Here is a 72,089-nt window from a genome sequence, read left to right as displayed (position 1 = left end):
TTCAAAGTTTAACTTAAACATCATCTTCCACATGAAGTCTTTCTAGATTCCCCAGTTGCAAGTGCCTCTCCCCACAAATTATCTCTGGGAAAGTCACTTTTGACCATTTTTGCCTCAATTTTCTTATCTGTAAATGAGCAAAATGACAAACCATTCCAATATCTTTGCCAAGAAAACCCCAAATGGGGACATGAAGAGTTGGACATGACTGAAAAGACTGAAGAAAAATAATAATAAGGCCCTCCTTCCTACACATATACCTAATAAATCTTTCTTCTCTGGCCTTTCATAGCATTCATTCTTTATGGTAAAGTTCTCCTAGTTTCCCTTTTAAAATGAAAACACCCTTAAAAAGAAACTCTATTCAGTCTTCCATACCATGAGATTATCAAAGTTTTTCCTCCCTCACTGGAAGGGCTCTGGCAGGATGAGGACAGTGTAAGTCCTGAAGGAGACAATAAAGGGCAAGAAATTTTTCAGCAAGAGAAAATAGAATATCCTAAAGACAAACTTAATTGAAATTAATAAAAATAATAGAGAGGGCCCCAGGCTCCAAAGCCAAGAAATCAGGCCTACCTCCTGATAGATGTGATCATCCCAGCTATGTGACCAAAGGAAAGTCATTTACTATTTTGAAGCCTTGATTTCTAACATGGAATAATAATTCCTGCCCTGCCCCACTTCATAGGACTGTTGGGAAGATGAGATGAGATCTGAAGTTGGAAAGAAGTTAAAAGTACTGTTCCAGTGCAATGCCAAGGATCAGCCACTGATGGCTGCACCTGGAAATAGGGATAAGGTTAGTGCACTCACCAGTCCTTCCTATGGCAGAGACGACATTGCTCTCACCCAGACTGTAGACAGCTGAAACCATAACCTTGTACTTGGTGCCAGGGAGCAGGAGAGGAAGTGTCACGTGGTTCTCTGGGCCAGGAATGATTATCTACCGGGATCAGCAAAAAGGATTTTTGTCATCTGACCAAGGACACGTTTGTCTCCATTCTGTGCATCATTACTAACTGATATATTGCTTTATTCGGTTTTGTACTTTCTCCCTCAGATTAAGGACTCCTAAAGGTAGAACTATGTTTTCTTCCTCAAACTAATCCCTGCTCTGCCCCACCAGGACAGAATTAGAACTATTTTCTCAGCCCCAATCCCCAAGGGCAGGACTGTTTCTCCTTCCACAGACTAGCTCAAAGATGGGGCAGTATCCCCATTTCTTGCCACATCTCTCCCCATCCCATACTAAATCACAACTATCTGGATGTAAGGACTCACTATACAGGATAGCCTCTATAAAGTGTAATAAAATGGTCCCTTTAATGGTACCTCAGTTGAATGAATATTCCTCAATTCAGCTTCAGACTTACGGTTTTCTCAGGGCCAGAGCCAGAAGCCAGGGCATAGGTGAGTCTGTAGTGCAGAACGTTGTCATTGGGGGGTGTCCAGAGGATCCGAAGGCTGCTGGGGGTCTCTGAGGCTAGCACAAGGTTCAAGGGCGGATTCCTGCTCACTGTGGCAGAGAACACACAGTACCTTGGAAAGGGAGGTTGGGGCTACCTAGAGACAGCAAAGGTCACTAAGGGACATGGGCATATTCCATGTCTTGTAAAAAGAGCAAGGGACAGTGGGATGTGGACTACATTGGAAGTAGGACAGTAGGGGCTGGAGGGAGATAGAAAGCTGGTATACCTTGATTTAAGAATCTATCTATCTAAGGCAACCCTTCGACATCTTTCTGCTTTTGTACTTTTTTGTTCATGCAGTTCCTTCCACTAGAATGCTCTTCTCCATGTCTGTTGCCATCCCACAAACCAAGGCTTAACTCAAGTCACCTCTTCATGAGTCCTCCCCTGACTATTCCCACCCATTATGATTGTTCCTTCATTTAATCGTTTGTTATTGTGACATATAAAATGCCACAAGCATTTATTAAGCACTTAGCATGTGTACAGATGGCATTGTGCTAAGCACCTGGGCATCAGATAAAAATAAACTAGTTCCTGCCTTCAGGGAACTTAAATTTTATTGGTAGATATAATAAGAGAGAAAATAAAACTGGTATAGGGACTTAACTTGTTATTTTTTTTTGATACATTAATTCCCAGATGATAGCATTCAGGTCTATATTTCCTATGCAATTTATATTCTACCTACAAAGTTTCCTGGAGCACAGAGGTTAATTGTCTTTCCCAGAGCCAGTATGTGTCAGAGAAAGACTCGGAACACTGGTCTTCCCAGTTTGAGGCCAGCTCTGTAATCACTACATTATGCTGCCTGATTAATATATTCATGACGAATTGAGGGAGAGGTAGAAGGAGAAAGTATTAACAATTATGAGGATCAAGGAAGACCTCCTATAGAGATGACACATGAGCTGAGCATTGAAGGGAGTTAAGGATTCCCAGGAGTGAAGGTGAAAAAGACGGGAGTCCATTCTAGACAGGGAGGTCAGAGATGGAATGTTGAGTTGAGAAAGCTGCTTTGGCAAAGTACATGAAAATTTTTTTTCTTCAGAACTTTGTGTTCCAATTTTTCTCCCCCCTCCCTAATACAGCAAGCAGTCAGACATAGGTTAAATATGTAAAATCCTTCTAAAAGTATTTCTACATCTGTCGTGTTGTGCAAGAAAAAAAAACAGATAAAAGAAGAAAAATTGCAAGACAGAAAAAGCAAACAAACAAAACAGGTAAAAATGCTTCAATCTGCAGTCAGTCTCTGTAGTCCTTTGTCTGAATGTGGATGACAGTTTCCATCCCAAATCTACTAGAATTGTCTTGAATCACCACATTACGGAGAAAAGTCAAAGCCATCATAGTTGATCATCAGATAATCTTGCTGTTTTATATTTAATGTTCTCTTAGTTCTGCTGGTTTCACTCAGTATCAGTTGCATGAAGGATTTATAATGAGCACTATTTCCATTATTCCCTCATTTTCATTAAGTACTTCCCTCTTCTACTTTCTATTTCTCAATACAAAAACCCCTGAGAGGATCTCACACTTAATCCACACTGTTTAGTGAATGAACCTATCCAAGACTTTTGATAGGAAGGGCTGGGCAGTACTGGGTAGTAATTAATTCTGTCTAATTCCAACTCTAGTCCTACCTTTACTCTAACTGTGAAGGGGCAAATAGAGAAATATGTATTTGACAAAAAAGGAGCCACCAAAGCTTCTTGAGCAGAGTGACATGGTCAGACTTGTGTTTGGGAAGATGATTTCAACAGGTAGGTGGAGAGTGGATTGGAGAGAGAAAAACCAGGAATCTGATTGTTGTCCTTTGTGCTAGAAGAGAACCAAATTATATCTGATTGTGACTGATCAGAATAAGGCTCTCCCCCACAGGTTGCATACAAATAAATAGTCCATGTGAACATTTGCAGTAGAGATGATTCTAAATTTGTGCATCTCACATTTCTTTTGAGCTACTGCAATTCTCCTTTGTTTGTAGAGTATAGAGTCTTCCTTCTTTGTTGAGGCATGCATGCTGGGTGATCCTGCCTGGCTATCTCCCCTGTCTCATATTCAATTCCAAAGCTCTTCAGAAAGACCTTAAAAGTGTCCCTTGTGCTACTTCTTCTGACTTTCATGCGAGTGCTTGCCATGTGCGCACTTAATCTACACTGTTTAGTGAATGAAACTATCCAAGACTCCGTAAAATAGTCTTTTAAGTAAATATATGTTTGGCCTTTGAACAACATGGCCAGTCCCTTGGAGTTGGGCTCTTTGCAGCAATTTGAATGGTTGTCATTTCAGCTTGAGGATAGACCTCAATGTCTAGTACCTTATCTTGCCATTTGATCTTCAGAACCTTCCTAAGACAATTCAAATGGAAGCAATTCATTTTCCTGGCATGGCACTGGTAGACTGTCTAGATTTCACAGGTATATAGCAATGAGGTCGGCACAATGGCTCTGTAGACCTTCAGGGTGATAGGCAACTTAATACCTGTTCTCTCCCACACTTTCCTTCAGAGGCTCCAAAGCAATGCTCTAGCTCTGACAATATGTGTTTCAATCTAATTATTTATGTGTGCCTCCTTGGAAAGTATACTGCCAAGGTAAATGAACTTATCCAGAGTATTCAAAATTTTACCATTTGCTGTAACTGATGGTTGCTTGTATGGATGGCACAGAACTGGCTGGTGGAGAACCTCTGTTTTCTTGGTGTTAATTGTCAGGTCAAAATTAGCACAAGCAGCAGAGAATAAATCTGTATTCTGTGGTATCTCAAGAATCTAATCTCTAGGAATCCAATTAGGAGAGCAATTATACAAGCAAGAAGTGATGAGGGACTGAATTAAGGTGATGGTCATCTGAGCAGGAACAGATGTAGGAGAGAATCAACATTTTTTTATTTTAGATTTTATTTTTAAATTTTATTATATATGGAAAATAAGAGGCAGGGAAGAATCAAGAATGGTAGTGAGATTTTGAAACTAGGTGAATAGATGTATGTTACTTTAATCCTCATGTGTCTATGTTCTGTCCCCCACAGTCTGACTCATAGATTCATAGAATGTTAGAGCTGGGAGGGATCTTAGAGATAATCATTTTGCAAATAGGGAAATGGAGGTTCAGAAACAATTTATTTAATTAGTGGCAAAAAATTAGTGGCAGAGTTGACCTAGATGCTAATTTTAGTTCTATGACAAACTCTTTGTGTGATTTTTGGTAAGTGGCATGTTAATGCCATCTCCAGTGAATGAGAACCAATCTTCAGACATAGCGATTCCTCTTATTTTCCTAAGTGCCCTGTGTCAGTAAGCACTTAGATGTTCAGAGAAAGCTTCACCTGCTGTTCAGGTTAAGTGGAAAATCTGACCATAGATCAGTCATATTCATTAGACAAAGTCACGCTATAAATTAAATGCCCTAGAGCAGATTAGCCTTTTGGCTTCCTAAACTGTGAAAAGCATGGACTTTAGAGCTAGAAGAGATCCTAGAGATCATCTAAACAAACCCTCTTATTTCATGGAAGAAGAAACTGAAGCCCAGAGAAATTTTTGTCAAGGTCAAGCAGTAAGTAAATGATAAAACTTTCAGCCAAAATGCAATCAAAGCTTTGTGATTTATGGATAGTATTTCATTAGTGGATGAGCTAGGACATAATTTTAATATCCGATTGTTCTTCCCACCACATCTAGAAAATATCAAAGCCATCTTTTTCAAACTTATGCCTGTGTAGGGAATACATTCAATTTGCTCTCTGAGTCACTGGGGATGAAGGCAGGGTATGGGGAGGAGCAGGGGAGGTCACATATACTATCCCAAAGTCCAATAGAAATAATTATTATATTTAAGGATGTGCTGGAGCCAACTCAGATCAGCTCCAAAAGCCCACTGTTTAATTTTCAGCATTAATTTCCACCTCAAAAGTTAGTAAACACTACAAACCATGGCTAAATGCATTGTTCTGTTGATTGTTAATAATGCAGATTATGCTTAAACATTTGTCAGGAATACTTTTTTTTTAAAGAGTTTATGGTTAAATATATGCCCTGACAATTTGGTTTACATTACTATACAATCTTCAAGAGAGAGTGTGTGATGGAAATTGCATGCTCCTAGGTATTATATCATCCATGTCCCTCCACTATAGTGGAGTGGATAGCAGAATAGGGATCATCACATTATGATCATGGTATTGATTTACTCGGGGGGTATATTCTGGGATGTGCTGGTAAATGTTTAACAACCAACTCTCTGAAAAAATATGCATTCATGATATACTTTTAAGTTTAATCTGTCTTATTAACCTTTTCTCCATCACTTTCTTAAATCTGGACAAATAACAAAACAATCAAACCCTGATTTGTATCATTTTCTCATTTTGTAGGTATAAATGCTCACACTGAAAATTTAACAACTGGCTTTCGTGCCTTTATGGAGCTGGCTTCAAACACGCCTCTTTTATATACTAGTATGTATATAGTATTTTGTATACAAGTATATATGCACCGTACCATTGTGCATGGAAAATAAGAGGCAAGTAAGTATCAAGAATGGTAGTGAGCTTTTGAAAAAGGGTGAGTAGATGTATATTACTTTAACCCTCGTGTGTTTATGTCCTATCCCCCACCTGATTCATGGAGTCACAGAATGTTAGATCTGGGAGGGACCTTAGAGGTAATAATTTTGCAGAGAGGGAAATTGGGCAGTCTCTCCTCAGTGATCAAAAAGGAGAATTTATGACTTACTTGGAGTATATCGGAGGGATACTGTGTCACTGCGGGCCCCATCTCTGTAGTAAGCTAAGATGGAGATCTCATATTCTGCATGCTTCCCTAGACCAGGCAAAGTGGCAGTGCCTAGATTCCCTGGGACCGAAATCTGCAGTAAAGAGAGAAAAAGAGGAAATACAGAATAGAGACCACATTCTCCCAGATACTAGGGTTGTGTGTCTCTTCAGAGGAGATCAGTCCAGTGAAGAGGTGTTGGATGCTAGGTTCTGGATTTTTAAGGCTGACTTCCTTCTGAGGAGGGCAAGGTGCTATGTATTCTGAGAGAACCTGGTGTATTTAGTCTAGGCCCAGGAAAGATGGTGGCTACTTTATTGACTCTTTCTCTGAGGAAGAAGCTGCAGTAGGCTATTCTCAAAGACATTTGTCCCAAGAGCTCGGCCTTCAGGAAGGGGCCTGGCCAGCGCCAGAGAGTTCCCTCTCGGTCAGTGGATCTTCCTGTCACAGGGGAGTTTGGGGGCAGGGGTGGGGAACTGTTGTGTCTCCTGTGTAAAACAGATCTTTTCGACTCTATTCCCCATAAATAATGCTCTCCACCAAGACCCCTCATCTTATACTTATACCTCATAAGCTTTTCCTTCACCCAAGGGCATCCATTTGATCTGATAGACCACCACACCAACAGCTGCTGCGGCAGCCCACTCCAGCCGGACATCATCCCCTGGCAGTTCGGTTACTTTTAAGTGACTTGGGGCTGGGACTTTTCCTAAAGGGCAGGAAAAGAAGAAACATTCTCGACCTTGAGTTTTGCCATTCCAATGCCCACTGGTGCTTCCTTGTCGCTCTTCCCAGCTGCCTGTGAGTACGTGCAGAGCAGATGGCTGGGGAGCTCAACAGTACCCTGACATCTGGCCCCAACTCATACTCCAGCTCTTAAATGACAGTGGCCTGGGAATCCAGGGTCTGGCAGAAATCTTTGTAATTCACCGATTTCATGATCATTATTAGACTCCTGGGGAAAAAGCTGCACGTGATAGACAGAGCTTGAGTCAGTAGAGATGTAGGAGACAGAAATAGGCTTCCATCTCCAAAGGGGTTTTATATAGATCTATGAGTCCAACTTTTCCATCTATATCCTTCATGTCATTATTTTCCTCTGTCTTCTCCTAGGAATTATCTTTGTTTTTCTAGAATTTTGTCCCACAATCTTAAGGCTCTGTTTCTGTTTTCTGTATTTCATTTCAATTTGGTAAATATTTATTGAGCATCTCTGAATCTAGAGCCCTGCAATTCTGTAATCCTATCCTCACAAAGGATGTTCTCTCCCCAGGGCCCATAGAGAACTCTATTTATAAAGGAGTTTCAGAGTAAACATTTATTATCTCATTTTATAGAAGGAAATTTGAGGTACAGAGAGATTAAATTACTTACCTGTGATCACACAACCATGTAATGATAGATAAACCCAGTTCACCTGATTCAAAGTTCAATGTTCTTTTCCTTGCACTATCTATGGGAACGTATCAAGGAGTTACTTCATCCTTTAGCTTGGAAAGATATCACTACAGAGTTCTCTTCACTCACGTGTGGTCACTCGTCCAGTGAGCGTGGAGGAATCGCCCTCTCTGTAGATTGTTGTAACACTGACAATATATGAGGTGGAGGAGGATAATGGGGCCAGCTTGACAGAAGAGGCATTCCTGGAGACATCTATCTGCAAGGTAAGAATTCTATAGCATCCTGGGTTATAAGCAGTCATTCCAACTCCCAGGGAAACTAGGGAATTCACCTCATCTGAGAACCAGTAATTTACTCTTCATCCCAAAAGTAAGGTCAACCCCAGGAGTCCAAGCCACAGAATATATCCCAAGGTTCACAGGCATCCTTCCCCCCCCCCAAAAAAAAAAGCTCACAAGATGTGGTTTATAACAGCTGAAACTACAACTCCATAACTTGTTTTATTCCTCTGTGAAAAAAGTCCACAGGTCAAAGTCTGTAGTTATCACGGTATGTTTCTATTGCTCTTTGGGCCTTTTTTTCTTTTGTAGGTTAATTGAAGCCCTTCCCTATATTTAGCCCTTGAAAATATACCGGCACATATTATGACTCACTCCTTGTCCCATCTCCCATTGACTAATAGGAGACTGTAACTAGTTTTCTATGGTATACATAGAGTTATACTGGCCAAGGTTAAGCAGGGGCAGTGATTCCTCATTGGTTATGGGCTTAGTATAGTTTATTAAATTCTGCTTAAATAGGATTAACAAATAAAGCCAAAAGTTGAGTGGAGCCAAGCTATGGCAAAGACTATCCTAGGAATACTGTAGAGCAGTTGAAATGGATAAGTCATATGAAAGTATCTTCCTGAGAAGATAGTCCATAGAGACTGAACCCCAGAGAGGTTTGAAAGAACCTAAAGTACTCATAAGCTTAGGAGTTATCTAGACATCTAAATATATTTTTCATGTATCTTGATTACATGTAACATCATGGTGATACTTCAGAATGTATTCCATTTCCTTGTTAATAAACCCTGGAAAAGCATACAGTCTCCTTTGAGGGTGTGTCAAAGAGGGATGAAGGGAATGAAGAGTGAAAGCTTTGAATGATCATAAAAAGATCATAAAAGGAACTGGAAACCAAGGAGCTTAGAACTAGTAAGTCACATTTCTAGGACATGAGGACATTTAGTCCAAAAAATTTCCCAGCTTCTAAGGTACCGACCAGCAACTTCTCATCTCTTCCCTTGTTCTATAATGTTTCCTATTGCTTTCCTTCCCATTCCCCTACTCCAAGGTTCTCATTCCACCATCTAATAAGATGTCATTCTGTCACTTACCCAGATTAAAGAAAGCATAACTCATTCCAGAGACATGGAGAGCTGAGGAAAGAAATTCAAGGAGGCCTGTGGGTTGTACTAGGGGACACTCTGGGACTTGCACTATCACTACTGAGATCATGTTCTCCTGTTACACACTTACCTCCCCAGCTTGATTCCCTTCCAGGGAGACATAGGATACATGGTACAGGCGTATCCCCCGTGATGATGCCTCCCAATGAACTCGAACAGAGCTGTGGCTGACTTCAGAGAAGCTCAGATGTTTGGGGAGATCCAAAGACACTATAAATTCAACATCATGCACTTAGTTAGGGACTGTGAGAATTTGGGCTCTTTAACATATATCTTTGAATTTGTCTTTTAAGTAAACATGCTAGGGTCATATTAGATTGTGGGAATTATTTGACCAAGGAGGAGACAAATTTGAAAGGAAATATCTTGTTTTGATCCCTCCTTGCTATGAAAGACTCCTTGACAGTTCTCCTTTTGTAAGAGGATAATGCCTATTAAGAAGAAGATGGAGAAAAGACAGATAGCTGTCCAAAGTTTGGAGGAGGTGATGTTAAAAGGACAAATAAAAAGGGAGAAAAAATGATGAATGAAAGAAGAATCATCAGGGAATCACTCACAGGTCTTGACTCGGATGCTCTGGGGTTCACTGACTTCCTCCCCAAAGAGAGCATACACAGCAATGCTATATTCTGTGCCAGGAGCCAGACCTTCCAGCAGAACCTCAGGATCCCCCACTCTCACCTGGAGCACAAGACCCCAATGTGCTATTGTGGTGGAAGCTTTGATCAATCTGAACATTCGTCATCCTCACCCCAGGAATCCGCCTTTCCCTGCTGCCATCTTCCCCATCATTTGCTACTAACTTGGGTAACTTTGAGTAACAAACTTTCCCATTCAGTTTCCTTTTTTAAAAAAAGAACAGGTTAGACTAGTCCCAACTCTTACAAAAAGAAGCCTAAGTCTATTCCCACAATATGCTCCTGTAGAAGCTGGTTTAGAAAAATCTCTGGTTATGTTGATGATCTCTGGATCCTAACAAGCAATTCAGGTGAAGACTCTGGGGAACAAGCTTGCACATACCTCTTTCCCACCTTCCTCTTCCTCCTCTACCTCTTGCTCTCTAGAGGAAGTTGATGAAATGCAGTGAACCAGGTACTGGGTAGCTTTATTTGTGGGCTTCCAGGTCAAGTGGATACTACTGTGGGTCACACTGAAGATGGTCAGTGAACTTGGTGGAGACAGTGGTACTGTCCAAGGAGAGCACAGTGTCAGAGAGAAGCAGAAGTGGACCCCACATTAAGAAAACTCAGAATGGAAATCAATCTTACAAAGGGGATGAATGGTGCTAAAAGGTGGGGAGATGGTGATGAACGTTATTTACATGGCACAGAAATGAGAAAACTAAGGCTGAATTCTGGATCCATCCACAGCCACACCTAGGTTTACTGACTCTGAGTCTGATGTTTTTTGTACTATGCCATGATATTGTCTCTATTGTACGAAATGAGGTCCATCTGCACAATCATAATATTTCAAACTGAAGCTCAGCAAAGTGCCATGTCTTGTACAGAGTTACAGAACAAGTCAGCAGAAGCCCCCCACTCCCCAAACCTAGGTCCTTCCCTCTGGATAACACATTCTATTTGCCTTCTAGAATAGATCCCCTCATAACTACTGGCATTATAATCAATCTCCCAAAGCCTGGAGAAGCTAAGAGCTTCGTAACATTCAAAGCTCCCTGGATCAACTTCACTAAAGCCAAAGATAAGACCTGTCCACCGAGTACTCCTGACCTACATGTAGTCACAATGTCCTGGAGTCCCTCTCCAACACCATCCTTATAGACAGGAAACACTGTAACCAAATACTCTGTATTGGAGGTCAAATTCAGCAGCTGGACGGATGAAGTAGCCCCTTCCACTGTGACCTGTAAAGGAAAGAGGTAGGGACAAAGCAATTTTACTCCAGGGCAACAATGGTATTGGAGAGGGCCTCCCAAAGTTGAAAAGTACAAGGTGCCAAATCACCTGGATTTTAGCCTGAATTTATCTAGTATCTCTGGGCCCCAACTTATAAATTTAAGAGGAGTTGGAAGTAGATCTCTAAACATCCTCACAGTTTGAATGCCCTGTGATTATTTTTACTATTACAAACTTCAATTAATCAGAACTCAAAACTCATTGAGACTCCAACTTTTGAGAAGCTAGATTAAGACTCAAGAGGCCAAAATTTAGGAGTTATTCTATTAGTAGGGATATGGGGCCAATCTAAAGCCAAAATTGGGTTGGTCAAATGAAACTAAACTTTGGGATTTTAGGACTAGCTCTAGTTATACCAAATATTAGGAATATTTATCTAGTTATTTGATTAACCTGATTCCTGGTTTCCCTTCCTAACCAATGTCTCCTTTGACCAGACATTTCACCAATGAGGGGTAAAAAAGAAGGCAAAATGCGAACTTGACCTCTGCCACGAGTGAATGGTTCAACCAAAAACCAAGATGAATCTTTTGAATTGTTTACAGATTTTTGTTATTCATGGTCACCTGATTTCTCTTACCTCCCTGGGTGTGCCACCTCTGGAGGGATGATACACGATCCTGAACTTCCTGGCAGGCTCCAGAGGAGGGGTCCAGGCCAGGCGGAGCCCCGTGGCTGTCACCTCCGATGCGATCAAATTCAAGGGGCTTGGGTGGGGCCATCTATTAGCCGGCACACCTGTGGGTGTACGGAGGAAAAGTGGGTGGGCTAACTCCCTTCAAGGTATTCATTCATTCCTTCCACAGACAGGGGAAAAAAAAAGGTCCCCAAAATGTTTCTCCATTAACAATTCCTTCAGCTCCCTCTGGAGGTCATTTCTAGAAATAGGAACTGTGTATGTAGGAGAAAAGATAGAAAAAGAGATTTTCTCCTTCACCCAATGGAACAATCTCCCTCTCCCCCTCCCTCTCTCCTTTTCCCCTCCTCCTCTTTTCCCCCTCCCCCTCCTCCTTCTCTCTCCCTCCCTCTCCTCTCCTCCCTCTCCTTCACTCTTTCTCCCTCTCCCTTTCTTCCTCTTCCCTTTCTTCTTCCCCTTCCCTTCCCTCTTCCCCTTCCCCTTCCCCTCTCCCTCTCCCCTTCTCTCTCTCTCTCTCTCTCTCTCTCTCTCTCTCTCTCTCTCTCTCTCTCTCTCTCTCTCTCTCTCTCTCTCTCTCTCTCTTTCTCTCTCTCTTTCTCTCTCTCTCTCTCTCTCTCTCTCTCTCTCTCTCTCTCTCTCTCTTCTCTCTCTCTTTCTCTCTCTCTTTCTCTCTCTCTTTCTCCCTCTTTCTCTCTCTCTGTCTCTCTCTCTTTCTCTCTCTCTGTCTCTCTCTCTCTGTCTCTCTCTGTCTCTCTCTCTCTGTCTCTCTCTGTCTCTCTCTCTCTCTCTCTCTCTCTCTCTCTCTCTCTCTCTCTCTCTCGGATACCACATCTACATCTCCACATCTCCATCACTTCTTAGACAATGGGAAAAGCTGTCAACAAATGTATGCTCTCACCTATGTCCCTGCTCCGACTTCTCTCTTGGATCTTCCAGCAAAGGAGTCGGATGAGCCTGTTGGTCAGGTTGGCAAGGAGAGGAAAATCCTGGACATTGTGAACTGTGACATCCAGGGGTAGGGAGGCCAGGTGCATCAGCTCAGACTCATCAGCATTCTTCACTCCTTCACAAAGAGAAAATCTGGGCATGAAGTTTCTGGGTGTGCCTAAGAATCCCACTTCTTCCATGTTGCTGAATCATTTTTAGTCATGCCCAAGCCTTCATCACTCCATTTGGAATGGTTTGCCATTTCCTTCTCTAGCTCATTTTATTGATGTGGAAACGGAGGAAAAGACTCTTTATGATCCCATTTGGGATTTTCTTGTGCCCAGGGTCACTTAGCTAGTTAGTGTCTGAGGCCAGATTTGAACTCAGCTTCCTGACTTCAGGTACAGGAGTCTATCCATTGTGCCACTTATCAACTTTCTTTTCCTAATTAATCTCTCCTTCAGAGAGAGCACTGTGTACCTCCCTGATAAACTTCCTTGAACACTGCTTTTTAAAGAAAATCTATAAAGAAAGAAAAAGAAAAGCAAAGGAAGGAAAAGAAAAAGGAAGGAGTGAAGGGGAAAGGAAGGAGGGAAGAAACAGTCAGTCCCTGTCCTCAAAGGAGCTTATCTCCTAACAGGAAGAGATTACATATATAAAAGAGTAGTGGCCAAAAAAGGGTATATTTTCATAAGGGATGTTTTCACTCAGGGATGACAAGTTAAACAGGGACTTCTTTGACTTCCCTTCTACAGAGGCAATAGTAATGTTCTAATGTAATGTTGATTGATTACAGTTCTTTGAGCAACAGGCAAAAAGCAGGAGGGGAAGGTGTATACATGATTTTGGACAGGATGAAAAAATTCAGAAAAATAGTTTGCTTATGTGTTTCATCTTCCCTACTCGATTGTGAGATTCATAAGAGAAAACATCACATCTTATCCATCTCTGTTTTCCACTCAATGTTGAATACATGGCCTCAAACACAGTAGTGTGTTGTGTAGCAATAATTTGATGGATTTTGTAAATGAGGAATTATTTAACAAGGCAGAGCTTAGTTTAGCAAAATTATCTTGATCAGAAAATGCTTGAAATTCTCAAGGAGATATTTCCCCCAGGGTTCTATCTTGGGCTCTCTTCTCTTCTCTCTCTATACTGTCTTGCTCAGTAATTTCATCAGCTTTTATGGATTTAATTATTCTCTATGCACATTATTCCCAGGTCTATAGGCCCAAGTTCAATCTACTTCTTGAGCTCCAGCCTTACTAATTGCCTCTTAGACATCTAAACTAGTCCTCTTGTAGGCACTAAAAACTTAATATGCACAAAACAGAATGTATAGTCTTATCTCTAAAAAAATCTGCATTTTTTTCTACTTGCCAATTACTGTTCAGGGCACCAATATCATCCCAGTTACCTGAGCTCACAATCTTGATGTCATTCTCTACTCCCCATTCACACATCCCACGTATGTAATTGTCTGTCATTTTAAATTAAGTATTGTCATTTTTAGAAAAAGAAATGGCAAGCTACTCCAGTATCTTTGAGAAGAAAATCCCCAATGGGGTCACAAAGAATCAGACAAGACTTAAACAAGTGAACAACAAATTGTCATTTCTACCTTCATAACATCTCTTAAACATCTCCCCTTCTCTGTATTCACACACCATCTACTTTAACTTTCTTTAACCCTATTATAAGCCATTATCCCTTCATACTTAAGCCTATTGCAATAGCTTCTTATCTCCCACTCTCCCATTTATCCTTAATTTTGCTGAAAAAGTGATTTTCCTAAAGTGGAGATCTGATCATTCATCTTCCTACTCAATATCTACTAATTCCCTATTATATCTAAAATGCTACTTGGCATATAAAAGCCTTTACAACATCATCCCTTCTTGCCTTTCCCTTTTTCCTACAAATTACTCCTCTCCACATACTTTATGATCCAGCTATGCTAACCTCCTAGCTATTCTTCTCATATTCATATTAGTACTCCATTTCCTGAATATTTATTTCTCAGAATACTTTCTCTCTTCACCTTTGTCTCCTGAATTCCCTGGGCTCATTCAAAATCCAGGTGAAATTCTACCTTTTGCAAAAGGACTTTTCTGGGTCCTTCTTTCCCTTTCCAAGAGCCTTCCCCCTTAGATTATCTTTGATTTACACCGTACATATGTTATAGGGCATAGCTATTTTCATGTTGCCTCCCAAATTAACATGCAAGCTCCTTGAGAGTGGGACTGTGCTTTTCCTTTTTGTGTGTCTTCCATGATTAGCAAAGTCCCTAGTAAATAGTAAATGTTCAGTAATTGCTTGTTCACTAATTGACTGACCTTATGCTGCAGAGTCACAGAATACTCAAGCTGAAAGGTGGTTCAGGAAAAGCAAGTCCAACTCCCTCACTTGGCAGATGAGGAAATGGAGGCTCCCAAAAGGCAAAGTGCCCTTGACTCAATGTCATACAGTGAATAGTAAAGCTAAGCCTCAAAGTGTTCTGGCTTCAATTCCAGTGCCTATTCTACTCTACTAGATTTGCCCCCCCTTTGCTTACAATTGAGCTCCGAGGAGTTTACTCAGATAATATTCTTTTTAACAAAAATAATGTTAATAGAATTTATATACTGCCAATTATGTGCAAGGAATTGTGTTGAGTGCTATACAAATATTATCTCATTTGATTCTCATCACAAACTTGGAAGTTAGGTGCTCTTTTATCCCCATTTCACAGCTGAGGCAAACAGAAGTTAAATGATTTGAATAAGAATCTCAGGTTTCTGACTCCAGACCCAGAACTCTAACCACTGTACCACCTAGCTACCTCAAGCTGAATGCTTAACGCTCTATCAGTACCACCTTTGTTTTTCTGCAACTATCAGAGAAAAGGAAATGACTGAGTCCAAAACAGTCAACCAGAGGGATTGCCAACAGAAGAATGGTAGAAACTCACTACGTGATGGATTAAGTTCCATCCTGTTGCACCTGCCTTAAACCTTAAAGAACTGGGGATCACAGATCTGCAAGATATCTCAAATGTCATCTGGAACAATATTTGAAACAACTGGAACAACATAGAACCCTCATTTTATGGATGAGGAAACTCTCTATAAAAAGTAAATGTCACATATAAAGCGTCAAAAGCAGGATTTGAATCTCCATCCTCTGACTTGCATACTGACTAACAAAGCCAACACTCTTTCCTCTAGGCCACGAGTCAAGAAAGGAATGCCTAGAAGTTGCATTGACCATTCTTCCTCTTCACAAAGATCCAGGCAGAACTAGAACTCTGATCTCTGGGGAGCGCCTAATCCAGGGCACTTTTTAATGCCCCTTGCTCTCCAACAGCTCTCACAACATTCTCTGGTTTTGCTTTGGGGGAGGGAACGCAGAAAGCTTTATTCCCAAACAATATGTATATAAGTTTGTGAGAAAAAGATGCTTAGAGAGGGTGAAAGACAGAGGGAGACACAGAGAGAGAGAGAGACAGAGCTACAGAAATAGACTCTAAGATAAAGACAGTGAAACATGGACAGAGCCAAATGTTCTTTTAAAAATAACATTCCCTCATTCCCTACTCCTTGGAGGCTTCAGCTACTCCCCCACACCCACGTCATACTAATGGGATGTCACACTAAGAGGCCAAATTGTGCCACAACTGATAACTATAATCACCTTCATTTGATTTACACTGTGTACAGAGACGCCCGGGGAGAGGTTGCTGTGTCTCTGTTTGTCTTATTAAGATAATTGCTGATCAGTGCCTTCTCAAAACAACACTTGGATCAGTCTAGAGCAGGAGTGCCAGGCAGGGCCAGGGCACCACTGATAAATGTGTACTCCGGGACCAAACCACCCTTAAAAAGAGGTGAAGAAGGTGGGCACACACTCAGGGTGATTTCAGAGCCAAGAAACTTTCTTTCTCCCATCTTTTCTTTATATTCCTAGTACTTGACATAGCTCTTAGCCCAAATGCTTGTTAACTGACTGATTGAATAACGGACTGATTGGCTGACTGACTGATTAATTGACTTTATCCCAGATAGTCACAACATATTCAAGCTGGAAGGCAGCTTGGAGAAAATAAAGTCTTCCCATGTTCTAGCCTTTAGGACAAATCCCTGTCATTCTGCAACCAGAGAAAAGGTTTAAAATGCAGATCCTCCTTAGAGAAAGAGCACAATGACTGTCACTAATGCATCAGCAAAGTGTCTGATGTGACACTTTCTTGGGATCAGATCTTGATGATAATGATAGTGATATCTAGGGAGAGTGGACTCCTGAGTGGGGCAGATGGTGCCATGGAGTTGGGAGAAAAAGGAGAGAGCGAGGAATGTCTTCACCCATTTCCTAATGTTGCTGTCAATTGGCTAGACTTCTAAAACAACACAGGATTTGGACTTTAATGGAAAATGAAGAACATGAATACTCTTCACTTTGCATTCCCAGGAGTAAGGAACTGATTATCACAGAATATCACAGATCTTCATCCAGTCTATACTTTCTACTCTCACAATGTGGCTGATGGAAGGTGTCCCTCAAAAGGAGGATCAAGTGCCAGCTTCTAAGGTGTGTCTTACCAATGGCAAAGATATCCATGCCTAGGTCTTTCAGAACTTGAGCAGCAAGTCGGGCATCATCTTGGGACTTGCCATCAGTAAGAAGAATCACCACTTTAACTGCCTCTGAGCGAGAACCGGATTCCAGCTTCAAATTCTGCTCTAGTACATGAGTCAGTGCAAGACCTTTAGGGAGGATGGCACAAAGTCACAAATCAATAAAAATACCACATCTTTCATAAAGCTAACTCTGGATGCTCCTGGCCATAATGGTCTTTCCCTTCTCTGAACACTTAAAACACTTAGAATCAAAATTTCTAAGTTTTGCTCTGAGGGTTATAGAATGATGGAATTGGAAGGGAGATTTTCACATTTTACAAGTGAAGAAATAGGCTCAGAGAAATTTAAATTACTTGTCCAGGGTCACATAGGTTGTACATACTGTTCTGATGAGTTTATCTTTCCTCTCCAACTTGAATTTGTGTTTCTTATGGTCAGGGATTATGGCTCCTCCTCTTTTCTCTGCTCGATGGAGTGTATGTCCAGAAAAATTACATTTGCTAAATGGCTGAAACAGAAGTTACTAAACGTTCCTTTGTCTGATGTTGATAAGAAGACTTTGACTATACTCTCCCTCCTAGTTACTTTCCCCTTCTTTAGTTCTCAAGACACTATCTCCTGGTTTTCTTCTTGCCTCTCTCTGAATGATCCTTCTTTGTCAATTCAGTGTCCATTACCTATCCCCTAAATCTAAGGATCTTCCAAGGCTTTGTCTTGAGCTCTCTTCTCTTTTCTCTATATACTCTCACCCTTAACATACTCAGCTATTCCCATGGGTTGAATTATCCTCTCTATTCAGATAACTTCCAAATCAATACAATCAGTACTAGTTGATCACCCTAAGTCTGAGTTTGCATCATTAAGTGACTTCTGGATGTCCTCTCACCATCATAGACTGAGTAGGTTAAAAAACAAACTAAATCTGTCCTTATTACAAAGTTTCCCTAGCTTGAAACCATAGCATCCTCTTTGATTTTTTTCTCCTCCTTCCATATCCAATCAGTTGCCAAGTTTTGTAAATTCTCCTTCAAAAATATTTTCCATATCATATTCTTCCTCTCCCTACTCTGGTTAGGTGCTTATTATCTCTTCCCTGGACCATTACAATAACCTTCTAATTGGCTTCCCTATCTCCATGCTTTCCCCTTGCCAATCCATCTTTCATACATCTTCTTAAGGCACTGGTCTTATGATGTCCTTTTTCTACTTAAAAGAAATGGCATCAGAAGAAGGATCAGGAGTTATAATATCAACAACATCGACAACTTTTAATGACTTCCTATTGCCTTTAGAAAAAAATACAAAACTTCTCATCCTGGCATTTAAGGCCTTCTACAACCTGATTCTAGCTGACTTCTTGATAATTAGTCTCTAATCCTGGAATGTACTTCTTATACTTATTTAAAATGTTCCCTTTCTTCAAGGTCCAGATTAAGTGCCACTTTTTACATGAACTTTCCCTGCTTCTTCCAGCTAAAAGTAATCCTTCTTTTCTCAAATCTTGCTAGAGCATTTTGATCCTGTGGCAGTCTACTTTGTATCATATATTTTTGTGTGCATCATAATCTAGTTCTCCCTCTCTGCATTTGACTGTAAGCTTTTTAAGAGCAGAAACTCTGCCATTTTTCATCTTTATAGTACTGTAGCCCTACTACAGGATCTTGCAAGCAGTAAGTACTTAGTGTATGCTTGTTGAACTGAAGTCAAACCTTTGTCCTGAACTTCTTTTATTTTGAGTATCCCTTAGTAGATGCTCCAGCAAGTGCAAAAAGTTGTGGGTCAGAATATAGAATAGGTTAGTTGTGGGTCAATATACATGGCTTACTCTCTGTGAATGTTTATGCCCCTAATTGGACAGTTCAGTCTAGTAAGAGAGAGAAGGACATATACATACACACAGTTTAAAAGTACTTTTTAACAGATACAAACTAATGTATGATTGAAGATATATTATGCTTTAAACCAGGGCTTCCTAAATTGTTTCCATTCATCACCCTTTTTTACCTGAGAAATTTTAAAAAGACTCTGGATATATAAATATATAAAGTAGGTACTCACATCAAACATTTATTGATAATAAATCATAATTTTATGATATGATCCCCACATTCAGTTATAAGTTCCCATAGTTTAAGAAGCATAGTCTAAATCCATTATTTAAGAAGCTGAACTCTAAAAAACAGCTTGTCTGATACCTAAAATAAGGTCTTCTGGGAGTGCCAGGATCTGCAGATGTCTAAATTAAAGTATGTTTAGGAAAGAATATTTAAACAGATGCAAAGAAGAAAGGAAGTGATAAAGAAGGTACCTGTGAAAGTGTTACCACCCTTGTAACGGAGATTTCTCACAGCCTCTAGAACTTCCTCCTTGGTACTGAATGAATTCAGGTTCCATTCAGTCCGGGGATCTCCACTATATTGGGATAAACCTAAGAGATGTGTAAAGGGAACCACAGGTAAATAATTGAGGGCCGCATAGTGACAAGGGAGATGTGCTTCTGAATAAAATTGCTTCCCCTTGGTGCTACTTTCTTCCCTAAATAGTTTCCCCTCTCATTGGACATATTCTGTAGTATCTTAATTTATTTTTGCTCCTGAATACATCTTGAAGATAATAAAACCCAGTTTCTTCTAACCAATGAGTTCCCTCCAAAATGAAAGATCCTATTAGAGTAAAATATAGATGAATTGACCATATCTCCAATTTGGAATCTTTTTTTTCCTGGAAATTTTCTACTTCTATAGGTCAAGAGCTGGGCCTTTGTCAAAAGAGTGTATCTAGAGAGCACCTTAATTTTATGTGAGGTACCTAGGTATCTCAAAAGAGTGTACTTAGAGAGCAGGGGGTTTTTTAACCTCTTTTTTATGGATTCCTTAGGCACTCTAGTAAATCCCAGGGATCCCTTCAAAGAAAAATGTTTTTAAGTGTGTAAAACATAATATATACAATTAAAAAGAAATACAATTATATTGAAATACAATTTTTGAAAAAAAAAAACTATTTCACATACATCAGATTAGGAATACCAGGTATAGAGGGTAAGAAATAGTATTTTGTTTGCCCAAGCATTTTTGAGTGCTCCAGCACTTTTTGCCATGTGATCCATCAGCCAGACTAATGTAGAAAGCAGTGCTTTCTCTTGCTAATGAAGAAATACAGGAATTTTCCCAAGGAAATCTAAAGAAGGGGGTTGCTGCTGGTTGAAGTATTCACATTTGATATCCCTCCAAAATATTAAACTGTTGTCTCCACTTATTTATTACTTCTGCTCAATGGGGGATCCTTTATATTTTAAATTTCAAATCCTAGAGGAATTAAGCTTTCTTTGAATGAGTCCTCAAATTCTAACAGAACAACCTTGTACGTACCAATTCGAACTTTATCTTGGGCAATGTGAAAAGGAGAGATGATATTGGCCAGGAATTCTCTGATAAGTCTGAAGTTACTTCGGCCAATACTCCAGGACCCATCCACTAGGAATATTATATCCACAGGAATGGAGGTGTCACAGTGGAATTGGGGACCTTGGAAAAGGGAGGCAGAAACAAACAACTAAGACAGAAGCAGAGAGAGAAAAGAATTCTTTTATCTATTACTAAAAGGTACTTTATGGATTATCCATTCCAAACTCAGGAAACTAAGGTCCTGAAAAGATTAGTGACTTGTGCAAGGCCATAGAAGTAATTTTAGTTGTGACTCAAACTCACTAAATCCTTTAGTTTCAAATCTAGCTATTTTTCCATTGTTTCCAGATTCATTCAAAGAGTAAATTTGAGCAGGGCGATTTCAGGACCACGGATAGCTCTTAATACTTAGCTGGGTTTCTATGTCTCTTTTAACTGCTTGTGCAGATTACCTTTTCAAGCATCTCAGACTATTTATGAGTCTGACTCATAAGTACTTATTACAGTGGTTATCTGCCCAAAATATAACTCTTTAATCTCGAAGTCCAGCTGGGCTGCTTAGGAAAATATACAGACCTTAAGGAACTTCTCATTTCATGATATGTATGCATGTATGTATGCATTTATTCTTATTTGTATATGTTATATGTGTATGTGCATGCATGCATGTATTGTGTATATATTGTACATATATAATATATAATGTATATACTGTAGTACATAGTTGTTTGCATTTTGGTTCCTCCATTAGACTATAAGCTACTTGAGCAAGTCCTTTTTTTTTTCTTGCTTCCTTAGCACTTAGTATGGTGTCTGACACATGAATGTCTACAATAAACTCTAGTTGACTGGCAGATATACACTTATATGTATAAAACATATATATATATGTATATATATATATATATATATATATATATATATATATGTATATATATATATATATATATATATATATATGTATATATATATATATATATATATGGCTGAATTCCAACAAGGATATTACTGTGAAGCAATGTTGAAATAAAATGAGAAAGCACAATTTGAGGGACTCCATATTCTTCTTCTTTGCACCAATATAAAAGCCCTCTCCCTGGGTTTGTACCTACCTAAAGTGGGAGAGACTTCACTCCAAGTTGGTGAAGTTGCTTCAAGCTCAGGAACCTGCTGGAATTCATGATTTCCCACTGAAGAGGAAATGGACTCCAGGGTTTCCCCTGATTGTTTCCGGCTATTCCTGCCCAAGGAGATGCTCTTCAAATCCTCAACTAGAATTAATATGAAACATTACCCAGAGCCAAAGTCTAGTGGCAAGAATACAAGAATAACTTCTATCATATTGTCTCTCGTGATCCAATATAACAGTAATGTGGGAAGCTTACTGTTATTCTCATTTTACTGATGAGGAATTGGAGGCTCAAATGGATGGAATTACTCACCTAATGTCACACAGTTAACAGAACTCAGGAGGGAGGAAATTGGGGACAGTTGTAGATGCTGATTCTTTCTGACCAGATTTACTTTATGACTTTGATCTTGAGCCAATTATCTAATCACTCTGATCCTCAATTTTCTCACCTATAAAATGGTGATAATAGTCTCACAACTATTGTTAGAGGCAATGAGTCTATTGCTTGTGATTCTGCTACCTTTCCCCACCACTCCTTTTCATCCTCCTGTTTTCCCTTTAATGAGGTCCTATTTAGGACAAATATACTCACAGTCCTAGGGAAACCTCACTTAGTCTAAATTCATTCTGTTTTTTGATCCACTGCCATAATTCTTGGGGTCTATGCTCATTTTCCAGGCTTAGTTAGGTAAGAGAAAGCCACAAAGGGCAACACTGGCAGTTTTGCCTAGCAGGAACAACTTACTCACAAACCTCCGTCTGGCCAGCAGAGTATCACGGGAGCCACTGAGTGCAAATATTTGGAGTGTGTATTCCTTGGTGGGGCTCAGTCCAACCACAGTGACTTTAGGTGTCTTGGTAGTCAGCATTACTTCCTGTTCTGAGTCCCCTTAGGGAGAGACAGTAATGGCAATAAAAAGTTACATCTTGTTGGGATGGGAACACATTGTTCTTAATTATTTGGTCGTAGAACTTCCTACTTAAAGAACTTTTAGGTTTTGGTTTTCCTTATGCCCCCAGCTACCTCCTTCCAAATAGGACCAGAGAGAGAATATTCATAGGTCTTCACTGTTTCAGGGCATATTTCTGAATGGTTAGGTGAGAGATGTAAAGAAGTTATCATATATATTGTAGATTTTGGATTATATGTGGATCATCCATATACTTACTCTCATTTATCTATGCTCTAGTCAAACCTTTCATCCTCTTAACATCCTCGCTTTTGTTCTTATTCATTCTTCCCCAACATATTTTCTCCCAACAGCTTTGCCTATTTAAATCCTGCCTATAATTCAAATTATGAAGCCTTCCTTGATAACCCCTGACTGGATGTCCCTGGAGAGAGGGAATTTCTTTACCAGATCAGGTTTGGACCAGATGACTTTTGAGGTGTATTTAATCTCAACACTGAGATTCTCCTGACTTCAGGGCTGGTGCTCTATCCACTACACCAACTAGCTGCCCCATATGACTTCTATCTTATTTAAAACTACGAAATCCTTGATTTCAAAGACTGCCTTAGGTATCTTTGTATCCACCTCAGCATCAAGCCCAGGGCTTTGCTAATACAAATAAAAACAAAATTTGCTAAATGAAAAGAATTTATATAAAAACTAAGCATAAGAAAAAAAATACAGCTTGGAAAATTAAGTCCCAATTTCTAAGTCTTGAAGATAATAAATATTTGCACTTTGAAGTTCCCTGGAAAAATCTGTGTACCCCAGCCCAGGCCTATTGTCTTGCCTAATCTTGTAAACCCAGATACCTCTCTTTCTCCCACTATGTCTTTAGTACCTGCCATAGGCTTTACTTGAACTTTGTAGCCATTGGTATTTCCTTCTGATTCCTTCCACTTCATCTGGAGCCTGTCTTCAGACAGCACAGTCAGCCGCAGTCGGCTGGTCCCTGTAGGAGAAATCAGAATTCTTGAGTTAATGGAGAAAAAAAAAATGAGGTTGTTTTTTTTTTCAGTCTGAGTCAGATGTTTTTACTGAAAAATATCTAAATCTTGGTGGGGGGGGGGGAGAAACGGGGACAAAGAAGCAAGAGCCACATTATTGGATATTTTTAATATAGTTCCCTACATAAATAATTCCACATTTTCAATGAAAACAAAGTTCAAATCAAAGTCAACAAGATAAAGTTTAATATAATGTATTGACTCTGACAATAAAAGCAATACAGCAATTAGATTATGAGCTCCTTCTTGTCAGGGAATGTCTTTTGCTTTTCTTTATGTCTCTAACACTTAGCACAGTTGACTGGCACATAGTAGGTACATAATAAATGGTTATTGATTGACTGACAGTTATTTATGATGGTCAAATCTGAGAAAGTGTGACATATGTCAAATCTTAAGGAAATCATAAGCTACCATCATTAGTCAGAGCAGATTTGTGGTACAGATGAATTGTACTATCCAGATGCTTGCTATATATGAAAATAAAATGTATAAACTCCAAATTAAACATTAATGGGAGTGAAATAAGACATGTAGATTAATAGGAATGGGATAAAAAGGGAAGGAAAGGGTAGGAAGAGAAGGTAAAAGAGAGGTTCATGGGTGAAGGGAGGTAAGGTAATATCAAGGCAAGTTAAGGAGTAGAATTAAAGTATAAAAGTTATCAGGAATAAGAAATAAGAGATATATACAAACACAATAATAAGGATCAAGGGCATTTATTTTTTAAAAAGTAAGACTTGCAGCCATTGATGTCAAAGCCCAACTTAAAGATTCAATCAAAAAAAAATCTACATTAAATCAACTATATTAATATCCTTCTAGATATATGTTTATGTATGTGTAAATGCACGTATATATGTGTGTATGTATCTGTGTGGGTGTGAATATATATGTATGTATATATAAATATATTTATGCTTAACTGTAGCCTGCTTGGGGGAGGTGAGGAGGGATAAAAGAATAAAATTTAAAAGTACACAGAACAGAACAAAAGAATAATTTATAAGAAAGCAAAGATGGACAGTCATGAATGTAATGTCGTCCTTCTTGTGTTCTCTTGAAATGGAAATTTATTGTTACATATTTTGAATCTTCTCTGATATTCTTCTGGGCACATGACATTTTTTTAAAATTTACTTTTTCCATCTTTCTTTTTTCTAATTTTTTATTTTGTATTTACTTTTAAATTTAAAAATAAAATTTCAGTTACTTGAGAAGTTATAACAAATTATTTGAATTTTTCAACAAAATTAAATTTTATAGTCTAAAATTTTTGTTTCTAATTATTTTAATATGAAATGTATCCCTTAAAGATTGATGAATATATGATAGGTTTAGAAAGAAGATCCCATGGAATGTCTAAAAGTTATTTTAAAAAACCCAAAGATATAGTTTAAGTAATGAAAATACAGAAAAAATATAAAAAGCTTCAAATCCAGAAAATAGCATCCATTGTCATATTATGGCCACATGCCTTACCATTGCATCCTTTGCACTGCTGGATCTCTGGAGATCTAGGTGACAGTCTCCTCAATTTTGTGCTTCCAGCTTGGACCTGACTAGTCAGGTCACTGTCTTGACTAATGAGAATATGAGCCCAAGCTGACATAGTTCATTCTATCTAACTAGTCCTGGGCATCTTCACAAACCACCAAAGACATATTCTTATCATTACTTACCTCCCCATCTCTAGGCACTATAATTATAGCAATACTGACAGTATTGCTAGAACTGATACATTAATCAACTCCCTTTTGGCTCTACTTTCCATCCCTAAGAATTTTCAGATGGGAAACTTGTCAGGTCAGGTAGTGTCTCTTCCTTCAGGTTCCCTATTAAAATGTAAAATTTTGGAGAGTAGGGACAGTAAGACTTTTGTATTTGCAGTTCTCTCACTATTGAGTCCAATACAATTCTTTCACATTATACAATTTTCATTAAAATGTCATTGATTATGTTAAAAATGTTTATTGATATGACATTGTTGTCAATTAGTTGGAAAGTAACAGCATCAAATCAACAGCATACCATACATGTGTAATTAAATGACTTGCTCACTTTACTTTCCATCTGCTGCTCTGCCTGGTTTCAACTCTAAGAAAAAAGATGCTCCTTCCAAGGTAAACTTAAGTCTTCTCATCTCATCATCATGAAGCTCACACAAACCTGGACATCACTCCTCTTCAACTTCTTCTCTCTTTCCCAGACTGGAGTCTGGAGAGTGGAGGACAAATACTTCTCAAAGCCTTCCTTTATAGAGGGTAGAAATTTCAATTTGGTTTACTTTACATCTGCTGTTCTGCCTAATTTTAACTCTATGGAACTACATATATATATATATCTCCTTTGGTTATCCCCCACATCCAACTTTCTTGTTTCCTTTTCTATGTTGGTGTCTCCAATAGATTATAAGCTTTTAGATGTCAGCGACTATATTTCTTTTTCTTATTTGTATTCTCAGCATTTAGCAAAGTGTATAGTATAAAGTAGGTTCTTAATAAATGTTTATTGAATTTAAAAAATAAATATATTTAAATATGTTGTTTTATTCTCTTATGGTGCAAAATAGAAGATTTTTATTGGTCAACAATTCTCTTACTCACCCTATTATCTGTGTGTGGAAGCATTCAAAGTTGCTTTGCAAATAACCAACCAAGCATCTTCCTTACTAACTCATATGTGTCAGAGGGAGGACTTGAACCCAGGGCTATCTGACTGATGTCTGCTTTTTATCTATTATGAAACATGATTTCTTTCTCAAATTGCAATACTTTGATGTGTATTTAACCTAAAAAGGTTATCATTTTTCTCAGTAATAGTAATGAAGATGAAACAAGCTAATTTTTAATAATTTCCTTCTCAAAATCCATAATTGAAGGATATTTTTTTAAAAATTTAAATAAACTAACATGATTCAGATTTATGATTTGATCCAGCATTTGCAAAATAAAGTAGAGAGAACAATGAAAGATACAGTAAAATTAATAATTTGTTTTCCAATTTTAAAAACCTCTGTCAAATTAAATAAAAGCAAGTAAATATCTGATTGTTAATCATTTAACCTGTCAACATAAGACATTTTTACTTTACATTAAATACATATTTCTAAATATTAATGGTAAGGAATTAATCTAACATGGATGATTATGATACATTCAGTCTTGTTCCATCTGAACGAGAAATACTAATAGACTTGTCCTGTGATAGTAAGTTCAGACAAGTATTTGAATCAGAAAATGTTACATTTGGGCTATAAGAAATGATACTGCACACTATATTCAATTATCTTTTAGCATTAAATGAAATTTTCCTTTCTGGTTATTATATAGACAAAATAATCTACTAGATTAGAAGTTAAAAAAGAAGTAACAGTGTCATCAATGATACCATGTTTTGAGAAACTTTGAGTTAAAAAACAATCACCTTCATCACATTAATAATATTATTAAATGTGGCTATTTTCTGTTATAAACTTGAGCATTATAAATTACTATCAATAAATAAATACCTGTGTATATTATGTTATCTTTACTAAATGTTGAAGATTTGTAAGTTATAAAAATTGTAATAAATTCTTAACTTAATTTCAATAAAATATAATTAAGGATTTAAAAAAACATTTTATTAAAAGATAGAACATGGAAATTTTTGGAGGAGGTTAAAAAAGCAAGGCATTGCAATGCAATGTTAAGAAAGCATAAGTCTTAGTGGAAAATAGCTCTTCACTCAAAAGCTCTATGGCAGGGGTGGGGTAAGAGGGGGGAGAGTTTCAAGGGTGGTGGTGGGTCATGGGATGGGAATAGGACACATACTCAATTTATTATCACAGAGCCTCAGTCTGAAGAAGACTAACTCAAACAGGAAATGACCCATAAACCAACATATAAATCTATAATTTCATCTGTACTGAAAATGGTCTTTGGATATGAGAAATGGAATAGGAAACCTGGGGTGTGGACATCCTGAGGGGTACCACTTCTAGTTGTTGGAGTAAATTTTCCCCCAAGTAAGATGGTTCAGACCAGCTGCAGAGAGGAGACTCCAAGTTTGGCAGAGCATGAGAAATTACTTATGACAGAAAGAGCTGAGACAGCAGCTGGCAACTTGTCCCAGTCCGAGGGCCCTAGGGCAGGCCACAGATGTGGATTTCCTAGCACAGGCGCATAGACACAACACGGGAACAAGAAACTGCTGATGAGACACGGAGATGCAACAGAAGTAGTGTAATGGGAAGAGTTCGGGCTTTACCCTCAAGAGGACAAGTTTTGAATTCCATATCTGATACTACCTGGGCAACCTATTTTGGACCTCAATTTCTTCATCTGTAAAATGAAAAGGTTGGACTACATAATCTTTATAGCTCTGAAGCTTACAGTCTTTTAACTGACCATTTGTGCTCACTCTCCGGTTCACTTTTAGGGTAGGGACAGTACTAAGAAAAAGTTTATTGAATTGCATTAAATTCCATTAGGACAATAGAACTTTCCATTATCTCTCTGTGCTAATGGGGTGGGAGGGGGAAATGACTCTGAAATTTTAGAACAGCAAATAGTCCTAAATCAAACTCTTATTGGCCTTGAGTATACATGAGGTAATAGAGCAGTGGGTGAGAATCCCTAATTCTCTCTGATTCATAGATTGCAAAACTGCAAAATACCTATAGTTCTCCAGTTCTATATCCTATATCATTCTAACAGAGTATTTGCTCAAGAGCATCATCTCCTCCCACACTGCCCATTTCCCTGATCAATCAAGCAATAAATATTTGTTAAGTGCCCACTATATGTTAAGTACTATGACAGGTGCTAGGAGATAGAATAATCTGTGACATCAATTGGCTTATATTCTATTAAGTGAGAGAATATGCACATAAATAATACGGAATAAAGTTTACCCAAAATAAACTCAAGGAAATTTGGGGAGGGAGGATATTAGTCATTTAGGGGAACTCAGGAAAAACATCATGTAGAAAAACAGTTCTGAAGGAAGTAAAGAACAGATCTAGTGGAAAGAGTTCTAAAACCTGGATATCATTGCACAAATCTCTTAACCAGTTTGGTCCTTAGCTTTTTCCTGTGTAAATCAGTATAGGAACTAGCTATTCTTTTAAGTTCCTCCCAACTCTAAATTCCCTTATTCTATCCCCATTTTACCTTCACCACTGTACCCTTGCTCAAATTGTTCCTCTCGTCTGATTACTCTTTCTCTTCTCCTGGATTTATTCAAATCCCATCCTTCAAAGCCCAAATTATGATTCACCTTGCCTGCTCTATTTCCCAGCCCCCAGAGATTGTCCCTTCTCTTAATCTTGTAGCATTTCCAGCCTTCACTATGTGATGTGAACACTTAGTTATAAACATCAGCACTTTGATGGAGCCATTAAATTATCAGTGTTGGCACTCCCTCCACTGGTACATATCATCAGTCACTATAGCGTCTCTTCTCATATGCTTCTTAACTCTATCCCATGAATCTCCATAGAAGATTACACTCCAAAGTGGATACCTTTCAATATTCCATAGTTGATGAAACAAAACAAAAAGTAGCCACTTAATAATATGCTATCTAAAAATGTTTTCTGATGTTTTTGAATATCATCTCCTTAGTTAAATTCTGAACTCCCTGAAGAGAGAGGATATTACTCCTTCTGAATCACCCATGGGCAACCATAGAATTTAGTAAATAATATTGCCTTATTGTACAGTTATTTATTATAATTGGCTTCTTGACTATAGTGGAAATAATGTAGTATTTTAACTCACAAGTCTTGAGTTTGAACCTTTGTTCTATCACTAACTACCATGGAATTATAACTTATTCTTTCAAGGTCTTAGTTCCCTCATTAATCAAATTAGTTTGTACTAGATGATCTTAAAGGTTGCTTTCAATTTAAAATTCTACAATCCCTTGAACTCCAACTGCCTAGAGAATGGGGAAGGTGAGATTGAAATATCTAGGGAGAAGTACCATCTTATGGTTAGAAATTCTTCAGCTATGGGTAGCGCTGATTACTTAAACAATTAAAATAGGCAAAGGCAAAAGATAAAATAAATAATTTTGATTACATGAAATTGAAATGTTCTTGCAGAAACAAAATTAGTTCAGCTAGGTAAAGAATGGAAGCAATTGATTGGGGAAAAATCTTTGCATCAAAAATCTCTGATAAAGATTTGAGATCTAAGATATGTAGACAATTGATAAAAGTATATAAATCCAAAAGAGAAAGAGTAAAGGGACATGAACTAATTTTTAAAATAAGAATTGCAAACTATTAAAAACCTTAGTCACTAACCATAAGACAAAGACAAATCAAAATAACCTCAAGATTTCACTTTATACCTGGAAAATTAGCAAAAACCACAAAAGATAGCAATAATAGTCATTGTTGAAGGGACTATAGAAAGGCAGACACACCATATTACAATATAATGCATTTTTGGTAGTTGTGTGAATCACTACAATCATTCTGAAAATCAATTATGAATTATGAAAAGAAGATGACTAAAACATCTACAGCTTTCACCAAAAATTCCACTAGTAGGCATATACACCAAGGAAGTCAATGACAAAAAAAAGAAAGTTTGTCTCTATATAATCCAATATGATGATAGTAGTACTTTTGTGTAATAAATATTAGAAAACTAAGTAAATGCCATTGAAAATTACAAACAAATTAGAGAGACATGGAAAAACTTATATGAACTAATGCAAAGTGAAATAAGTAGGACAAGAGAAATATACACAATAACTTCAACAATGTAAATCTAAAAGAATAATCACAAAATAATCAAATTGAATGTTGCAAAATTGCAATGACCATGCTTGTTCTGAAAGAAGAAATATGAGAAAATATCTTTCCTTGATTCTTTGCACAGGTAGGAGTTTACAAATGTGGAGCATTACATATAATGTCAGAATTTTCAGGTGTATTGATTTGTTTTACTAACTTTTTTCTCTTCCTTTTAAAAATACCTTATTATAAAGAATGGTTCTTTCAGAAAAAGGAGAGAGATTCAGTAGGAAATATGAGTGATAGAAGAACAAAAAATATCAATAAAATTTATTTGAAAAAGAAAACATCATGAAGTAACTGCCCACATGAATAATTCACAAACAGTGAAAACCGAGACCGTGGCTACAGGGGAGCATAGTTGGATCATAAAGTCCGAAGGAAAGCTAATTTTCTCTTCCCGTCCCTTGTCTACTCTTCCTATACAAAGTTCAAGGTAAGGTTTAGGTCCTCTTGACTAGGAACAGAAAGATGATAAGCAGAAGATACATAGGAAAGAGTAAAGGGACTCGGCATGAGTTGGGGAAACTACCTGGTTCCAACTCTAAAGAAGTGCCCAAGACCCTGCATATTCAGCTTCAAGATGTGGCCTCTTGGGGCCAGTATCAGTTTCAGGGGGCCATCCCTGGGAGGGAAAGTTAAGGACATGTCAACATCTTTGCTTTTAGCAGGAACTTCTTGAAGCCTTTTACTATGTGGTTAACTCCTTGGAAAAACAAGGATGAAATTCATTAGTTCCCTAGACTACCCGGATCTAGGAACAGAGCTGGGCTTCTTCTTTCAGCTTTGAATATAGATACGTAAGGGAGGGGACTCAAGAGGACATCCATAAGGGGGAGAGAGGCAGGAGAAAGGAACAATGGAGGGATTCACAGCTGGAAGAATCTGAGAACTCTGTCTCCTCAGGATATGATCGTCTCTCTGGGAGCCCCCAAATTAAAAGGCAAGAATTTCCTCAGTGAGAGAATCTGAAGTGGAGACTTTGAAAAGGCCAGTTGTATACTCAGGGCATATTGGTCTCATCTCTTTAAAAAGCCTTCTGTTCCCTGCCCCATGCCTACCCCAAAGCCTCGTGACACCATGTAGAAGAAGATCCGGTATGACTTTCTGGCTTAGAGTCAAAGCCTGCCTCTTGTCCAGAAACTTGAAGAGTAAATATGACATAAGGGGCAATTTATTCAACCTCCACACAGAAAAAAAACTATATTTGGCTCTCCATTTTGTTAGTTACTAGCTATATGACCTTAAGCAAAATACTTTATCTCTAAATTTGAGTTTCTTTCCCTATAAAATGGGTTTAATAATTCCTTTTTCCGCTATTAGGGGGTTACATTATATTTTCTTCAATATTTCCTCACTTAGGAGTTTCTTTTTACTGAAGAAAAGAAAAGAAATAGGTATGTCATAAAATTGAGGTATGTGAATGAAATGGAATATTATTGTGCCATAAAAATGACAAACATGATAATTCAAAGAAACTTGGGAAAACTTGATTGAATTGATGTCAAGTAAAATGAATAGAACTAGGAGGGAACTTGACACAACAGACACAATGAGATAGAGGAAAGTAACTTTGAAAGGTTGATCAAGGGGACAGCTAGGTGGCGCAGTGGATAGAGCACCAGCTTTGAAGTCAGGAGGGCCTGAGTTCAAATCTGATCTCAGACACTTAACACTTCCTAGCTGTGTGACCCTGGGCAAGTCACTTAACCCCAGCCTCCCCCCCAAAAAAAAAAAGAAAAAGAAAAAAAAAAAGAAAAGAAAAGAAAGATTGATCAATTCGGGGACAATCATGCCTTCAGAATCCTGATGATGAACATCTTCCCATCTCTTGTCAAATAGATGGTGAACTAGAGATGCAGAACGAAATATACATATTATCAAATGTGGTCAGCATGTTGATTTGTTTTATTTGCTTATACATTTGTTATGAGAAAGCTTTGATTTTTTAGGGAAGAGGGGTATGAGCTATCAATAGAGAGGCAATGATAGAGGAAAAAAGGAGGGAGAGAGGAAAAGAGACAAAGAATAGAGAGAGGGAGGGAGGCAGGGAAAGAAACACAAATCAAACATTAAAAAATACAGAGAATAAAACAAAAAAATTCATAAAAGATGTCACAAAAAGGCACATCTTTCTGACGAAAGTGTTAAACTTTGTATATATTACATATGTAATGGAAGCTTGCTATTTCCTATACAATCCTCTTTTTGTGTTTATTTGCATATTAAAATATTCATCAACATTTAAATTCATAAAAAAATTAAAATCAAATAAAGATAGTCTACATTATATTGTTCTGTCTATCAAAACTGTGCCTTGCATGGGGATCAGGTTTATGGAAAACGTGTGATAAATGCAGCTTGCATGAGATCGAATTCTCTCGAGTTCCCCTCCTCCCAGACAATACTACATTCACCAGTGGTGATTTTAATCATCCTTCCTCACCCTCAGCTTAAATTTCCATTTTGAATCTTGCAGCTGGAAAATCCAATCCTGGCTTTTTGACGTTGGATAAAATTAAACTTTACATCAAATTTAACTAGCACTGTTGTATAGACAGGCTGAAGTCAGCATCCAACCCCAGTGCTGTTCCTAAGCAGACAGAAGCCTGGCTTTTGAGCAGTCAGGCAATTCCTGCTCATAAAGCAAACATTATGCATGAATTCACCCATGCGCTACCTCTGGAGACAACAACTTCAGTGAAAACTCAATCCCCTCATCCCCATTCCAAATGCACTGAAGGCTGTCCATGAAAATGAGGCTGCTCTGATTATTTGATGTTTATCACAGAATCCAATCCTGGACCTGTATCTACTTCACTGGCCCTGAAAATGTACAGTCAACACTGCCTTGGATCAAGGTTAGGTACAACTGAGTCTTTTTGCTGATTCCCTATGAACTGAGTGTGGGGGATGATGATACAATTGAAAGAGTACTGTATTTAGCATCCTATGTTTGACCTTGGGCAAATGACTTCACCTCTGTGGGTCTCAGTTGTGCCGTCTGTAAATTGAAGGATTTTGACTAAAATTCTTCCAAGGTCCCTTCTGCATCTAAATCTATGATTGCATGATGGTAACTGAAGTAACCCAAAGACTTAAAGTTCACAGCTTCACAATCTAACCCGAGAGAGAAAAGTTACATCTTCTAAAGCAGGGAAAAATAATTTGTCTCATTTGGTTTTGAAAGGCAACATTGAGGTTGATGAATTGAAATTAAAAGACATATTTTGGCTTAATATGAGGAAGAATTTTTCTAACAGCAAGAGTTAACAGGCATCTAACAGATATGCTTTGGAATATACTGAGCTCCCTATCACTGGAAGTTTTCAAGCGTAGACTAGTCAACCATCAGAGTGCAGAAGAGAAAGATGACAATCTAGATGACTTCCAAGGTTCCTTCTGATACTGAGATTCTGTGATTCTAGGATGGTCTGAGTCTATGATGCTGTTGCTTACCTTGGCCATGAATATAGTCCAAGACTGACGCCCAGACCAACCAGATGCAAATGCATACCTGGGCTGTCATGGCACTCTGGGCCTGAAAAAAAAAAACACAGGAGAACATGGCATTTGCATCTCTCAATCAAAAATGCTGTGGTAAATACGTGAAGCCATCACCTTCTGCACATTTCACACCTTGGGGATAATCTTGATCAATAAATCCTTTGTTTAGGGAAATTGTTTAGGGAGGAGGAAGTATGGCCAACTGAAGAGAGAGTTGTTCCATTTGGCCTCCAATCATTCTCAGAAGACACCAGTGCTTTGGGGTATTCTTACCTTTTTCAGGCTAGAGTTGTAGGAGCTAAACTATCAGGTGTGTTAGTTCATCTTTAGGCAGGATGAAAAGAATTTTTTTCTTTTTTTCTTTTCTTTCTCTCACTCTCTAATTATTAGAAGCTTTTTCTGAGTATCCCCAAGCCAACACACACAGATACCAAGAGGCCAGCCAGATATAATCTCCCAGATAGAGTTGTGTTTTTTTCTTTTTTGCCTCCGAGGAAAAATGGTATAAAGGGTGAGTTTTCTAATTAGCAGGAAGTCCTATCATGGTCATCTATCTCTTGTGCTAGAAAGGGTTCAGTGGGCAAAAGGGGAGATTTTTTTTTAATACTCATATACCAGGTTAATCTCTGACCTTGCTTGGAAGTGAAGATGTACAAAGGGAGCACAAATCCTGAAGTTGTTGGGGGGATGGGCAGGGAAGAGGATGTAACAATTAGAGACAAACAGAGCAGCCTACTAAAACACTGGACAAAAGCACTGCAGCTTTTGAGTCCATGGTCATGGACATCCTTGGAATTTCTTCTTCCAGCCTTGAGGGGAATTTGAGTTAGTGACTTCTTGATTATCCATGTGTGAAAGAACCCCAGAGTGGGATTACTATTATAACTGTAAGAACAAGGATCTTAAAATCCAAAGGGCTATAGTTACTCCTAACCCTAATTATTTAACTGTGAGAATTCAGGACTCTTCAGGGCCTCATTAATAGCTTCCCTCGATTCACTGCCTCTGGGGATCTCTTACTTGTTCCCCAAATTGGCATTCTCATGTTTCCCCCCCAACATGTACTCAGGAACGTTGAGCTATGAAATGCCCAGCAGTAAGATATTGGACTGAATAAGGCTGTGCCACTGGGGAATTTCAGCCCCCAATAGCACACCCCAAGCCTGCCTATAGAGTCCCTTTCTAGTGTGAAACTCTAAACAGTTGACTTTTTAAAAAAATCCTTTGCCTTTAAATGCATCTATCTATGATCTCATTTTATCTTCACTGAAGACTTGTCAAGCTTAGAAAGGTATAACAAAAATAAAGACCATACAAAGACCATGAAATTATAACCAATAGATCCACATGGTCTTCAATAAGTAGTAGCCCTGCTTGTTTCAACTTCCTTTGTGGACAGCCTTTTTAAAATCTTTACTCTTAAGAGTTAAAAAAATCCCGAAATTTAAATTTTATTCCTAATTTGCTGGACATTTTTGGTCTCTGTGCCAATCTTATTTGGAATATGCACCAAAGTTACACAGTCTCATTCTGCTCAGGACAGTCTCTCAGAAGTTAACCTCCCTCTTCCCCTGCCCAACTCTGCCATCCTCAAAAAGGACCCTAAAGAACATGGGAATAGGGTTCCATTACAAACCTTCTCCTTCAGAGAAATTTCCTTGCAGACTGGTCCAAGAGGGTAGTGAGGGAAAATATGTGATGTGTCCGTCTACATTCCTGATCTCTGAGAAAGGAGGAAAGTTGTAAACTGTTGCTGTCTGGCCCCAGGGGACCTTATAAAAGTCCTTTGGAGGCTATGACATCACTGCTGAAATAGGATAGAATATTCATGCCCCTCCTTCTCATTTTCCCTCCCCTTTTTTTCTTTCCCAGATCTTTTTCTTCTTTTCTCCCTTCTTCTTCTCCTCCACATCTCTTTTCTTCTTTCCCTCTTCCCTTCTTTCTATTCTCCTTTTTTACCCTCTTTTCCCACCCTTTCTCTTTTCCTCTCTTCTTTCTTTCTCCCTTTCCCCCCTCTTCTCTCTCTCTTTCTTTCTCCTTTCTCCTCTTTCCATTTAAGGGAAAGGATGGCAGACTCTGCTTCTCTGAAAGTCTTTAAAATAGAAAGAAGCTTTTTGAGATGGAGGTAAAGGCTGTTGTTGTCTAAGAATGTTATCCAGTTTGAGGAGAATGGAGGAAAGGATTCCAAATTTTAAAAGTCAACAGCACTTTTTCCATTTTTAATATTTTTTCCAATTAATGTAAAAATAATTTTGAACAATCTTTTTTGAGGCACCTAAATTTTATTATAATAATTTATAAATATATAAAATTATAAATTTATATTGTAATATAATTACAAATTACATAAAATTATTTATATAAAAGTATAAATAATATAATAAGTTATAAATAATAAAAATTAAGTGACTTGTCCAGAGTCACACAGATAGTAAGTATTTGAGGCCAAATTGGAAATCAGATCCTTTTAGAAGCCGGTACTCTATCCACTGTGCCACCTACCAGTCCCTTAACATTTATTTTTTTTTAATTTTAGGCCTAAATTCTTTCCCTCACTCCTTCTCTTTATACCTCCTTGAAAAAGAAAGGAATTTGATATAAGTTATACACATGTTATGATCACCCAGGTGGCACAGTGGGTGGAGCATCAGTCCTGGAGTCAGGAAGTTCAAATCTGTCCTTAGACACCTACTAGCTATGTGACCCTGGACAAGTCACTTAACCCTTTTTGCCTCCATTTTCTCATCTGTAAAATGAGCTGGAGAAGGAAATGGCAAACTTTCCCAGTATCTTTGTCAAGAAAACTCCATGCATGTGCAGTTATGCAAAACATATCTCCATATTAGTGAAGTTGTGAAAGAAAGCATAGACCAAACAAGAAAAATAAATAAAGTTTAAAAAGGGGTATGCTTCCATCCATATTCATACTCTATTTGTTCTTTTTGTGGTGGTAGATAGAATTTTTCATCATAAGTCCTTCAAAATGGTCTAGGATTATGGTATTGCTGAGCTAAGTCATTCAAAGCTGATCATCAAACAAAACTGCTACTACTGTTACATTGTTATCCTGGTTCTGCTCATTTCACTTTGTTCCAATTCATGTAAATCTTTTCAGATTTTTCTGAAAGAATTCTGCTTATTATTCCTTATGGCACAATAGCATTCCATCATTATCACATGCCACCACTTGTACAGCCAATTAATGAGCATTCTCTCAGTTTCCAACTCTTTCCACCATACACAAAAAAAGAGCTGCTATGTTTTTGCACAAATAGATCCATTTCCTTTTTAAAAAATCTTTTTGGACAACAGCAGTTTCAAGGGATTGTGATTCAAAGTCTTTGGTAACAGAAGGTCTTTTTTAATCATATTCTAAAACATGGTGAGTTCTGCAGAATCATCCTGCTCTCATGAAGCTCTCAGACAGACATAACAAGATACAGATGCAAAAAGATAATATAGACATTAGGATAAAAATCTTAACCAAAACTTTGAACATCTGCAATCAAAAAAAAAATCTGTAAAATGTATCCTAAAAAAGGACAAGCGTAAGTTCCTCCTCTTCCAGGAAGTCCTTTTTCACATTAAAATTACATCCCTTTTTCTTGAATTCTTACTACTGGATTTAGAGTTAGAGCATTTGAGTTCTAATACTTACTCCCTGAGTTGGGACAATCCTCTGGGCTTCATTTTTCTGATTTGCGAAATGAGATATCCTCTAAAGCTCCTTAGAACTCTAAATCTAGGAACTTTAATCTCTATGTCATGAATTAGCATACCTTGGTTCCCCACTGGTTGGCTTCTCAGATATGTGAGGCTTTTCTCCTCATTGAGCATTCATTTATTCATTCAAAAAGGATTCTTAAATGGTCATTGAGCACCAGGTACTGAAGACAAAAGCAAAAAATGAAACAGTCCCTACTCTCAAAGAACTTACATTCCATGGATCTAGGTTAGGAAGTACAAAGTATGTTGAAAAGTTTTGTATGTTATTGGTATATAAGAGTTATTAAAAATAAGTTTGGGGGAAGGGGTACAAGTAATCAGGGCAGGGGGAACCAGTATAGACAAAGCTCGGAAGCTACTCCTGCAGATTGGGCCTCAGTGATCCGTTAGAACATTTGAGTGAAAGTAGCTAAGAACTTGTGCAGGTCGGGTTCCCCTCGTGCTTCTGCTGAGTATGGAATGCTATGCTGGACACCAGCATCTCTCATGTCTCACAAACAATATTCAAATTCTTCAGAGGTACCTCACTTCTGACCACCGTGTGAGTGCTCATTTGGTGAAAGCTCTCCAATTTTGGGCAAGTGTGCATTTGGCATTCAGCAATCAAATTATAAAGCTAGCCCACTGGAGCTGTGCTCTTACAACAGTTTGAATGCTTGGCGGTTCCTATGGAGAGAGGACTCCAGTCTCCACTACCTTGTTTCACCAGGTGACTTTTAGGAACTTCTGGGACAGCTGAAGTGAAAGCAGTTAAATTTTCTGGCACAGAACTGATGCACTGTCCAGGTTTCCCAGGCATACAATACTGTATTACAGTACAATGGCTCTATAGACCTTTAGTTTGGTACAAAGTCTGATATCTTTTCTCTCTCTCTTTCTTTCAGCGTCTCCCAAACACGGAGCCAGCTCTGGCAACGTGTGCATCCACCTCATCATGTATATGGACCGGTCTGGAGAGTATCCTGCCAAGGAAAGTGAACTTATCCACAGCATTCAGAATTTCCCCATTTACTGTGACCAATGGTGCCCCATATGGCTGGTACGGTACAGCCCGTGGAGGACCTGGTTTTTTTTTTTCTTTGTCTTGATTGTCAGGCTAAAACTAGAACAGGCAGCAGAAAATTGATCCATACTCTGTTGCATCTTGATCTCAGAGGCTGCATGGAAGTGCTGGGCATGTGTAGTGTACTGTGGAACATAATGATTGTTTGGAATGATATCATTTTCCAGAGCAGTCTCTGTGGAAAACTCAGGGAATCAACCAATTATTAGTTTGGGAAGTCTTTGGAAAATTAGCAGATTAGCGAAGTTTGATTCTGAACTCTCAGACTCCTTCCATTTCTTCTTTTCAAGCATCTTGATTTGCTCTCCCTCATGCCCTCCTTCTTGTTCTGAAGAAAGGATGCACTTAAATCTCAGTGCAAATACTAAGTGCACGTGCAAACTATGTATAAGATAAGAGGTATGTGTGTGACCACTGCAGAGAAGCAGTATAATATAGTGGATGAGCAACCAGTATCCAAACCCGGAAGATCTGAGTTCAAGTTCCTCCTTCTAACACACTGGTTGTGTGGCTCTGGGACAGTCACAGCTTCTCAGTCAGCGTCCTAGACAGCTAAGGCTACACATTCCATAGTTCTAAACCGAATTCGGGAAAGGGCTTTCATCACCTGGGAGTCTCCTGTATCAATGAAAGCATAGGCCCCAGTACCTCTGCCTATCACTTCTATGGAAAAATATTGTCCCCTCTTTACAGAATATCAGGAATCAGCAGAAGATGATGGGGAGAGCAAGTACTGTGAACATTTCTAAAGAAAGTGCTTTATCGAAGACTCTGGGAATGCCGCTGTGGTTGGAATACAGCAGGTTCACAAGCCTTATCTCACAACCACTCTCCCACTCCCAGTCTTGTAAAGCTGCCCACCAGATATTACCCCCATCTTACAAACAAAGCTACTGGCGTTGTAGATTCAAGGTTCTGAAGCTAGTTAAGTGGCAGAGCTGAGAATGGGACCCATGCCCTGCCTTCCAGCCCAGTGCTCCTCCCACTATCCCTGCAGTGCCTTGAGTCAAAATTTTAGGAGCAGGAAATTGGATGTGGACAGAGAGAAGTAGAGTCAGAGTTCCCTATTCTGAGAGATATAAAGCTGGCTATGGGAAGAGGAAATGTGCTCTCACACTGAACTACTTTACTCAACACTCACAGAGGAAATTCTCCAGAACACTATCTGAAGTTATTCAACTCTTGACACTTTTTTGATTCAGTCATCCCACAACCAGACTAACACATACATATGTACACACACACACACACACACGCATACATACACACACACAAAAGGTTAATGATAGGGAAATAAAGTAGTGCTATAGATCATTAAATATTCATAACTTTGCTCTACAGTACCAAAAAAAGTTGCAAACAACATGAGTGACTATGAATTATTTAATGACTAAATAAACTGGTATATGAATGCAATAAAATAAAATAATATTACATCATAAGAAACAACAGACAGTGTAGCATGGAACCCAATGAGCTAGCCCTAGAATTAGGAAGATATGCATTCAAGTCCTTTCCCTGACACATATTGGATATGTTGTATGCTCTAAATAAGTTAACTTGCTAGCAACCACCCCTAGGCAATCTCTGGAAGTGTAAGCTGCAGAACAGGTACTGATCAGCATGAGTAGAGTTTCCTTATTAGGAGCTTCCTATATTGAAGAAGTCAGAAATCTGGGCTAAAAAAAAAAAGAAAGAAAGAAAAGAAAAGAGGGAAAAGGGAGAAGAGGTCAGGGGAAGAAAGAAAGAAAAAGAGAGACAGAAACAGAGAGGGAGGGAGGAGAGAGAGGGAAAAGAAGAGAGAAAGAGAAAAAGAGAGGAAGAAGAGAGGAGAGGAAGAAGGAAAGAAGGAGAGGAAATAGAGGAAAGAGAAGAAAGGAAAGAAAGAGAGGAAGGAAGGGAGAGAGGAAGGAAGGAAGAAAGGAAGGAAAGAAGGAAGGAAGGAAAGAAGGAAGGAAGGAAAGAAGGAAGGATGGAAGGAAGGAAGGAAGGAAGGAAGGAAGGAAGGAAGGAAGGAAGGAAGGAAGGAAGGAAGGAAGGAAGGAAGGAAGGAAGGAAGGAAGGAAGGAAGGAAAGAAGGAAGGAAGGAAAGAAGGAAGGAAGGAAAGGAAGGAAGGAAGGAAGGAAGGAAGGAAGGAAGGAAGGAAGGAAGGAAGGAAGGAAGGAAGGAAGGAAGGAAGGAAGGAAGGAAGGAAGGAAGGAAGGAAGAGGGCAGGGGAAGAAAGAAACAGAGAGGGAGGGAGGAGAGAGAGGGAAAAGAAGAGAGAAAGAGAAAAAGAGAGGAAGAAGGAAAGAAGAAGGAGAGGAAATAGAGGAAAGAGGAAGGAAGGAAGGAAGGAAGGAAGGAAGGAAGGAAGGAAGGAAGGAAGGAAGGAAGGAAGGAAGGAAGGAAGGAAGGAAGGAAGGAAGGAAGGAAGGAAGGAAGGAAGAAAGAGGAAGGAAGGAAGGAAGGAAGGAAAGAAGGGAAGAAGGAAAGGAGGGAAGGAAGGAAGGAAGGAAGGAAGGAAGGAAGGAAGGAGGAGGGGGAGGGAGGGAAAGAGGGAATAAATGAATATAATTCAAGAAAACGTGGGAAAACTATGATGAAGTGATGCAGGCTGAAGGAAGCAGCACTACCAGAACAACAAACACAGTGACTATCAAAGTACAAATGTAAAGACTCAAAGACTACTGAAGTCAGATTGATTTCAATGAACAATCTGTTTGAGAACAGAGACTACATACCTTCTCTTGGAAGGGAGGTGGGGGACTATGGGCAAAGAATGTGGCATACACTATCAGATAAACTATAGCTGTTTTGCTTAAGTTATTTCCTTTGAGACAAGGGAGGATTCAATGTACAGGGAGAGGTAGGGTATATAAGAAAATGATCCTAATGTCAGAATCAAAACAAAAAATCATCAAAAGCAAAATTAGGAAAAAGACACTTTCCGAGGGACTGGTCAGACGTAGACTCTTAGGCTCTGGCCATCTCTTGGTTAAAGTACTTCTAGTGGCACAGGGCCTTCTTTGGCTGCATTCTACCACTGGAAAAAAACTGTATTTTCCTGTCTCTTTTCTTGGTTTCTAATGTGGCCGAGCTTGTGTGGAACATGAGAAACATCGCTGCAGGACGACCCGGGTCTGGTGGAGTTGCTCACACAGACCCAGCGTGTAGAGGCCGCCAAGCAAGGACAAGAAGATATGACACTGTCAGAGCCCCTTTCACTTTGTCACAGACTCTGAGAGTCATGAGCTTTTAAGGCACAGGGACCATCAAGCCTCGTCTCCATCTTCTGAGCCGGCTCTGCCTTCAGTGGCACATCGGGGAAAGGAGAAGTGCCACAGTCGTGGCCAAGCGGCAAAGGGAGCCGAACTTTGTGACCGTGGCCAGAAGTGGGGCTCCATCCCCCCATTCACTCCCGCTTCAGCAGGTGGCCTTCACCTTCTTACAGCCTTCTAACTACAAGGCACATTTACAGACTGTCCCGCTCAAAACTCACCACAGCCCACTGAGAAGGAGGCAGGGGGGAGTAACATCCCCATTCTGTAGGCCTCTGAAGCTCAGAGGAGGGCAATCCCTGGCCCCAGGCCAGAAAGCCACGTAAGAGGAGGTCCGAAGTAGGGCCCTCGGGGTCAGGCTCCTCGTCCTGTGTCCTTTCCACTCCCCCACACTGTCTATGATGTGAACTGAAAGGGGATCTATGCCGCATCTGGTCCACCTCTGGACACCTCATCAGCACGGGCAAAGGTGGCTCTGGAGCTCTCTGGAAAGCTGCTGGTAAAAAGGTCACTTGTCTACCATGTCCCCTGGATCAATCTCTTTAAAGATGATCTCCATTGTCTCTGACCTGTTCAGATTGTGTATTTGAAGCTCTCTTATGATCTTTAGTCCATCCTACCTTTTACTCTATGCACACATTTACTACATATGTTTGTGTGTGTGTATATATCTATATCTATAGAGATACACACCCCCCATATATAACCTGTGGCATATATACATATACGTGTGCATACACATAGGTGTATATATGTATACATACACAGATGTATATTAATATGTGTGTATGTATGTACACAATATTCTCCCTACTGGATTGCAAACTCTTTGAGGGCAGCAGCATAACTACCCATCTCTGTGTTGAACACAGAGAGTTTTGCGCTTTCTAAGTACTCAATAAATGTTTATGCAATGGGCATCTGGATCATTCTCAGAGCTTTGGAATTTCTCTCTCTAAAGTTACAGCTCCTACCCCACACACATTTTGGACTGGGATTCTGATGGCCTTAGAGTTCACACCGGCTGGCAATGGGAGCCAGGCCCTGGGGAGGGGAACGTTGCCAAAGGAAGCTTTCAGGCTCCCTTTACTCCATGTCTTCCATAATCTCCATAATCAGTGTCCGTGGCCCCGTCACAATGAGGTTGCTGACCGTCTGATAGTCCAGATGTAGCACCAGAATGCCGTTCACTGAGATGACAAACTGGCACACCTGGATTGGAGAGAAAGAAGACGTAGGGTACACTGAATTGGGGGGATGGAAACAGGTCTGAATGCCAAAGTATCTTCAGGGGTGTACCCCTGGAGTGTTTGTTAAGGCCAGACTGGCTCGGCAGGGGGAAGGGGCTATGTCTGTTTATTTGGTTTAAATGTGATGTGATGAAATCCCTGGTTCCAAAATCATCTCATTTAAACATCTCCTCACCAGGTGACTGCTTCCCCTCGTATCAGGCACACTCAGCCTGCACTGAGACAAAAGATCTCCTCTCCCAGAACACTCACTCTCCCCTATAGAACCTTAAGCCGTGGGCTCGGCAGAATCTTGGGAAAGACCTTACCTCGTGGACCCTTTCCCAGGGTCGAAGGTTAACAGGATATTCTTAGAGGAGGAAAGGCTTTAGGTCATAAATCCACAAAAAAAAGGACCTGGAGTTCTGTTCTTTCATGCAGTAGGCAACTGATCCTGACTACTAGGAATGGGCCCAGTTGGGATTCCATCTTCCACCTAATCCCCAAAACCCTGTGTTTTAAAGTAATTTTAGTTTAGTCTCTTTTTTTTATTTTTATAGTAAACCAGTGATCAATTGGTCCAAAGAACAACTTATTTTGTGACATCTAATTGACCCTGTTGTACTTTCTTTCAAGCATTCTCTCTGTTTTGTTTTCCTTTTCTTCCTCTTAACTCTGAAGAGAATAGTAAAGAGAAAAAAAATAAGGAAAAGAGAAGAAAAGAGATGAGGAGAGGAAAGGATATGATGGGAGGGGAGAAAAAGAAAAAGATAAAGGAAGAAAAAAGGAGGGGAAGGAAAGGGAAAGGAAAAGAGAGAATTTAAGAGAAGCAGAGAGAAAAGAAAGGAAGAGAAAAGAGGAGATAAAAACAGAAGAGAAGGAAAGGGAAAAGAAGCCCAGAAAAATACTCCATGACTTCTAGCATTTCCTTGGGGATCCAAGTCTATAACAGCATTTGACTCAATTACTGTTGTGAGTGACTTTGATAATAGACAGTAAACTCCAGGGCAACTAGAAGGTGCAGAGAATAGATCACCAGCCCTGAAGTCAGGAGAACCTGAGTGCAAATCTAGCCTCAGACACTTAACACTACCTAGCTGTGTGACCCTGGGCAAGTCACTTAACCCCAATTGCCTCAGGGGAAAAAATAGACAGTAAACCCCAAGCTCAAAGTACCCATCCCGGAGCTCAACCTCTCAAAATTCATGGGACAAGATTACAGGAAGATAAATGCATAGGAAAAAGCTTAAGTCTCCCCCAAGAACCCATTCTTGATGTACCTTCATGCCAGCAGCAGCAGCTGGGCCTCCAGGATCCACAGCCTGGATATGACAGGGTCTTCCTCCTCGGACTACAAACCCCCAACCCACAGCATCCCCTACAATCTGGAAGGAGAAGGCAAAAGATTATTGTGCAACAGTGGTTCAATAAAAGAGGGCTAGATGTAGAATGAGCAGACTTGGGTTTAAATCTGGACTCTGCCACTTATTATCTTATTCTGCCTCTTACTATACTATCTACCCTATCTGATGGATCTCAGGCAAATCCTTTGACCTCCTTAAGCCTGTTTCTTCATCTGCAAAATGAGAGGACTGGACCAGATGGCCTCTAATGGCCTCTACCAGATCTAAATTTTTGGTTCTGTGACTATGAGGCAAAGTCAGGGGGCCGCTAGACTCAAAGACCCTTTTCCAGTTCAGAGAGTCAAGATGTTCCCCATTAACCAAAATACAAAGAGGAAAACAAGACTGGAAAAGTGAAGTGGAACCAAAAGAAAGGATGAGAAATGTTGTTGTACTACTGACTCATACTGAGCTTGCCTTCCACTAAAACCCTCAGATCTTTTTCAAAGGCCTTTTTCAAAAAAGAAAACTATTGTCTAGCCATACCTTCCTCATCCTCAATTTGTGAATTTTATTTTTTGAACCCAAAAATAGAAGCTTATATTCATTCCTATCAAATTTTATCTTAGTTCATTCTGCTCCTCTTTCTAACCTATAAAAATCTTTTTAGCCACCTCCCCAAGTGTTAAGTCTTCAAATACTTTGATAAACATATCATCAATGTTTTCATCCAAGTAACTGATAAAAATCACAACCAGCACAGAGCTAAGGACAAGCAACATGAAAACTCACATTTGCATAGCAATTTCTTTACAACAGCACTTTAAAGAAAATAGTACAAACTATTTATTCCCTTTCTATGGATGAGGAAACCGAGGTTCAGATAAGCTAACTGACATCCATTGTTCCACAGCCAAGAAAAGTCAAAAGCAGAATTTAAATCTAGGATCTCTAGTTCCAGCCTGATCTACAGTACAATATTCCTTTGAACCCAATGGCTATGTCCCTCCAAAGCTGACAACAAGGGAAGTCAGCAACTTATTCAATCAAATTGATCTAAGTTATAGAGATGCAAAATTTTAGAATTGAAATTGAGCTCAGAGATCAATCATCAAATCCAGAGCCTTCATTTTACAGATGAAAAAACGAGTTCTAGAGGAAGGGAAATGACTTCCTCAATGTCACAGAGTGAATGGCTGAAACTGGAGTCCAATTTTCCTTTTTGATTCAATGTTCTTCCATTATATTGTTCATCTTCCTACTTACCTATAATAAAGTGAGGGGATGTTTTAAAAAAAAAGAAGTAGAGATAGCAAAGCAGGGAGAGAAGGGAAAGGGAAAAGAGAGGGCAACCATAACAGAATGGTTCCACAAACAGTCATTCTAGATTCTCCCTTAACTTCCTTCCCGGCATGGTTTCGTTGACACATACTTTAATGTTGGGAAACCAAGGTTTTGTGTCAGGGCATCAACACGGAAACTGGTGGGGGTAATGATTTGGGAAAGGATTGTTATTCCTCTTCAAGAAGACCTCTCCCTTCAGTGACTTCTTTCCCTCTTTACACCAACACATCCATAGCCTGGCTGTTCACCGGCTACCACTTCTAGAGTTCCCTTTCCTTGGCTCTTCTGTCCTAATGCTTATCTTTACCTTCAACACAACCACAAAGACATGGGCCAAATTTCCTCCCAAACAGAGCATCCCTGATCCAGCATGATTACACCCAGAATCAGACCATCTTCTGCAACCCAGCCTTCCCAATCACATTTTCTCTGGGCACCAGGATTTTTAGTTACAACTTCCCACTTACTGTTAGGGTCTTCTTCACATAGGGGGCTCCTGGGGACAACAGTTCTTCACTGGTTACCTGTCTCTTCAGCACTGATATAAAAGAAATGGTAATTTAGTTGGAGTTCAAGGAGGCCCATAGAAAGAAGTAAGGAATGACCCCATTCTTTTGCCCCAGTGAAGCCCATCAACCCTGGTCATCCCTTTTAATTTATCCTCAACTTTTTATCTCAAATAGGGAAAAACGTTCCCTTACCCTACTAAGTAAGTGACCTATTTTTGGGATGAAAAATGATACTCAACGTATTAGAGCAGCATCCATGAAGACCTAGGGAGAGAAATTCTGATCCAAAGACCCAGAAATTTGTATTTTTAGAAAAAGAGTCGGACTTGGGTAATCCCTCTCTGCCTCTCTAGTCTTGCCACCTAGTGGCACTTTGAAGAATTAAATCCTTATGGATGGTCCTTAGAAAATTCCCTTTGAAAGAGAGCAGGGCAGCCGGTAGACTCTATGTTCAACTTTCCCAAGACCACACAGAAGGTGACAGACCACACAGGCCTCCACCCTCTAATGTGGACTTCAAGGCTCTTTCTTTTCCACTGAATTACTGACGAATGTAGAGAGAGAGATGGATGGGGAGCCTTACCTGACTTGGGGTTACACTCAGAGCCTGGTGGGAGCCCCAGAAGAGGGGGACTGTTGTAGTAAGGTCCAGTTCCCCCTGCTAGGCTGGTGACACTGCTTCTCCTGACAGCTGAGACCACTTTGATTTCTTTATTAGGCTGAACTGGAAAAAATAAGATCTTGCTTTGGGAGGTTATTAGAACAAAGCATTTGATAAGACTGCCTGCTCCCGCCAGAATTCCATTTTTCACCAAGGCCCATACCCCAACAGTCCCCTAATCCAAAACTTTCTCAGGATGGGACAGCTACGTCTGCCAGTAAGGACTGGGAAAGAGAATTCCTGTTTGTTTTTTTTCCACATTGAACAAACGACAGAATCATAGATTATCCAAAACTCCATTGGCTTTTATACAATACATTAAGTACATTTAAAGGCATATAAAGAAGTATCACCTCTCTATCTATCTCTGAGAGTTATGTGCACGGCATCATTTCCAGAAGCCTGGTTCTCAAAAGGCCATTTTTGGTACTAGTGTGCCAATTATTGACATCCCTCCCCAGGGGCAGTGGAGGCCCTGACCAGTTACCTGAAAGGAAGCTTGTATTGCCCTGGTCAGGATTGAGCTTTCGAAGACAGAAGGGGCTATCAGGACTCTCAGGGACGGTTCGGAGGCTGTCGGTCAGAAGCTCGGTCAGCCGCCTTCGCCTACGGAAATTGATCCGGAACTGATAGAGGAGATTGCTGTCAAAGAAGTGGTGCTTGGTAGAGACTGGGCAGAGAGAAAGGGGAGGTCACAAGGGCTAGAGAAAGTCCCTGGCTCCCCGTTCCCTTTCAGACTAAGCCTCTTCCATGGCTACCTATGAATGTCATGAAAGTGCTGGAGGGTCTCCTACTCCTAAAGCATTTCCTCCAACAACCCACAGCTCTGCTCCCTTGTGGGAGTCCTTCCCTGAGCACTGCACTTGGAGTCAGGAAGTCCCACACCTCAGACACTTACTATGTGACCTTAGGCAAGGAATTTAAGGTCTGTTTGCCTGTTACCTCATCTGTAAAATGAGGGAGTGGGACTCAATTGCCTCAGACTCCTTCCATCTTTTTGTTTATCATCCTATATTTGACTTAGAATGCTAATTCTTTCCCTTTCTCTGGATTCCTGATCACTGGTTTCTCATGCAAAGGGTCCTATATCACATACTTTCTTATTTTATCTTGTTCCATGCATAAAAGCTTGGTCTTCCCAGCCAGAAGGAGTTCCCTGAAAGCAAGGGTTGGAGCTCCTCTTTGTCAATTTACACAAAAGTGTAACAACCACCCCAATAAGACTTAGTAAAGACTCTCCTGTTTTCTGGTGCCTGAAATTCCACCATTAGTGTGGTATTCCTTAAGAATCTTTATTGTAATTCTTTTTAAATGTAGGAGCCACTCCACAGTGTATGAGAAACAGTGAAGACCTAGGGCAAAGAAGCTCTGCTTCCCTGGCGTTAAGTTCGTCCCACACTGCCCCAACACACCATCCTCCTTGTACTTTGTCCTCTCCTCCCTCTCACCATGTTGAATGATCCCATGTTCCAGGAGAGCCCGACACAGCTCCACAGCCTCCTTCCTGCTGGCTGCCTCTCCCTCCTGAGTGAGCCAGTCCACCATCTCACAGCCCAAGAAAGCACGCTGGTACCTGATAGACTTTTCCTCCCGCACTTTGAGGATTGAGTCATCTGCACTCACCAACCTAAGGAGAGGCCACATTGGAGTGAAGAGATCTTCTATCCTACATTCCCCCACCCCTCCTTAATAGCTCTTCTTAGGGTACTTTGTAATATGTAAGATGCTTGGACAGCCATGTATCCTTGGAGATGTGAGGTAGACATGGCAACAGGTACTCTAATCCTCATTCTACAGAAAAGGGGAGTGCTTGGTGCCCAAAGCCAAGCAGAAAATGTGTAGTAAAGCTGAGACCGGAGCTCTGGGAAGACCATGTGCTAAAGCAAAAACATTAGGAGTCTGCTAACTTTCCAATTTCAGCTCTGTTACTAAATTATGTGATTGAGGAAAATGATCTTCAGTTTACCTATAAAATGGGGATACAACGCATGTAGAGTTGTTCTAAGGAGAAAATGATCTTAATGACTGTGAAAAATGCAAGCTCTTTCCAAATGTGTGGAATGTCACTGTTGTTTGTTAGTTATGTGTGGGTACGTGTGCATATACATGTGTATGGAAAGAAATGAGACTATCAAACACTCTGGTGAGCACTGTGAGTGCAGGAGCTAGGTACCTCACTGAAGGAGGCTCAGTCTCCTTGGTCCAGGCTAGGACTTCTTTCTCAGTCCTGCCAAAGAGGATACCCTGGGACATCTGCCTCCAGGACCCGCCAGAGGGGCTGAGGTTTACCATCCTCAGGAAAGTGATACAGCAAGGTTAATTACAGCTGTTTGCACTATTAGAAAAGATCAGCAGAGGGAGCTCCAGACCTGTGGATCCTCTGACCAGCAGCTGCTCAGAAAACTAGGAAAGAGAGGTTCACACAGAGGGGATCATGTGCACACTGCAAGCAGGCTCAGCTCTCAGGTGGACACTCCCTGCAAGCGTGAGCTTACACCACATGCACAATACACTCATGCACTCAGTGCTTGTTCCCTCAGCCGTTACACAGACACGTGTGGGGGCTGCCCACTTATTTGCACGGTCCCTTGCAAGCAGATTCATTGATTCCGAGCTAAAACCTCACTTCATTGGCAGGGACTTTGGAGGCTAGCCACTCTAACACTCTTTACAGATAAGGAAACTGAGGTCCAGAGAGGACTTGTTTGAGGGTTAGTAAGTAACAAAACTGGCTTTTGAACTCAGGTTTCCTGGGCCCAAATCCACCTGCTTGCCACCAGACCATCTTCATCCATTCAATTAAACTGGATAAGAATCGATTTAACACTTGTGTGCTAGGATACAAAGAATAATGGCCTGTTAAAACAGGTAAATGTTATAACCCTGGAACAGAAAACTGGAGCTGGTTTGAGATGGGCATAAATACCAAAGAAAGGGTATGTGGTATCCTAGAGACAAGGGGGAAATACTGAACTGCTTAAGCAGGGGAGTGCCATGGCCAGACGTGTATTTTTGCAATTTTACATTGACAGCTGTGTGGAAGACAGATTAGAACAGAGCTGCTTCAACTTTTTGCCCAAGAAATGTAAGTATATAAAATAGGTACACAAATCAAAACTTTACTGATGATAAATCATAATTTCATGGCCTTCACATTCAGTTCTGTGACACGGGGTCGCAACCCACAGGTTAAGAAACTTTGGCTTAAAGACATGATAATTAGGGAGCTACTGACAGAATTTAGGCGAGATTTGTATCTGACCTAGGATGATTGATGATGTGAACAAAGAAAGGTGTACTGTAGAGAGAATGGAGGTAGAATTTAAATCACTTTGCAAATGAAAGATATATACAGTGGGAGAAAAGAGTCAAGGGTGAAATCTAGTTTGTGAAACTAAGTGACTAGAAGGATTACAGTGCCCTCAACAGAAATGTGGAACTATGAGGGAGAAGAGCGAGTTTGGGGGAAGATCAACAAGTCTGATTATAGATAATTGTGTTTGAGTGCCTAAGGGTCATCCATTTAGAAAAACTCAATAAGCAGGGAGTGAGGCAATACAGGAGTTCAAGAGAGAAACTAGGACTAAGTATATAGACATGAGAATCACCTGTGAGAAGTAATAGTTGAAACCATGGGGACCAATGAGATCACAAGACAAGTGAGTGGGAGATAAGACCATTGAAACAATGAATCTTGACATTTTTTTTAATTTGTGGAAGAAAGGAGAAGGACTATATCTTCAGGAATTGACATGATCAAGTTTTTGTTTGAGAATAAGGCAGATCTGAGCATGTTTGTAGGCATCAGCAAAGGAGTTAGTGTATGAGATTGACAGAGAAAGATAGAATGTTAGAATGGCAAGTTCCCAGAAAAGAAAGGAGGGAAAAAGGATAAAGGGGACAAGCAGGACTGGTGTAGGCTATGCTGACACTCTCCCCTGTACGCTATGTATAAATATATTCATGTGAACATAGAAGAGACAGACACAGTGACATATATGTGTACAATTATACACATACATATATATGTATATGTTCCCATGGATTCTGAAGGCTGACATGCAATGATACAGTCACAATTACATTGCACACAGGCTCTCATGTACACAAAAACTAATCATACTCAAACACACACACACACACGCACGCACACACACACACACACACACACACACTAAGAAACACTGGAAGTACACAGATAAGAAAGAAGGTGCTCACAAGCGGGCAAATGTTTGTACAAAGAAGGGGTTAGTTTAAAAAGGAAGAGGACAAAAATCTGATGAAGTCTTTTATTGTCAGTGATGGTCCTGGGGCTACTATGAGAAAATGGCAGGATGAAGATTAATCCCAATCCCAGTCCTCCTCCCCAAGCATTCCCCTTGTTCCCCACCCCCTCTCCCACCCTGTTACATACGCTTCATACAGACTCTGGCCTCGAAGAAATACTTTGACGTCCTTGTTTAAGGGGAAGGTCCCATCATCCTTGCGGAAACGGTACAGCAGTTTGGCATCTTTGTAGTCTGAATGTTCATCACACACTGTGGAAGTTGGGGATGGGTATCACTCAGGACATCCCACACCCACAGGAACCAAGTAGCACCCTCCCACTCGGAAGTGAATCCTCATAGTGTCTTGCTAAACAGTCCAAAAGACCATTGGAGCCACTGAAAGATGGGTAAGTAAACATGTTTAGGAGGGCAGATGGACAAGTGACCCTGAGCAGCACTCATCAGTATTCTATTCCTGTGTTTCATGGCCATAATCTGGCCTTGGCACAGAGCAGGGAATCAGACAAACAGGAAATGCTTGCAGAGAAAGTATTGATCTCATTTGAACAACCCTTACTCCCAAGAGCTGACTGGCAGGAGAGGAATGTTCAAAGAAAGCAATTAAAAAGCCAAAAGTCAGAAAGATAGAGAGTGGTAGAAATCAGACTAAAATTCTGAGCTGGTGTCTTCCCCTCATTCTCTCCTCCTTCAGCTCTTTCTCTTATTTAAAGATGGTTCTTTTTCTTGACAAGGTAGATACATGCATCTATGATCTCATCATTTCCAGCAGATAGCCCCCTCAACCATTCTCAGTCTCACTAATCTCCCCCACTTATCTACTAGTTCATTCCCTGCTGCCTTCCAGTACACCCATCTTTTAAAAACTCTCATCTCATCCAACTATTCCCCAGCTATATTTCTCTTTTCTCTAATCCCCTTTTCCCCTAAACTCCTTAAGAAAGCAGGCAATCCTTTATGTTTCTACTTTCGGTCCTCTTACTCTTAACTCTGTAATCTGCCTTCCAACCTCATCATTCAATTGAAACTGATCTCTCTTAGGTCACTAATAATCTGTCAATTGACAAATATAATGATTCTTCCTCAATCTTTATCCTTCTTTACCTTTCTGAGGCTTTTAGCACTATAATCAGTCTCTTCTCCTGATATCCGCTCCTTTCTAGGTTCCTTTCTCTGGATTTTTCTCCGGCCTATGTCACCACATCTCCTCAGTCTCCTTTGCCAGATCTTCATCCTGCCCATACCCACTAACTATGGGTATCCCCCTAACTCCAGGTTCTATTTTTGGCCCTCTTCCTTTATACTATGGTATTTGTTAACAACCTATGCAGATGACTCCCAGATCTATCTATTTAGCTCTCACCTCTCTGCAGAGCTTCAGTCTCATATCACCAAGTACCTTTTGGACAGCTCAATACCACTGAAACAGAACTTTATCTTTCCTCCCAAGCTCTAGGATGACTGTGCCCTACTCAGTAAAACTCCAGTGACTTCCTCTCACTTAAGAATCAAACATAAAATCATCTTTTTTGTTTTTTACAACTTTCTTTACACCTTTCTCTCTTCCCACCTTTACAGCCTTCTTACACTTTATTTACCAATATGTACTTTATGATCTAGCAACATCTACCTTTGAACATGCTATATTTCCAGGCTTTGTGTATTTTCAAAAATTATTTCCCTGGCTTCTTTTTTAGCTGAAGTCTCACCTTCTGCAAGAGGCCTTTTCTGGTCATTTTCTCAACTGCTAATGCCTTCCCTTAGATTAACTACAGTTTACAATGTATATTTTGTTTATACTTAGCTGCTTTTAAATTATTTTCTACACTCATTCCCAAACCTTCCCCCTAATTAGAATGTGAAATCATAAGGGCAGGAAACAGTTTTGTTGTTGTTATTGTTTTCCCTTCTTTGTTTCCATAGGGGAATGGTTCACAGTAACCTGGATATATAGTAGGATCTGAATAAAAACTTGTTGCCTGTCCAGAGATCCATTCCTTCATCCATCCATCCACATAGCCACATAAGACTTCTGTGTTTCCCAGGAAGGGTCCAGGAGGAAGGGGTTAGAGAGTGGGTGGGCTGGGAACAGTGGGCCAGAAAGAAATCAAAGTGACTATTTCCATGGAATAGTCAAGTCACACCCCCTTCACCACAGTTCTTCCCTCAATAAACAGAGTCATTAAGAATAGCTCTAGAACCAGAGCTACTGACCCGATGACCACATCAACATAAATAAACCATGACCAAAGACTTCAGAAATATAGTTAAAGTGGTGCCAAATCTTAACCTCAAAGGACTGCTGGTAAAGCAAGCCTTCAGTGTCTCAGAAGAAAGGTGGCAGATTATAGCTGCTGGAGGAGACACCCACAGTCACATAATGGCTAATGTGTTTTATTTGTTTCCATTAAGAGAACTTTGCTACACAGGAGGATTCCACAGGGGGGAAAGGAGGACCTAAGCAGTAATGAGAGTATGACAATAATAGTTTTGAAAAAAGCTTTAGGATCTTTAAGAAAGCATAGTTTTCATTCCCAGGAATGAGTTGCAAGGAGTAACTTAGGACAGTCAGCTTCTCAAGTCCTGTGTCGTTTGCATGTGAAGAGCAAGGGAAATGAGAGTGAATAAGATGCAGCAGTGGAAAGCCCAGTCTCATTCCTCTGTGGCTTTGGCTTCCTGGACCACAGTCCAAGGCCTGGGTAAGGGTCAAAGCTGGTTCTTGTTCCATCCCAATGACTCTGTTCATCATTCATCCATAATTATGGCCTGGCCACACAGCCTAGCTTAGGAGAACCACCCAGGAGACCTCCAGGAAGAGAAGCTTGTGAGGTTATGTGGGCCTACCCACACATACACATACACAGATGCACACTAAAATTCAGGCTTTAACACAACACTCTCCATACTCATAAATACCCATACAGCCCTATATATGCTTCACACTCTCCCTCTCTCCCTCTGTCTTTCTCAGTCCCACTCTCTCTGTCTCCTCCCTCCCTCCCCATTTTCTCTGCTCCCCCCACCCTTTGAGGATGGAATTCTCCAGATGAATTTGCAATCCAGACAAGGGCCTTGTGTTTCCCTCCCATACACCAGCCATTACTTAGTGGAGCAAAGACAATCTATCCCTCTGACCCAAACTGCAGACCATAAGGACCGCCTGACCTCTATGTTCTCATTCTATGGGTGTCAAGAAGTCTCCCTACTCCCAAATATCCCTCTGCCTGTCGCTGAATTAACTAGAATAATAATGAACTTTCTCTGAAGTGAGAGGTTTCATACTTAGCTTACTGTGTGATAAAAAGCCCAGATCATTTTCATAGTGCCTATTGTCTAACTCATACTTCTTTATTTTATATTTGTGAAATATATGTAATTTTGAATCCAAGTGTGTAACTTTACATATCATCATATTGAATTATTAAAATTTGATTTGGCTCATTATTCTAGTCTAACAACGTCTTTGTATCCCTTTGTCTCAAGCTTTATGCTACCTACATAATTGATAAATATGCCATTTATTTCATTCAAATAATCAATGGTTCAATACTATCTCTCTCTGATGCTTACTAACTGTGTTTGACTAAACCATTTAAATTCCAAGGGTCTCAGTTTCCTTATCTACAAAGATGGCAGGGGGAGAGGTTGGCTCAGATGCCCTGAAGTCTCTTTCAGTTCTAAAACTGTGATCCCATGATCTTTCGTAGCTTCATTCTTTTAGATTGAGCCCAGACCTCTCCAGGTACCTCTGATTATGGCCATCAGCCAGCAGCACCTCAATACAAGGGAAATTATCACATGGATTTCAAGACGACTTGTTAGAAGAGAAACTTCCTTGGGCAGATCCTGGTCATGGGGCTGAGTCACAAGGGTCAATTTTTTAGAAAGCTCAGGTGAAAAATCGAGCTAGTGGGCACCAGTGGAAAAAGGCCTTGTTACCAAAAACACTCTTTTTCTTCCCAACTTCAAAAACAACTGGAATCTAGTGACAATGCAGCCCACTAGGGAGGAAAATAGTGGCTACTTATCTGTAGGACTGAAACTGTACACAAGCTGACACTGAACCATTGTCTTTTTCTACGTGGGGGTGGGGGAAATTTTTGAACATGGAGGCAAAAGAAAATTGAAAAAGTGTCAGAAAGGGAGGAAGGAATTTTTAAATGCCATGGCTTTTGGGGGAGAAAAAAGGACACAAAGTTTTGCAAGGATCAATGGTGAAAATTTATCCTTGCATATGTTTTGAAAATAAAAAGCTTCAATAAGAGAAAAGAAAAAAAGGAAGGGGAAAAAAATAAATAGCCAATTAAAGCAGAGACCCTCTCCACATCTTAAATTCAAAGGAATTAAACCACAGCAAGAGGAATGTAGGCCAGATACAGCTAAAAATGTGAAACACTGGAGATGATAAAATGAGGCTATCGATATTGAAGGTGAGATCAGGCAAATAGAAGAATCTGGGGAGAGAACTTTCTGAGGGAGGAGAGGCTCTTCACAATGTCCTACCCATCCTTTACGCGAGCCACAGAGCTCCCCACCTACTCTACATGTAGCTGGGCCTCTCTGTTGTTCAGAAGTGAAGCTGTGGGACTCTACAGAAAGTACAGGAGAGTGAGGAGGTACGGAAAGGTGGGAGACCACGTACCATGATGAATGATGTAGTGGTCCATTAGTTTCTGCATGAGCCGAATGCCTGTTTCTCTGTCCGGTGCCTCCTTGTGGTCTATCAGCCAATCTGTGAGCTCCTTGGCCACAAAGCAGTTGGGATACGTCCGAAGATGATAACGTCGATCCTTGATGAGCTTCCCATCGTGAAGTCGAAGCCTAAAACAGATGAGGGAGGGCAGAGGAAGAGCCCTTAGAAGTGATGTATATCTCCTCTCACTCTTTTGGCAGAAAATGAGCTCACTTTATAGTTTAACCACTGAAAGCTGAGACTTGGTAATCCTTGATGTAAAGCTTGCAGAAATATAAAGACTGATGTAGCTTAACGAAGAGGACAAAAAAGTGTGGATAACCAAAACAACAGGTAAAACTACAAAACAGCAGTTAGTCTAAGAGTGTATGGTTTAAAAAAAAAATCAGATGATCTCCAAAGAGAAGGGAAAAGACAACAGTGAGTAATTTAAAAGGCATTTCTGTCTATAGATGTGCATGCCATATTAAAGTTATACTTGCCTTCCTATTTACACTTTGTGCAAAGTAGTGTTACCCTGAGACCTCAGTGCAAAGACAATGCAGAGTGTATCAGCTTCAGGCAAGCAGTTCTAAGATTAAAACAACAGCAATATCCCCAGTATACACCTATTGCCTAACATAATATAAATGCTAGATGGAGGCTTCAATAGTTGTATTAGCATTTATATTATGTTAGGCAATAGATGTATTGCAATTAACTAGTGATAAATCTACTATTCATGCATTCATCCATTCATTAAGGACCTATGTACATTTGAAAATTGATCACAAGAAAGCAGAGTTAAAATGGCAAGAAAAGATAGGAACTCTTCCAACCTCTCCCCCAAACTGCTCCAAATTCCTTTAAAAATGACTCTAAACAACTATTATAACATCAGAATACCCAAAAAAAGATGGAGTAGAACATTTTCCAGTCAGAGGCAACTTAGAAGGTCAACAGAGAAGGTCTGTGGTACTAAGGTGGGCATCCAGTGTGCAGTCCTGATGCAGGCTATCCCAGAGCTAGCCCCAGCCCCAGCCCCAGCCCAACCTCTGAATCTGCAGCAGTGCTGGAGGTTTCCAGACTTACCATCCCAGAGACACCAAAGAAGACCAGGAAGGTCAGCAGAAAAGGTCTATGGGAGCCTAGGGTGCAATCCCAGCCGTTCTTGCCAGATCCCAGCATCAATGAGGAAGGAGCTCTGAATCAGCAGGAGTGCTGGCGGCTTTGGGGGGTCTCCAGGGAGGTCTTGGAAGGTCAGAGGAGAGGGTCTGTGCCAACAAGCTGGGAGTGCATGTGCAGTCCCAGTGCAAGCTGTGCCAGCACAACCCCGCCCCCAACCCCAGAGTTCCTAGCCCCAGCCAAGCCAGACTCTGTTGCTTCAGCACAGCAGATCTTATAGCTACAGTGGAGCAGGGCCACCTCTAAAAGCTCCAGGGCAGAAAAGAGGGCTTGTGGTCAAGTCCCTAGAAGGATCTGTGAAAACAGCTGCACAAATCTCCTGAAGTTTGGGACAGGGCACCCTCCACCCCAGAAACAGACCCCTACTCTAACAAAGAGTCAAAAGCTGGATAATAGGCTAGAAAAATAAGCAGACAACAGAAAAAGATTCTGACCATAGAAGATTACTATGGTGACAAGGAAGAACAAAACATACACTAAGAGATAATAACAAAGCTCCTATAACCAAAGCCTCCAAGAAAAACAAGAACTGGGCTCAGGTCATAAAAAAAGCTCAAAAGGGACTGAAAATCAAGTAAAAGAGAAAAAGAAAAAATTAGGAAAAGAATTGAGTGATGCAAAAGGAAATACAAAAAGCTAATGAGGAGAAGAATGCCTTAAAAGCAAAATTGGCCAATTGGGAAAGGAGATACAAAACCTTACTGAGAAAAATAATTTCTTAAAAAATAGAATTCAGCGAATGGAAACTAATGATTTAATGATAAATCAAGATAAAATAAGGCACATAAAAATGAAAAAAAATAGAAAAAAATGTGAAATATCTCACTAGAAAAACAACTGGCCTGGAAAATAGATCCAGGAGAAATAATTTAAGAGTTATTGATCTACCATGAGCAAAAAAAAAAAAATGCCTGGACATCATTTTTCAAAATCATCAAGAAAACTGTCCTGATATTCTAGAACCAGAGGGTAAAATAGAAACTGAAAGAATCCGCCGGTCATCTCCTGAAAAAGATCACAAAATGAAAACTCCCAGGAATATTATAGCCAAATTTTAGAACTTCTAGATCAAGGAGAAATATTACAAGCATCCAGGAAGAAACAATTTCAGCATAGTGGAGCCATGGTCAGAATAACAAAAGATTTAGCAGCTTCTACATTAAAAGACTGAAGGACTTGGAATATTATGTTCTGGAGAGTAATAGAGCTAGGATTACAACCAAGAATCGCTAACCTAGCAAAACTGAACATAATCCTTTAGAGGAAAAAGTGGTAATTCAATGAAATAGAGGACTTTTAAACATTTGTGATGAAAAATCCAAAGCTGAATGAAAAATCTGATTTCCAAATACAGGGCTCAAGAAAAGCATAAGGAGATCATCAGGAAAGTAATATAAGGGACTTTAATATGGTTTACATTCCTACAAGAGAGGATGAGACTTATAATTCATTAAAATTTTCTCATTATTATAGCAATTAGAATGAGTATATATAAACAGAGGGCACAGGTGTGAGTTGAATATGAAGGATTAATCTTTTTTTAAAAATGATGAAATTAAGGGATGAAAGAAGAATGTACTGGGAGAAAGGGAAAGGGAGAAATGGAACGGTACAAATTATCTGCCATAAAAAAGAGATGAGAAAAAGCTTTTACAATGGAGGGGAAGACCAGAAGAGGAAAGAAGAGGATGAGTGAGTGAACCTTACTGTTATCAGAATTGGCTCAAAGAGGAAGTAACATACATACTCAATAAGGGTATAGAAATCTACTTCACCCTGCAGGAAAATAAGAGGGGAATGGGATATGGGAAAGAAGGGAACATTATAAAAGAGAGGGCTTATTGCGGGAGGGAGTGGTCAGTACCAAAACACTTTTGAGGAGGGACAGGGTGAAAGGATAGAGAGAATAAATGAGGAGAAATATAGTCAGCAATAGTAATTATAAAAAAAATTTCAAAGCAAATTTCCCTGATAAGATCTCATTTCTTTAACATAGAGGGAAATGAATTAATTTTTTTTTAAAGTAAGCACCATGCCCCAATTGATAAAATGATCAAAAGATATGATCTGTGCACAAAAGGCTATAAATTGATGCATATCCTTTGACTTAACTTCACCACTATTAGGCATGAAAACTAAAAGAGATTCAGGGGGGAAAACTCCCAGAAAATGATTTTAATGTACAAAAAAATATTCATAGTAGCTTTCTCCTTAGGACAAAAAAACCTGGAAATTTAGGGGATGTCCATCAATTGGGGAATGATTCAATAAACTGTGACATGTGTTTGTGATGGAATATTATTCTTCTGTGGGAAATGATGAGCAGGCTCTCTCAGGAAAACAGCAACAACAAGAAGCTGGAAAGTTCTCCATCAACTCAAGCAAGGTGAAATGTACTGTATATAAAGTAACAGTAATATTCTGGGATGACCAGCTGTAAATAACTTTGCTATTCTCAGTAGTATAATCATCCACAACTACTCTGAATGGCTTATAATGAAAACTCCTATCCATACTTAGAGAAGGAAATGATTGTGTCTGAATACAGACTGAAGTATTCTCTCTCTCTTTGTTTAACTTAATTTTTCTCAAGGGTTTTTATTTTCATTAGGGTGGGAAATCTATATTTTCTTTCAGAACCTGACTTTTATGGAAATGTTATGCATAACTTCACATGTGGTTTCTTAATTGTGGGTGAGGATAAGGGAAAGAAATTAAAACCTCAACATTTTTAAAAACAAATGTAAAAAAAAACTCTTTTGAATGTAACTGGGGAAATTTTTTAAAGAAAAAAGAAAATGGGTTATAATTTCCCTGCAGCCCCTAGAAAGTTACCCCATGTATGGCAGGGGACAGGAGGGGAAGGGAATTCTCGATTTGTGGAGGAGGGTTCCCCAGCTGGCTGAAGATACCCCACTAATTGTTGCTCAGATCATGTAGATTAAGGAAGACACTCTTCTCATGTCATACAACCCTGCACAGCCCTGTGACCATGATTATTTCACCATGGGATTTGACAGGGTAACTGACAAAGTCCTGAGAATGCAGCTGCTCTGTGTTGTTCCTCAACCTTTCTCCATCCCTGCTGGCTTCAGAATCTCACCTCCTCTCCGAAAAAAGAACAGTTTAAAGCAACCCCTCAAATCACATATATGTACAATCAACACCCCCCATCCCCTGTTAGCACAGCACACACACGACCACACAGAGGAACTCAGAGGCCCACACAACATGCCTGTTGCCACACAGGCCAAACCCTTGACATTTTGCTACCTGACTGGCTCCCCATCCTCAGGTGAGATCTTTGGGGTTTTCACTTGGCTCGGAACACAACTTTGCAGTCATCTGCCCAGTCCAGTCAACACTGTCTGCCTCTCCTGAGGCAGCTTAAACAGGTTTCTGGTCAATAGCACTGGCCACAGACGTCTCATTCCTTCACACAGGGAATCTTTATCTTCCCTCAGATCTTGGAGGGCTGCCCAGCTCAATCCCAACTAGGGCCAAGTATAATTTTGTCCTGGATTTTGCTTAATACAAAGGAACTATAATTTCATCAGCAAGGGAAATTCCAAAGTCTCTCCTCCCCCATCAACATATTTGTGTCTTGTAGGTAAGTCTTCAAGTGTTGCTTCAGTTACCCAGAAATTAAGTGATCCAGGGTCACATAGTGACAGATTGGAGATTTGAACTCAGGTCTTCCTACTTTTCAGCACTTATAATATTGTCTCTTGCTTTGTGCATCAGAGAGAAGTTGTAACTCTCAATTTTGGGGATGGGGGGGACTGTAATAAGAACTGTCAGACAAACAGTAAAAAGATCTAATCTCTAAGAGACCAGGATCCAAATTGAGTCACTAAGGGATGAAGGCAAGTTATTAGCTCCATAATTCTGTCACTCATCAACTTGCCTTATGACCTTAATGTAGCCTAATGGGTCCCGTTTAAATCTTACAATCCTTAGCTGCAGGGGGAATTTCCCCATCCTCAGCACATGGAGAGTGGGGAAAAAAGAGGAAAAAATACCCGGATGTTTTTGCAGACTTCCCTTCCTCCCTGCTGTATGGGCCCCGGCTATTGTTCACCCCAAATGCCTCACCACTATCCAAGGGACATTGGGGAAGTCCCTATTGTCTCAGACATCACAGCTGAGTTTCTATACTAGGGTCTTACTTAGGGATCAGCCACTTTCCACAGCCCTTCCCTTCTAGCCTCAGAAGTGTCAGATATGTGGCCACAGTGAGGTTAATCCAGAGAAGTAGAAGGATAAGAGTCAGTAGGAACATCAGCAAGTAGCAAATGAACCTGGGAAGAGGAAGAGAGCTAGAAATACTATCCATCCTTTTCAGCAATGCAGTGATCCAAGACAATTCCAACAGACTACGGAGACTGAATGAGGACCGAAGCAAACTATTTTCATCTTTTTATTTGCTTCTCGTTTCCTTTTTGTTCTGATTTTTCTTTTGCAACATGACTAACATGGAAATATGTTTCAAATGACTGTACATGTATAACCTATATCAGATTACCTGCTGTCTTGGGGAGGGAAGAGATAAGGGACAGAGGGGGAAAAAAATTTAAAACTCAAAAAAACCTTATAAAAATGAATACTGAAAACTATCTTTCCATGTAATTGGAAAAATAAAATACTATTGAAATTTAAAAAAATTAATAAAAAACATTCGTTCAATGCTAACCCAAGAATCTTAAATTAGCAGTAGTTTTATCCTTTGGAACAGTAAGAGTTGGGGGTTTTGAGGCTTCAGCAAATCCCAGAGGAGGTGCTATACTAGGATCTATGTAAGGTATTCTAATGGGTGCTAAAGCCATAAAATACAGGAAGAGAGAAGAAATAATATCTCTTATAACTGGAGTGTATGAGAATAATAACTAGCATTTATATGGTGCTTTAAGCTTTACAGAGAGTACTATACATATTTCACACACATACTATCTTATTTGATCCTCACAAAATCTTGGAGATAGATGCTGTTATTATTCCCATTCTACAGATGAGGAAATTAAGAGAGAAGGGTTGGGTGACTTGCTTAAGATCTCATAGATAGAAAGAGATCTCTGGGGCCATCCTACAATGAGTAACCTAACCACCTGTCTTACTGGGTGGTGATTACCCCCCACAACAGACCATCTTCAGACTTCTGAACCTGTCAATCAAGAAGGTGAGAAAGTTTCAGGAGAGTTAGAAACAGTAATTGATTTTCCTGGGGAGTAAGGAAGAAGGAAGTTTGGAAGAAGTGAGAAGAAAAAAGAGAAAGAGGGGGAATGGATAGAGAGAAATGGAGAGAGAGAAAGAGAGGAAGAAGGAAAATGAATGAGTGATAAAAGTAGAGAGAGATGAAAAGAAAGGAAAGGTTTACCTTCCAAATCCAATTCTTCTTTTGCAACAACAACAACAAAATTCGGTTCTGCACCTATATATTGTACCTAGGATATACTATAAGATATTTAATGTATGGGAATGCCTGCCATCTAGGGGAGGGGGTGGAGGGAAGGAGGGGAAAAACTCGGAACAGAAGAGAGTACAAGGGATAATGTTGTAAAAAAAAAAATTACCTATGCATATGTACTGTCAAAGAAAATGTTATACTTATAAAATTAATTTTAAAAAAAGAAAAGAAAGGGAAGGGAAGTGGTGAGACAAAGAAAGGAGAGATAGAAAAGAGAGGGAAAGATGGAGGAGAAGGCTGGGAACAAAAGGAGAAAGAATTAGGTGGAAGAACGACAAACAAAAAAGAGTGAAAAAGGGAGAAAAATGCAGCTGAGAGAAAACAGAAAAGAAGCAGAATGAGAAATAGGAAAGAGGTGGAGGAGAGAATTGAGGGGAAGAAAGAAATTATTGAAGTCTTAAGATTGTATCATTGCATCACAGATTTAGAGTGATTTAGAGGGGATTTTAGGGGTTATAAGTCCAAATTCATTTTGCAGATGAACCCAGATATAAATACAAACCTCTTTCTAGTGTGGAATCAGCTTCTATGGAAACTATAGTGAGCACTATAGTGAGGCTCTTCGGCAGTTTCTTTCTTTATGAATTGGTCAATTGTTCCAAAGGTCCCTAACCACTAAATATGATCATTCCGAGTGACCCACAGGCAGGGGGTTTTGGCTGTTTTGTGGCAGGGAATTGTGGACACTTGCCAGGTTGTACAGAAAACACAGAGTGACTTTTGAAGGACAGTATTGGGCATGTGGCTAAATCCCAGGAAAAGGTGCTCAGTGGCCACCCATCTTCAGCTTCTCTACAGACAGTTTCTTTCTGGACAGGCTTCTCAACTAACTCATAGTCTCAGAGAAGGCTGGAGTTGGAATGGGCCTTAGAGAGATTATCTAAACCTATCCTACTTCACTTTTTTAAGACAACAACATCATTATTTTTTATTGTAAACTTGACAGGCACCAACAAACATGGGAATTCCCATACACAAAAAAGAAAAAGAGAATTATATATGAAAATGCAAATCTCTATGATATACAGCTGTATTAAAAAAAAAAAAAGAAAGAAAGAACGGATTTGTGATTTTCATAGGTACAGGGAGCATTTAGGTTAGGAAATTCCCTCTAGCAACACAAGTATGTACCTTCTTTGAAACTTATAAAGAATAGCCTACAACACTGAGAAGTCAACTGACCTGTTTAACGTGGTCCTTATTCTTTCTCTCTTGTACATACACACACACACATACATACATGCACAGATCTATATATTTTAATGTAAGTCTATTTGCCTTTTTCCACTGAATTTCCTTCTTTCCTGTCATTTTTTTAAAAAGTCTTTGTTGACACCTTTTTCTTTCTTTTCATTTTTAAGGAGGTATCACTAGCTCCCTCCCCCTCTACAACATTCCCATCTTACTACCAAAAAAATTCCTCCTTTGTTAACAAATAAATGAAGCCAACCTAAGTAAATCCACACCTTCACCATGTCTGAAAATATGCCTTGTTCTGCATTCCTAGTCCACTCACTTTCTGCCAAGAGGTAACTGGTATCTGCTTTATCATCAGTCCTATGGATCTGGAATTGGTCATTCATGGAATTAACAAGAGGTCTTAAGGCTTCAAGAGTGTTTCTTTTTACTATGTGGTAGTCACTGTATAAATTTTGCTGATTATGTTCACTTCACTTTGCATTTGTTTATATACTTTACCAAGTTTCTCTATCTCTTGTCATGTTCATACTTTGTTTTCCTCTTTAAGGTTTATATCTAGTAATGATATTCCTGAGCTAAAAGTTATGTAGTTTAGTGACTTTGGAGATTAAAAGTCTAAATTTCTTTTCAGAACAACCCAAACAATTCTTGCCTACATCAGCAGTGCATCAAAAAGGAAAAAAAAATTCTATTATGTGCCAGATACCGTGCTAAACACTTTTTAAATTATTGTCTCATTTGATCATTATAACAACCCTGGAAGGTAGGAGTCCATGATTATCCTCATTTTACAGTCGATGAAAACTGAGACAAACAGGGTTTATATGACCTGCCCAGCATTACAGAAGTAGAATCTGAGGCTGGATTTGAATTTCAAGTTTTCCTGATTCCAAGCAATCTATCCACAGCTAGCTGCCTTATTGGGCTGCTTGTTCTCCCACATCTGCTCATCTGCCAGAACTTCAAGGGATCTTCCCATTTCTCTAATTATTCCTAATTTGAGATGTTTTTATATAGCTGCTATCAGTTAAGAGCTGCCAAAGTTCTCTAGGTTCATACCCTAGAAACATCTATTTATTAGGGAATGACTCTTATTTTTTGACTAAATTATCTCATCTATCTTAGAAATTAGGCCATATCCTTTGATCTAGCAGTGATACTACTGGGCTTATATCCCAAAGAGATCTTAAAGAAGGGAAAGGGATCCACATGTGCAAGAATGTTTGTGGCAGCCCTCTTTGTAGTGACTAGAAATTAGAAATTGAAGGGATGTCCATCAATTGGAGAATGGTTGGGTAAATTGTGGTATATGAATGTTATGGAATATTATTGTTCTGTAAGAAATGACCAACAGGATGATTTCAGAAAGGCCTGGAGAGACTTACATGAACTGATGCCGAGTAAAATGAGCAGGACCAGGAGATCATTGTATACTTCAACAACAATACTATATGATGATCAATTCTGATGGAAGTGGATATGTTCGACAAAGAGAAGATCTAATTCAGTTCCAATTGATCAATGATGGACAGAATCAGCTACACTGGAAGGAACACTGGAAAATGAATGTGGACTACTTGCATTTTTGTTTTTCTTTCCAGATTATTTTTACTTTCCGAATCTGATTTTTATTGTACAACAAGAGATCTATGCGGATGTGTACACATATATTGCATTTAAGATATACTTTAACATGTTTAATATGTATGAGACTGCCTGCCATCTAGGGGAAGGGGTGGAGGAAGGAAAGGGAAAAGTTGGAACAGAAGTGATGCAAAGGACAATGTTGAAAAATTACCCATGCATACGTTCTATCAATAAAAAGCTATAATAAAAAAAATCAGGTTTTATTAGAGAAACTTTTAAGTTTCCCCCCCTCTAATTTTTCTTGTACTTCTAACTTCCTTGATTGTTAAGTCCAGGCTAGCTTCCTGGAGGCCTCAGGATCAGCCAGAGTCAGGATAAGTAAAAGTCCTTGGTCTTTAGGGGAGAAGCAGGCAAACTGCCACAGGCTCACCAAAGATGTCTCCTGGATTCTCAAATCCAAAGTCACCAACTTCTTTCCTCCTCATCCTGCTGCAAAGTGAGTCCTTGACCTCTGTCCCTCCCCCTCTAATCCTTGCCTACTATTATCTTAACACCAAATGTTGAGCCAGCATTAACTGGGAGAAGAGCCATTTATCCAAATGTATACTACTAGTCATTGTCTCATATCCAATAGGTAATTAGCCTTAAGTGCTCCATTGTCTGATTCAAGCACACCTTTTTCACTTGATTTTGTTTGTGCAAAATGATTTTCAATGTTAATATAACTAAAGCTTTCTATTTTCTCTCTTGTGATAATCACTATCCCTTATTTGGTTGGGAACTCTTCTTCGATAGTTGAAAAAGGAACTCTCTCCTGTGATCTGTTGCTGATATAGCCTTTTTTTTTTTTTTAATCTAGGGCATGCATCAATTTGGAATTTATTGTACTATATAGAGTGAAGTGGTCACCTAAATCTAATTTATGTTAGGCTGTTTTCAAATTTTTCAACAAGTTTTAATGGAACAGTGGATAACTGGGGGCTTTTTGTTTATCAGAATGCTCTGTTTTCTGTTCATTTGCTTTTGGATTTTGTGTGCTTGATGTTTCAGTAACCAATTTTTTTTTAATTTTTTAACCAGTATGAAGTAGTTTTGATAATTACTGCTTTGCAGCATTGTCTCACGTCTAATACTGCCAGGCCCCATTCCCACATTTCCCCTCATTATTTCTCTTTAGATTCTTGACCTTTTCCCCTTCCAGTTGAATTGTGTTGCCAATTTTTTTTCCAGCTTTATAAAGTAAGCTTTTCGCAGTTTGACTGGTATAGTACTGAATAAGTAAATTAATTTATGTGGTATTACTTTTTCATGGATGCCTAAAAGGTAGCAGAAGAATCAGAGTCTCCCACATGTACCCAGAAAAGATTTTAGAATTGCAACAGACTGAATAACAATCAAGCAAATCCAAAGAGAAGCTATAAATGCCTTCATCTGGAGTAGCACTACACAAAAATTCAGTCAAGAAGCCTATAGTATGTCCTGACCTTGAAAGCCAGAAAAAGCCAGGTAACAAACTGGAAATGTTAGTCTCTAGGTGAGAAAAGCAGAGAAGGTTCTGAGGCACCTGAATTCTTCATTTTAACTACTGTATTTTAATCTGTACTATTGCATTATTGAACATGAACCAGCATGAGCAATTCATTTCTCTCCAACTATTTATCCATCTTTAGTTCTCTAAAAAGTGTTTTGCAATTGTATTTATAAAGTTTTTGTATTTGTAGTTGAACTCCAAAATCTTTTATAATTATGTATTCGGTCTGAATGAAATTTTACTTTTGATCTCTTCCTGCTGAATTTTTCAGCAATATACAGAAAGGCTGAAGATATGTGGATTTATTTTATGTCCTGCTACTTTGCTGAAGTTATTAATTGTTGCAATTAATTTTTTGTTGAACCTCAAGATTTTCTAAGAAGATCATTCTATCATTTACAAGAAGCAAAAATTTTGTTTCTATTTCCCCAATAACTCCTGTCTCACAGTTTTTCTAGCATCATATGAAATAATGGAGCACTGGAATGTCTCCAATCAGATTGCTTCAGATTTCTGGTGCACTGGGCATTCTGGGATCAGAGCAATTCTAGGTTCTGTCCCCCCTCCCCCTGGGACTTTACCCTCCACATTATCAGAGCCTTCTCCCTTGGCTAGAGGGCTATTTGGATGGCCTTCTTTGAACCATAGCTGCTTTACTCAACTTAACCTTCCACTTAACCAGAAATCTCAATCCACTTCACTCTGCAATTAAAGGACGAGAGGTCTAGAGAGAGCAATTACAGCCCAAGGTCAAACAGCTAGTTGATGGCACAGCTAGAACCCAGGCCTCCTTGCTCCTAGACCAGTGCAGGTAGTGGCTAACAATATCATCCTGTAGCTACAATGTCCCTCCTCCCAGCTCTTCTAGACTGTCTCAGGGCTGAGCCTCTCAGGTGGGTACACAGGGCACCCTCATCCACCAGAAGCTCAAGGAATTTCTTCTGAAGCACAGCCTCAGAACCACCTGCATGTAGGGCTGGGTCTTCACCTTCAGGAATTTGCTGAAATGACATAGAGGTATATCAGTGAACCAGAGGAAGGGTGGAAGGATCCAGGAGAGCAATGAAAATCTTCCAAATATTCACTCACTTTCAAAAAGCACTGAATTGCTAGGCATTTCCAGAGGTCACTCTCTGTCTTTATCCTAGATTGTTCTAAGATTTTTCTCCCACCCCCATCCCCAAAGAAATCCTTTCCTCCCAGACACCAAACTAATTTTCTACTTTAAAACACCCCCAAAAGCCGCTTCCACTTCAACTCAATCAAAAAGAATCTTCAATATAATAAATCTGACAAGCATTCACCCAGACTTCGAAGAAAAATCTTCAAAGAGGGGCAACATATCAACTCTCAAGATAATCCATTCTATTCTGGAGAGTTCCAGTTTTTAATTAGTCTTGCCTAACCTTAAGCCAAAATTTACTTTTTGAAAATTTTACTCAGTTGCTATTGATTCTGTTTTCTAAAGCTAGATAGGTTACACTTTCTTTCACATGACAGCCCCTCAAATATTTGAAGAGAGAGAGATCAAGTAGCACTGGGTCCTATCCAACCAAAACAATTTCAGAAGTGATCCTAAAGTCAGACCCCGAGTCCTTGCAGACATAATATTGGGGAATTTGTTGGAAGAGGGAATAAGATCCTCTAGAGCTCAGATCTTCTCATCCTGGAATTAGACTTAGAAGGGATCTATAGAGGACACATAATATAATTTCCTCATTTCACAGATGAAGACACAGACAGTCTGAGTGATTTCCTGAAAATCACACTGGTAGCAAAGAGCAGGACTAAGAGTCGAACCAGGTCTTTTGACCCCAAATCCAACATACCAGGGGGATGAAGTGTTTTTCCCAAGGCAACTTGTGTAATAAATGGTGGAGTTGAGCTCTGTATCACATAAAATCTCAGTCAGGAGAGATTTCATAGATTATTAGTCCAGGGATTCCCAACCTGGGTTATGAGAGGTTTGTTAAGGGGATATCAATAATATTTTATTTTATTTTTAGGGAACTGATTTCCAATCAATGAATTTATAAAATTTCGGTCTAACCTCGAGAAGCATATCTCATCTCACTTTTCTCTATGAAAAAATAATCTATTTTATTATATGAAGATGTACAGTGACCTCAGGAATATATTTCTTTTCATATTGGAAAAGAGATTTATTGAAAGCCAAAGGGACTGAAGAGGAAGCTGAAATCCACCTCTCTATAACATCTGTCCATTGTTCCCAGTTTTGTCCTCCAAGGCCAAGCAGAACAAGCTTAATTCTTCTTTCCCATCACAGCCCTCCCAATACTTAGAAATATCAGAGTCTTCCTCCTTCTCTCCATAAATCTTTACTTCTCAGGACCTTTCACTGACCAAGATTTGGTCTCAAATCCTCTTGCCATCCTGGTTATCCTTCTTTGAAACCATTCCAGTTTTATCAATATCTTTCTTAAAAAGTGGCATCCAAACTGAACTCAATCATCCAGAGGTGATTCTGACTCAAGTAAAGCACACGGGGTTTCATTTTCTTTGCTCTGAGAACCATTCCTGTCAACACAGCTCTGGATTAAATCTTGGCTGCCTTGTCGAAATTGACTCATTAAACTTGCTGTCCACCAAAACCCCAGATTCTTTTCTTTATAAATAACAAACTGTTATCTCACCACCTCTCAAAATGGAGAGTTTTCGGTAAATGTTTATGTTCCTAGGCGGCATCTGCCCTAATGAGGCCTCTAAATTCACTGTTGCCTGAAGTAAGCCGGCCTCTGACTCTTTAAGAGTGCGCTCTCCCCCTTCCCGGGGCCGAGCAAACAAGTTCCTTCTCTTAATCCCCTCTCACTCCGGGCCTCCATCCGTCTCTCCTCTGGCGCTTCCCCACTCTCAGACTGCGGAGCTTTTTCTCTAAGCTAATCCAGATCTATAGTTTTCACTGAACCTGACCACACTCTGGGGGCTATTGAGAGAACAGAGATTTTTCCCTTGGTGCCAGACCAGACTTTGTCATCTTGCGCTGTGTTCCAGTGCTAAGCCTTCGGTGCTTGGCACAGTGCCTGGTCCAGAACAGGTATTAATAAATGTTTACTGACTTCTAGCCACAGAATTTCTCACTTTTCACGTACGTTTTGTGAAAGGAAGGGGTGTGTGTATATGTGTGTTGGCCTTGTGGCACAGGCATGATGCCAATGTTATGGGAAAAAGCCAAGGACAAGCTCAAGGGCAAAAAATTAAAAGGCTCATAGGACTAGAAGTTCTCTAGGGAGGGGGAAAAATCAGTTCTCTCTAGTGTGAAGTGATTAGTAAGCAAAGGAAGAGGAGGGACATCCTCCCAGTTTCAAGTCCAAGAGAAAAGAAAAGGAAGGGGCTGTAAACTGTGGCCAGGAGGAAAGTTGTTTACTCTCAATATTCAAATTCAGGTTTTCAGGACCTCTCGACCCCGCTGGCTCGAGGGTTTCCAGACAAGCTGGCTCCAGCCCAACAGTTAAGATTTTCAGTTTGTGTATCATGCACCTAGAAAATCAGCAAATGCTACAAATCAGGGGTTGGTTGTTTTTTTTTTTTTTTGATTGTTTAAACTTAAGAAAATGATGAAGTGATGTTAATAATGCAAATTAAACTTCAAAGTATGCCAATTGTTAAACATTTACCAACAGGTCCATCTCTCCAATCAGAAAACAGTTCACAAACGCCTAAGAGGAAAGAATTTCTAATTCGGTTTAAAAAAGGTAAACGTTGTTGCTAATACGCAGCACTGTAGAGGAGGAAGGGAAGAGAAACCAGTCTGGCTCCGTGGGGTCCTAGAGACCTGGGGAGAGGAAGAGAGAAGAGGGGGGAAAGGGAGAGCAAAGAGAGGAAGAGAAGAGGAGAACGGAGGGGGGGAGATAAAGGGAAAGAGGCTGAGCCAGAGACAGAGAACGGCAGAGACTGCCACAGAGAGAGACATCGGTCACTGGTCTTTTTCCTAGATAACCTGTACAGTACCTACTTTAAGCTTAGAAATACAGACACGCGATCAGAAACACCGCACTAAAAGACGGTTTGGGCTCCAACACTCCCCCGGTACTTTCTCCCGGTCTCCTCTTCCCCGCCTCTCTAAGGCCCCTTCTCTCACGCCCGCTCAGCCCGCCGAGCCCTTCCCCGCGGGTTCCCAGGCTTCCAACCCGAGTTCCGCCCCCTCCGCCCTCCTCAGCCGCTTTTCTTTCACCCCGTCTAGTTTTCCCCTTCCCGAGGTTCGTGGAGGACGCAGCAGCGGGAGTCGGAAGACGAGGGATCAAACTCCAGCTTTTCACCTCCGACCCTAACAGAGCCTCAGTTTCCTCACACGTAACACGGGGGGCGGGCGGCCATAAAAGAGGATGGGTGGAACTAGAGAATTTCTACGGTCCCTTCCAGCTCCCAGTCCTGGGAGTCTTTGGGGTCCTCAGGAAGGGAGGGATGCGTTCCGCGCCTTTTAGGCCGAGTGTCTTCCTCCTTGGCCGGGGGTGGTACCCACCTCAGCTGTTCCCCCGCCAGCATCACCTCGGCCCGGTGCTGCCGCTCCGCCGCCTTCTTGCGAAGGTTACCGGGCCCGCTCTCCATGTGCCCGGCTCCGTCCGGACCCGGGGGCTGGCCTCCCGTGCCTCCTTCGCCGCGCCACCTCCGAGGAGCACAGCTCCTCGGCCTCTCCCTCCTCACTTCCACTTCGTCCTGCCCCCAGACTCTCCGGGATCCAGGGGTCCGAAGCCAGCAGCCGAGGCGGGGGGGACTGGGAGACCCAGACCCGACCCGAAAAATAAAGCTCCGCCAACTTACTCTTCAAGGACAGGTGCCCGCAGGAGCGGCGGCTCCAGTTTTTCCTCGGGGGCAGGGCTGAAGAGTGGCCCACGTGGCCTCCGCCCGCTGATTTGCAAACTCCGGAGTCGGGGCCCTGCCCTGTCCCCAGCCCTACCTGGACTCCGCCCCCCGAGCTCTCCCCGAGCCTCCCCAGCCGCGTTCTGCTCCAATCTTCCACCCCCAAAATACACATGCTGTGGCTTAAGGGAAAAGCGCATCAAGAGCGAGCAGTCAGC

The 72,089-nt window shown here is 40.1% G+C and overlaps 2 protein-coding genes across 2 annotated transcripts in view; both read right to left on the bottom strand.

The window, feature by feature from the left end:
- COL20A1 (collagen type XX alpha 1 chain) overlaps positions 1-35,915 on the bottom strand; it is an 88,104-nt gene extending 52,189 nt beyond the window's left edge. The window contains exons 1-19 of the mRNA XM_074288832.1: positions 35,629-35,915; positions 33,945-34,026; positions 23,527-23,637; positions 22,478-22,621; positions 21,713-21,871; positions 20,565-20,720; positions 19,505-19,624; positions 17,158-17,322; positions 12,552-12,716; positions 11,597-11,754; positions 10,835-10,964; positions 10,118-10,284; positions 9,655-9,778; positions 9,168-9,307; positions 7,771-7,900; positions 6,810-6,952; positions 6,205-6,337; positions 1,374-1,516; positions 814-943 (exon numbers count right to left, since the gene is read on the bottom strand). Of these exons, the coding sequence (XP_074144933.1) occupies positions 814-943; positions 1,374-1,516; positions 6,205-6,337; positions 6,810-6,952; positions 7,771-7,900; positions 9,168-9,307; positions 9,655-9,778; positions 10,118-10,284; positions 10,835-10,964; positions 11,597-11,754; positions 12,552-12,716; positions 17,158-17,322; positions 19,505-19,624; positions 20,565-20,720; positions 21,713-21,871; positions 22,478-22,621; positions 23,527-23,637; positions 33,945-34,014 (2,488 nt within the window). The 5' untranslated portion in view covers positions 34,015-34,026; positions 35,629-35,915. The remainder of the gene's footprint in view (positions 1-813; positions 944-1,373; positions 1,517-6,204; positions 6,338-6,809; positions 6,953-7,770; positions 7,901-9,167; positions 9,308-9,654; positions 9,779-10,117; positions 10,285-10,834; positions 10,965-11,596; positions 11,755-12,551; positions 12,717-17,157; positions 17,323-19,504; positions 19,625-20,564; positions 20,721-21,712; positions 21,872-22,477; positions 22,622-23,526; positions 23,638-33,944; positions 34,027-35,628) is intronic.
- Positions 35,916-41,285: 5,370 nt separating this feature from the next.
- On the bottom strand, positions 41,286-71,851 carry LOC141555722 (DEP domain-containing mTOR-interacting protein-like). Its single transcript, XM_074288831.1, has 9 exons — positions 71,534-71,851; positions 56,057-56,235; positions 51,543-51,666; positions 48,577-48,755; positions 47,616-47,798; positions 47,051-47,191; positions 46,426-46,496; positions 44,552-44,656; positions 41,286-43,254 (listed from the first exon to the last, which is right to left on the bottom strand). The coding sequence occupies exons 1-9, from the start codon at positions 71,617-71,619 to the stop codon at positions 43,129-43,131; spliced, it is 1,194 nt and encodes a 397-aa protein (XP_074144932.1). The 5' UTR covers positions 71,620-71,851; the 3' UTR covers positions 41,286-43,128.
- Between the last annotated feature and the right edge of the window lie 238 nt (positions 71,852-72,089).

Source organism: Sminthopsis crassicaudata, chromosome 2 (assembly GCF_048593235.1).
Source record: "Sminthopsis crassicaudata isolate SCR6 chromosome 2, ASM4859323v1, whole genome shotgun sequence".
In the NCBI taxonomy this organism is placed as follows: Eukaryota; Metazoa; Chordata; class Mammalia; order Dasyuromorphia; family Dasyuridae; genus Sminthopsis; species Sminthopsis crassicaudata.
The sequence above is the reverse complement of the archived record's forward strand: the minus strand, read 5'-3'. Positions and strand labels throughout refer to the sequence as shown.

Excerpts from the sequence above, each read along its gene's own strand:
- LOC141555722 (XM_074288831.1), bottom strand. The coding sequence starts at position 71,619 with ATGGAGAGCGGGCCCGGTAACCTTCGCAAGAAGGCGGCGGAGCGGCAG. Across the intron at positions 47,192-47,615 it reads CAATACAAGCTTCCTTTCAG|TTCAGCCTAATAAAGAAATC; the intron begins GTAACTGGTCAG and ends TATTTTTTCCAG. Across the intron at positions 44,657-46,425 it reads ATGTGAAGAAGACCCTAACA|ATTGTAGGGGATGCTGTGGG; the intron begins GTAAGTGGGAAG and ends TTCTCCTTCCAG.